Here is a 72,089-nt window from a genome sequence, read left to right as displayed (position 1 = left end):
ACATTCTGAGGGTTGAGGACACAGAGCAACATTATTCAGGTAATAATTTCGAGTTAATCCCTTCTATGTTGATGTGTATATGGATTTAGGGTTTATTGAACCCTTTTGTGGCTAGATTGAGTGTCTCCTTAGTCCCCCAAGCGATTGGAACCTTTCATTGGAACCTTTGGAAGTCCAGAATGTCCCATGCCTGAGCATTTCGGGAATCAATGGAGGTTTTGGATTGGAATCCTTATGCCTTAGGTCAAAATGTAAATTATGAGTCATGGGGTGTATTATGAGCACCGAAATGAGGACCTTACATGATGAACCGGTCTAGGAAGGCCAGACCTATGAATGGTCGGAGCAGTTTTGACCTTAGAAAGCAGTTTGAGCGGTTGCATGGCATGGACTCGCCGAGTCCGATGAACAGACTCGGCGAGTAGCTTGAAGATTAACTGGGACTCGTCGAGTTGTTCTTCAGACTCGGCGAGTTGAGTCGGGGTGGCCCCGCGATTCTTCCAGGAGGAACTCGTCGAGTCAAGGGGGATACTCGACGTGTAAAAAGGGAATCTTAAAGAATCGGTGAGTTGAGGGCGAGTGGACTCAGAGTCGTTGAACTCGGCGAGTCTTGGGGTGACTCGGCGAGTTAGATCGCGGGTTGAGTGAAGTTCTGAGTATGGGGACTCGGCGAGTCATAGGGTTGACTCGGCGAGTAGGGTCAGTCAGGGGTTGACTTTGACCTTGTCTTTGACCAAGGATTTACCAGTGGTTCCAGGGGTATTTTGGTAATTGTTGTTTATTGTTTGAGTTCAGTGCATTGGTGGCTGTCCAGAGGTGGAGATCGTATCAGTGATCGGAGCAGCTTGAGCTATCTGTTCAGTCGGCAGTTTCGAGGTGAGTTATCCTCACTATATCGCTAGGGTTTATGGCACCAAGGCCGACCCTTTTCATTGGATGGAAATCCGGGTAGTTGTCATTGTTATGATATAGGCCGGAAGGCATTACATGTTATGGGCCGGAAGGCATTGCTATGTGGACCGGAAGGTCATGGCCTGGAAAGGCGTATGTATGCATTTAGTATGTTGACTGATTCGTAGGGTAATGTTATGCTAGTGACCGGCTAGACCGGTATCTTGTTTAGAGTAATGCTATGATATGTGATCTGTTGTTGTCTATGAACTGCTATATGATTATTTGTTATGTTATATATGCATTTTATGCTTATGGGCCGGAAGGCAATATGTTATGGGCCGGAAGGCGATTATGTTATGGGCCGGAAGGCGTTGTGTGGTGGACCGGAAGGTCGGCGTGGGTAGGACCGGAAGGTTTACCCAGCAGGGACGGAAGTCCCCTGAGACACATGGACCGGAAGGTCAGGGCCTGGAAAGGCGTATATGTCGTTGGTATTCTGGGGGTATCTCACTAAGCTTTCGGGCTTACAGTTGTGGTTTTATGTTTCAGGTTCTCAAGAGTCTGTGACAAGGCAAAGGCGTGATCGTACCGTTCCTCGCGTTGGTGTTTTATGATATGAACCTGGGAAAATACTCTATTAAATAATGTATTGAAAACCTTTTTGTAACAACGTTAATAAAATGGGTGATTTTGAAAAGTTTTAATTGTTTTGAAATTTTGGACGTTACAAACCCACTCCCAACAGCTCACACTGAATGCAAAGTCAACATTGACCAGCCTGATCAAAATCATGAAAAAGCATGTACTATACCTGATAAAGAGATTAAGGAACATGGTGAGAAAGAAAAAGACACATCAGAAGACACAAAACAAAGAGAACATGATCAAGATGATAAATATTGTGATGTGACACATCATTTTTCCCAAAATAAACCCCCACGTACTCTTGAAGACTCTGTAGCTGAACTCTTTCATCAAGGTATCTACTAGTCCCATCTGGTTGTTGTTATAAAGGTATTACATTCTTTTGAACAATTGATTTCATGTCCTTATTGACCCTTTGTATGTTGGAAGATGTACATGCTCAAATGCTTTGTCTTCGTGAGAAGGTGAAGGAAAGATTGAGCAACTCAGATGATTACCAGTCATTTTTGAAGTGCATTGCAGAGTATTGCACAAAGAGTATTACTCGGCCACAATTGCAATCAAGGGTAAAATTATATACACAATACACATTATTTAAAGATTTATTCTTTTTTGTTTCTAGTATCTGCTTCCTGCTTTATTGCTAGATATTTGCATTCGTTGTTTGTGTATCCATAAAACTTCTAGATGACTTTTTGTGTGGTATCCTTAGATTTAATTTCATAAATTAAAGAAATTTTTATTTTTTTTAGGTAAATAGTTTGCTTAAAGTATATCCGGATATTGTGGAAGAAGTCAATGAGTTTATAGATCACAGTGAAAAGACAAGTAATTGTACACATAAGTTCTTATTTACATTTACATGCCTAATAAGAATCTATAAATCTTCATCTAATAATGTATATATATATATGCAAATAGCTCTTCCCCATGAGTAAGTTTACATATAATTACATATATCCTAAACCCAATGACGATTTTACCTAAATGCCCCTCCATGTTATTTCCTCAGTAAGGTAGGATGTTAAATTGTTTTTTTTCATGACTCAATAACATGACTTTGACTAGCTTTGGTAGGATCCTTATGGTGTCATGGACATTTACCTGAAGTAATACAGGGTAATGACGAGGGTAAAGATGGAAATTCTGATGAAGATGAAATTGAAAAGAATAGTTGGGCCATCAAGGAGAAGTATAAAAAAAAATCAATTCAAGAACTTGACCTTTCTGACTGTGAATGTTTTTTCATATTTGACCATGTGCTCATTTTTAATCTCTCTTTCTCTCACTTTGTTGTAAACAGTTATTTTCTGCTTTTGGGTCTGTTTTAAAGATAGCAATGTTTGGCAAAAATGGTGGAGTTCAAGCTCTAATTCAATACCCTGGTGAGAGTTAATTAATTTTTTTGATAACAAGTGTTGAGAAGCTTATTATATATAATATAATTTTGTAAAATGTTAAAAAAAATTATAAATTTCAGATGTTCAGACAACTATTGTAGCCAAGGAAGCATTTGATGACAAGGGTTTTAAAAAAATCAGCACAAATCTTGTTTACATAGATGCACACATTAGGTTATTAGAACTATTAATTTGTAAATTTCGTTACAACTTCTATTGATTTGTTTTATCTTTCCATGGAACAATTATTTGTATGACATTAAATTTTATGTAATGGATTGTATTTTTTGTATATGATATTTTATTTTCTAATAAGAGACATTAAATGAAAATTTAATTTGAAAATTAGTAAATCTATAAATAATATTATTTTTAAACATTTAAAATTATGATACGCAAAAATGTGTGTCATCTTCATTTATGACATGGCCTTTCTTGACAGGGGCTTCCTTGATACGCATTGCGTGTCATTAACACGTGTGTCGTAAGGTTACGATGCGCGAATGTGTGTCGTCTTCCTTTATGACAAGGCCTTCCTTGATACGCATTGCATGTCGTAAACGCGCGTCGTAAATGCGTGTCATAAATGAGCGTCGTAAAAGCGCGTCGTCTATAGACGACGTGCATAAGCGCGTCATCTTTCTTTATGACAGGGCCTTCCTTGACGTGCATTTGCGCGTCGTCTTAGCCTTTTACGACACGCAATGAGCGTCGTAAAAGGTTGTTTTTCTAGTAGTGATTGGAAACGTACGCGCACTCATTGTGCTCCTTGTATATAGTCTCGACTGTAATGTCCTTCTTTTCCGCATTTGTAGCATATTATAGTACGACAAATCCCTTCGTGTGATTTTCCACGCTTATCACACCTAGGTCCTTTCTGTCCTCTAGAACTTGAATCTGTATGTTGGGATCTTTTGGTTGTTGGCTGGGACAGAGCTGGAGTCTTCTTCTTTTCCTTTTCTTGAGTTTCCAACTCCATCTCCCTCCTCCGGGCATGCTCTTGCATCTCGCCAAGGTGTTTTATCGATTTCTCAATACAAAATCTATGATATCCGTCTTGAGTATGTTGAGGTACCGATACATCTGCACCTATTTTGAGGACGAATATTCTAGGCAAAATAGGGCCCTTTCCATGAATATCTTGCCGATTTATGTTACCAACTCTGTGGTTTGCTTGAGCGACAAGTATTCCTGAGCTAGTCGCTCCCTCTCTCTAATTGGAGCATATTCTTCCCTAAACTTTTCCACAAACTACTCCCATGCCACTGCGCTCTTCTCAACAGGTGAATAGTCCTTCATGAAAACATTCCACCAGTTTTTCACCCCATGTTGGAAGAGATTTTTTGCATACTTGAACTTTATGTTGGCTGGGCAAGCACAAGTGTAGAAGAATCCTTCTACATCTGAGATCTACCTCATTTACATGATTGGATCCCTAGCACCTTCAAACTCTGGGGGTTTAGTGTTGTTGAACTCCCTATAAAGAATCTCCTTCTCCCTAGGGGAGGCTGTGGCAACAACAACAACAATGGATAATGTGGCGGTGGTCTTAGATACGGTGGAATATCGTTGGAAAACATGGCGATTAGTTCGGTCTTCATACATCTGAACATCTGTGGAATCATTTCTCTTACTGCGGCTAATACTGCTGCTTCTATCCAATCGTGCTTATTAGTCTTGATTGGTCCAGATCCTTCTGATCCAGAACCTGAATCGCTTCCTCTAGTGATCATTACCATTTTGGAGATACATATGGGGCCAGATTTATACAAATGTATAAACTATTTCAGGGTAATGATTGATCTACTCCAGCTTCGTAGTGACTTTACGATTCTTCTTGATCCAAGTATGAACCTTGTATTTCTTGTAGTACGGGCCCTTATACTACTTTCCATACCTGTTTATACTCATTCCAAAAATTATCCCAACGTTTCTAATTTGTTACACTCTCTTACAGACATTCCTTTTCACACCCAATGTTCCAAAGGTCTAACCACTCTCTTTCCTAGACTTTACTAGGTTCTTGCGTCTCTATCGACGCCCTACTTATGAACATATGCCCTATCAAATGTATATTAAACTTCCTGGACTATCCTTCTAGGATTCCTAACCACTTCACTCTGCTATTAGTTGAGGAAGAACTTCTACCAATCTTAACTAATTATCAAATAAATACAATTGTATGCCACTAAAACTCAAACATTTTGTCGACTGAAAGATTTGACACTACATCGGTTGGACTTAGACAAGGGTTGCGTAACAGCGCCAAATCAAGCAATCTAAAACTATTTAATTCTAGGAGCATGCAACCTAATCTTGCACGAAAAACAATCATGAAAATGCGAGAAAATTTTCCAAATTTTGTGATTGTTTTTTACTTTTGGGTGGGAGTTGTAAGAATCCAAAAATTAGGTATAAACTGTCAACTTTAGAAATTCTGCAGGGACCTGGTGCGCTAAAACAACTTTAAATGCAAAACTTTACCCCAAATGTGAAACTTGGCATCAAGTGACAATTAGCATTAACTATAGGGACCAGATTCGAAATATTTTCCCATTTCTCAGAATTTGTTAAAACTCGGAAACTTCAGGGATTCAATGAAATGTCTTCATTATTCCCGGTAAAGTGCCACATTGCGAAATAAGGTAATTTCTATCAACTTGGTAAAAGATGAGGGATTCGAAATAAACATTTTGGTTTTCCTCCCCGAGTTTGATTTCAGATCGTGACCATAGAACATCATATGTCAAATTCGCTTTACCAGTCAAACCCTAAGGCTACCCGGTATGGAGGTTTTTTCACGCGTGTTGGGCTGAGGTGGCACCCTCTCCCACGCGTGAACATTGCCCCCAAAGCCAGTGGGCTGAGTGTGACGTGAGGCTGAAGACGGACGAAGACGAGAACTTTGATTTGCTAATTGATTTTCGAACGTTATATTCGACTGTATAAATAAAAAAAACTTTTTTTTTTAGTTTTTTCAAATTCTCTATATATACATCCACTTTAACCACAATTTCCACTAAACCACGCCCACATTTTTTCAAAACAAACACATACATTAAACCAAAACATGGATAATTTTCCACCTCCAATTCATTCATCTTCGATGATAACGATTCTGATGAAGATTTGATTTTGTATACATTGTTATCCGCGGCACGAGACGTGGTATGTGAGAGGGGCGAAAGTTCAAACGTCGACAAGAAGCATAGAAAATGGATCAACCGGGATCGAGAGGCGGCACATGAACTTTTGGTACGTGATTACTTTGCCGTTGATAGTTTATATGATCTATCTAAATTCAAAGAATGTTTTCGTATTAGTAGAACTTTATTTTTACATATAGCTAGAGATTTGGCACGTAATTATGAATTTTTTTCAATTACGATGGGATGCTAGAGGTAAATCCGGTTTTACTACAATACAAAAATGTACGGCCGCTCTTAGACAGTTGGGATATGGTATAATTGCAGACACATCAGATGAGTATTTGAAAATGTCTGAGAGGATGGGTCGAGAGTATGCATATTTATTTTGTGAGTATGTCATAGAGCTTTACCGTGACATATACCTGCGACATCCGACTAAAAGCGATGTGGAACAGTTGTATGCCGCACATCAAGCGAAATATGGTTTTCCAAGGATGCTTGGTAGCATTGATTGTGCATATTGGGAGTGGGAAAATTGTCCCAACGCGTGGCGTGGCCAGTTCATGCGAGGTGATCATGGGGTGCCGACTGTTATTTTGGAGGTGGTGGATTCAAATGACCTATGGTTTTGGCATGCATTCTTTGGTATGGCCGAGTCAAACAATGACTTGAATGTGCTCCAAGCGTCTCCGATATTTAACGATATTTTACAGGGCAAAGCACCAGAAATGTCATATGTTGTCAATGGAAATGAATACAAATATGGGTATTACCTAGGTGATGAGATGTATCCAGAATACGCTACATTTTTCAAGTCAAACGATATACTTAAGCCACCCGCACTAATACAAGTTGGCAGTATGGCATACTTCTCAAGGGTTTTGGAAATACAAAACCGTGAAACACATCACAATCTACGACATGATTTGACCGAATACATATGGGAACGACAATTTCAAGGGCAAAATGACGGTAAAGCCGACGATGATGACGATGGTGACGATGAGGAGGATGATGATGGTGGCGACGAGGTGGATGATACCGGTGACGACAACGATGACGATTAGAATTTTTCAATGTTTTTTATGTTTTTTAATTTTTATTTTATTTAGACATTGTAATGTTATTTTCCTATGTTTTTTTATGTTTTTTAATTTTTAGTTTATTTAGACAATGTAATGTTTAATTTTACTAATTTAAGTTTTAAATTTCTATGTTTTAATTAATGAAATGCGCTCTTATTTTTTTTTTATGTTTTAAAAAATTAATGTATGTTATAAATTATGCTTTTTAATTAATATAATGTTCAAAAAATTAAAAAAAATAATTTGTGGAGTGGTAACCATTTCCAGTCTTTAGTGGGTTGGGTGTAAAGCTGACATGGTGCACATGTGGCAGCACTTTTTCGGTGGGGTGGGTGTGACCACTCCCTATAGCCTAAGCCATGCTTGTTCGACTCCAGGGATTTTTCGTTCGAATCAAAGCAGCTCTCGTTTGACTCGAACTCCAATTAACCAACAACCTACACAAGGAAATTGACTCCATTCGACTCCAACACTCTATCAGTCGAAATCGATATTGACCTCAAGGTGTTCGACATCCAAATCAATTTCCAATCACAAGCGGGTAGTAGCAACAATCGAATTCAATTGACTTCAAACTAAGCTAGTCAAATGCAATTTCGATTCCAATCAAGTCCAAATCAATATTTCTTTCGACTTCAACCATACACATTTTATTATTATCCTTCCCAATCGAGAATCAATGTCGAAACTTAAGTCGTGTTCGTTCAATTTTGCACTCACATTCATGATATGTGAAAAGTAGTGACCATATCTAAAAAGCTGTCATCTTCTTCCCCCTTTCTGTTCAGATGCAAAAACACGAATACTTGTTACGATTACGAATACTATAACTATTCAATATTCAGAATCACTATCCAAAATCAATACTCGATATCGATTACCCTTCAACCTTTCAATATTAGGCCACTCGTAATCCACCATTTGCACATTGTCCACTTACATCGATACTCATTATCAACCCTTCAATTCTTGTTCTACACAAACAAAACCTATAGATCTTTAACAAATTGTTCCGATTTCAATTAGCCAAACGCCCATCATCGACTGAAATAAAAAATCTAGCCATTCGATTCCACTCCTTCTTCTTTGTTGATTTCTAATTCACTAATTTCAAAATCCAAAACTCATTGACTTGTAAGAAAATCGAAATCGAACATCCAAAACTCGTTGAAATTTTCGCTTCTTCAGACCATTCAAATTGAAATTAACAATACAAAGCTTTCTCAATCAAATTTTGACATCAACCTATTCATCAAGCCCATTATCGAAAATCAAATTAATTTCACAATTAAGAACATCTTTGATTTTCGTATTCGATATCATCTATTCTCTATAACAATCATACTTTCAACAATCGAGATGAGCAAAAAAATCCTAATTTCCACTCCAAATAATCAATTTTTGATTTCACAATCAATTTAGTCACAAACTCAAAATCAAAAGTTGATTTTGACTTTTAGTTGACTTTCGATTTCAAGCAATCACCTTCCATTCCAATCACCTGATTTCAAGCAAATATGCTTTGATTACCAAGCAACGTGGCTTTCGATTCGAGTGAGCAACAATTTGACTTCGATTGGAAGAATCGATATACATGAATTGATCGTTCATCTTTGATCTCAACATGAATTTTTCAGAATCCATTTGAGAATTTGAGAAACCTTATTGATGATTCTCTTTCCATTTACAACACATGAATCAATCATTGAATATCTCGGTTCTTTGGTTGGAAAAAGAAAATCACCAAATTTCACATTGTACCATCCACAATGAATGTTGGACAATCTGTTCTTCTCATTTTTCCAAGTTCTAACATCATCTTCATAATAATCTTCAACAATTTTGGGTCAAGAATTCGAATTCATTGCAACACTTGATGATTGTTGCTTTGGAATCCAAATCTGCTTCATAGATTTCAGCTTAAGACAAGATTTAAAGACTTTTGTATAGAAACCCATTTGTTCTTATTTTTGATCTTTCTCTTCTTGTTCATCTTTTTGGATCTTGAAGTTTTGAATTCAAGAACAACTTCAATATTGAAAAATTTAACTTTTCAATTTTGAACCAAATATTTTGGAGTTAGATACATTTGAACTTCTTGGATTGAAGGCTTTCTATATGGCACCATTCCTTCAAACGAATCACAAGAATTTATGCATTCATCGTTTTGAACTCCAATTGAACGAAAAAAATTCACTTCTTCATGATAATGACATTGAATTCCCTCCTCTTGAACATCAAGAACATCTTTAACATGATGAACTTCTTCAAGAACATCTTCTACAAACTCAAGAACATGAAGATTGTTTGGGTCTTCAATAAGAGAAACATATTCCTTTTTGAATAATTCTTTTTCTTTTCCTTCCTTTTTTTTACCAAAACAACACAACATATCTATAGTAATATCAATCAAACTTCCAATCTTTCCAAGAGGTTGAAATATCAATTTTCCATGATCATCTTTCAAGCCTCTATAAGTAATCAAAGTTTCCCATGTAATCAACCCGCCTTTCAACAATAACCTATAAAATTGATTCTCATTGACTTTTTATTTGACATATTTAATCATTACGGTCCAAGAATCATAAGCCAAATACACCATGATCACAAGAACTTAGATGTTTATAGAGAGAGAAAGTGATTATGAATGAAATCTATAGAGAGAGAAAGTGAATATGAACCAAGTTCTAGAGAGATAACATGAAATTAACAAGTATTTTAGAGAGGGAAAATCGAATTTTAAATCAAATGAAGGAATAAATTCGATTTTTGGAATTAAAAACTCTCTCAAAGATGAAGAAATTACACACATTTAAGATTCATCATGGATCAATTCTTGAGAACTTCAAGAACAACAACTCTGATACCAATTATGGTGACCCAGATTATGATGACATGTGCGGAAATGTATAGATCAAGTGAATTAATCAATCATAAAGAACAAAAAGGGTAAATAAACACGTTTAAGCTCCATTAGAATAGTAAGAGTACAAGTGGATATTTTTATTTCTCTCACTAAACTAAACTCTCCAAAATGGGTCTTACATAAAATGGGAGTCACTCACTTCTTATTTATAGGAAAGGCTAAACCCATTACACATCACAAGAGGTAAGCCACATCCAAGGAGAACTTTGCACCATAAAATTTTTTACATATTAAATATTCAACTGCATCAGAGTATAATGTGGAAAACAAGATTTCAAACGTACATGAGTACAATCGAACCTTGCCCTTCTGGCGAACCAATGAAGTGCCTGAAAAACATTTGTAACAATTGGGTAAGCCCTAGGCTTAGTGAGTTCACTAAATATATCATATACCACAATACAAATACATGCATACAAGTAATGTGTGTATCTTAGAATTAAGGCCTACACGTTATTTCGTCTTCATCATGGGTATGCGTTTACTTACGGCCTACATGTCATTTCATTAAGACATATCAATGTGGACTAATGGCCTACATTCCATTTCTTTAACACGTGGGCCTATAGGCTCACAACCTCTTTGTATTTCACTCATCATCCCCTAACTAATTTTCAATAACTTTTAAGCATATCAACAATCATGCACATAGATACTACATATTCAGCTCTACTAGCACATAGAAAGCTACATTATGGGCTCTACACTACTGGTTCCTATACCCTAACATACACGAATATATATATATATATATATATATATATATATATACTGGAATACATAATATAGTGAGATGAACTCACCTGGACAGTTCCTTTGACAACAATCATCAATCTACTGACGACCCAACTGATGGTAACGTAGCCGACAAGTATTAACCTATAATACTACCGCTTCTTAGATACTAGGGAAACTAGAAATGTAGGTTAGACCTATCACTAACTGTGATGAATACTGACAGTTCAATAAAATAAGGATCATCCATACCGGAAAGTTGGGAGGCAGGACTATTCTGGCATATAGCCTTTTTGAAATCTAACAACCAAGCGAAGGTGACCATTCTGGACACCTCTCCCATTAGTAAGATCAATCAACATTATGATTGTAATTACTGATAAATCTTATTTATAGGTCCATAATAACAAGTTATGAGTATAAATATAAGTTATACTGAAAAGACTAGAGTATAACTTAACTTACAATGATTCTTCCTGACCAAACTCTAGAAATCACACTCACAAGGCTACTACTTAGTTGAATATCTTAGGAGTTGTAGGGCTTCGCCGGAACACAGAAACCTAAGGAAATGGCCTAAAAGTGAAAAGAGAACTCCAATATAGAGGTTGTAGGGGTGTGAGTGTTGGAGCATATACAAAGGCCTCTATATATAGCCAAGAAAAGCCACGTGCACCATGCCTATAGGGGTGTGTGCCGCGCCCTATGGTCTTGTTGTCTCCAGAGGTGTCCACCTAAGCCTTATTTATAAGGTGCCATGTGTCACCTTCCTATGGTTCCATGTTTCATAACCTTGTTGAGCCACATCACCATGCCTCGAAAGAAAGGGGTTGCCCCGACATGGCCACGTGACGCTTTCTCATGATGCGACCTCATCATGCGTACCACACACTTCGCATGCACAATTTTCTAGATTTTCAAAATGGTATAACTTCATTATATGAGCTCTGTTTTTGACGTTCATTATATCCCCAAAAATCTCTTGATGAGATCTACAACTTTCCTTTACATCTCAACAACTAATTCTTAGTCTATCAAAAATGTATATTTTTGGAAGGCTTAGGCTGTTAGAAATCGTTGTAGAATGTATAACTCCTACATACGGACTCTGTTCTCGATGTTCTCTATATTGACAAGCTCCTATTGACGAGAACTTAAATTCTTATTTAGATTATTTTGTCTAATAACCTATCGTTCCAGAATTTGATTTCTATGCCAACACTGTTGCGCTGAAACTTAGAAAAGTTATAACTTCCTCTTATGAAGTCAGATTTGGACGTTCTCTATATGTACGTTCTTAGTTTAACAACTGCTACGAATTTCATTTAGATTTCTTAGGCTAATAAGCAACCTATCAAAAATTTATTTTTTTGAGACGCTAAGTCGTGTAGGTTTAAACGCAAAATCTCAAAGAAGCATAACTTCTTCAAAGAAACTCAGATTTAAGCGTTCTATATATCTATGTAAATCGTATTGATGTTTCCTAAATGTTTATGATGATTACTTTGGTTAAAGAGTAATATATCTCTACTTCAAATTTTATAAACAATGATTTATATTGAATCCTATGGAACGGTAAAAATGGGGCGTTACACATAAAGATACTCACCTTGAATGACGATAAATGATCTAATATTCGTTTGTTTGGTATCTAGCTGGTTGGTACTCAACGATGAACTTACCCCTCCATCCATTCAGCAAACCACCTAAACAAACTGCCTTCTACTCCAAGCCTTCCTCCATATATTAGAACTCTGATATACAATAAATCCTTCCACCATCGATTGACTTCTAACGAGTCGATACTCAGCTACCCGGGAAATCAACCCGGTAGTGGTAATTTCTTTAGAATTGTCATTCTCCTTTCTTATTTTTCAGAAAATGAAGAACTATCTACTATCCATTATCTTAAACCTAAACCAAAAATCTATTTTACATTTCCACCCCTTTTTGATAATATGAATCGTATGAGAAGAATGAATGATATCTAATATTATATTAACCCATGTTACAACTTTGATCCTTATACAATGTCATGTCTAATACATCAACCCCTTACCTAATTCAAATATTTATATATGTATATTTATGAAAGAAAAAGATACTTACACACCTAGTTTACGATTTAGGCCCTTTGCAAGCTTATTTGTTAACTTTATAGCCCCTCCACTAAATAACCTTAATGCATACATATTATCTTTAGATATTAATACTATGAGGCTAAAACTTTATTCTTTTTTAAAAAGTAGACACAATGACTAAAAGTTTAAAATACAAGCTGACGCGCACAATGCAATTAAGATTTAAATGTGTATCGATATCTAACATAATATATTTTTAGCTATAGAATTGCAATATTTTTGGTATTATTATTAGTCGCATACTAACCATTTACCTTTGTTTGAAATTCTTTTTTATATCGACTAAATTTACATGAACATGTAAATTTAACAACTACCAAGGTTTGAGAAGGAATTAATTGCAATATGCATAAATGATTTTTATGAACTATAAGAAGAATGCAAGCTTGAATGTTAAAAAAGGTATTCGTTCCCTACTTGTTAACGACAATGTCTTGATAATTCCTTATCTTGTAGATTTCTTTGAAAGGAGTTTTTACATCTTCTTAGAGCAGAAAACATAAAAACCATGGAAGATATACTACAATTATGACTTTGTCTGGCAGCTAGAAAGATTTTGTTTTGCAAGAAGATTTATTTGGAATTTATTCTAAAACGCATATGTCTTAATGTCATACAACATTTTAGACTAGGAGGCATAATGGTGTACCGTCCCTCCGACCTCCCAAAAGGAAGGATAGACATGGAAGGATAGTAGGACATGCAGATAGAAATATAGAATATCTGTCAAGTTCATGCAACAGTAAAATAAGATATGGCAATCACACAAGATCCAATATTATGTTAGCAAACTAGTATAGTAGCTAATATAATATTTCCAAGACCTTACCTTCCTTTCCTATAAACTACAGGTCCTATCAACACTCTAGGTAAGTGTTCCTCACTCACTTCAATCCTTCTCTCATGGAGACATCTTTGTCCATACAGACAGCTCCCTTTCCAAAAGTTAACAACCTCAGACGGGCTGCATGAAGGCGTTAACAATGTTTGGCTGACAAAGTTATGGTCGACCACTACCTAATTAGACAACGTGTGTCGCTGTGTGGGCCATCCTGTTGAGAAGGAAATTTAAATGTGTTTGTTAACTCAATAATATGTGTCATTAAAGGTTGTGTATTATGATGGTCGTTTGGTCCCTGTAATATCCCAATTTCAGGACTTATTAAATCACTTCTCATAAAAAAAATCCCTTCAAAGTATTTGAGTGTGTGTTCTTGGTATGACTACTATATGTAGATGATTTCAAACTTTAAACAATATCAAATCAAGGAAATTTTGAGAATCAAGTGAGGATAACAAGGTAAAACACAACTGTCTTCAAGTTACATGGATTAAAAATGGGAAAAACATTGTAACACCTTGTTCGGGATCATTTTGTAATTTAAGGCTGTGGGCTTGAAGTTGATTGTGTAAAGGCTTTGGGCCTTAAGGAGATGGTGTTTAGAACTTTTGGAGGGAGGTAACGATGGTTATGAGATCTAAACCCTTGAATTGTGTTTTGGAGTCGAAGGGTAAAATGGGAAAAGTCACAGGTCGGTTTCTTGCATGAAATATGGATTTTTGTTTGAGAGGTTTTTAGTCCAAGATATTTAGATAATATTATAGAGCTACTTAATACTTTTCGGTGGATATAAAGAACGTCAAAATCAAATTTAAAACGAACAAGTTATGCCCGTTTGAAGTTTGGTCGGTTTTAGGTTATACCGAGTATGTTGGGTGTATAGAGGGGCGTACAGTGGGCTTATTGAGGCGCCCTGAGTACATTGGGCATACTAGGAGTATGTTGGGTGTACACAACCAGTGCCTAAACCTTATTGTTGTGGTTTGAGCCCTATTTAAGCTCCTTAACTCCCCCAAACCCATTCCATTCTCAGCCTCCACCCCTCCAACACCCATTTCATGAAACCCTAACCCTAGTTGAGCCTTGTATGCTAAAAGAAAGTGTTTTGAGTGTTTTTCAATATGTATGATGCAACTTGGAGAAGAAGGAACTTCTTGGAGAAGTGTTGGTTGCTTTGGAGCTTGTAGCTCTGGACTTTGTTCACATTCATCTATCTTCTAGAGGTATAAAGCTTGAATCTTGATGGTGCATTTGTTAGCTCTACCTATTTTGGGATGAAATGAGCTTTTGGTTATTTTAGTGCGTAAAGTTTAGATATTGAAAGTTTGTGACCTTTTTATGGATAAAGTTGGAAACTTTATCCATCTAAACATCATTTTGATTCAAATCTGAAAGTTTGAGACTTGTACTTAATGGATTAAGTTGAAAAAGATGCACTTTTGGGTCCCTTTGAGACTTAAAGAATAAATCTTGTTTGTTGGGACCATTCTAATGGATCAAGTTGGAAACTTTATCCATTATGGAACCATTATGAACCATAAAAATGTGATCTTGGCCCTTCTATCCCTTGCATACAAGAGTTGTGGTGTCTTATTGGGTTAAGAACTTAGGGTTTTGGACATTAAGCGCTTTATAGTGATGCAAAGACATAAAGTTGGAAAATTTATGACTTAGGACATCATTTTGGGCTTGGATCTAAGTTTTGGACGTAAGGGTTAATAGAATAAGCTCTTAATCGAACTTTGGGACTGTGTTGCGTACACTATGCGTACGAGGTCAGTGCCTGCTTTTGGTCAAGACCAAAGTACGTTGGGCTTACTTTCTTGGTACGCAGGGCGTACTCTGCTCGGAAGAAATATTGACTTTTGGACCTTGACCATTGACTTTGACTTTGACCAAGGTTCACCAAGTTTTACCTAAAGTCATTTTGGGTAACTTGATTTATAGTTTGAAATTTGGGTTCCTTTGTATAGGTGACTGGTAGAGATAGATTTTAAATTAGTGATTGGTGAAACTATTCTTTCAGAATGTGAGGTGAGTTTTCTCACTATATCCATGGGTCGAAGGAATGCTAGTTGGCCCATTACTTATTATGTGGAATGCTAGTTGTCTTTCTGATACTTTCCTGGAGGACCCCAGGGGTAGCCTGTTGCATTTGTATGAAAGACCATGGTGGTAGCCCATGACACTTGGATGTCAGACCATGGGGGCAACCCATGGAATTTCAAGGAAAGACCATGGGGGTAGCCTATGGTACTTGGATGTTAGACCCTAGGGGTAGCCCATGACATTTCAGGGAAAAGACCATGGGGGTAGCCCATGGCAAATGTATGTATGGTATGTGGTATTTTGGGGAACTTACTAAGCTTTGTGCATACGATTTTCAGTTTATGTTTTAGGTATATCCGATACTACGGACAATGGCCCGACATGATGGCACAACATCCCCTAGAGTTTTCCGCATTGACAATTAATGATATTACTCTGATGTTTAAATGATATATTCACTTTCATCAGTTTTGGAATAAATCGTTTGTATAATTTATCATTTAAAAAAATACCTTGGATTTTCGCGACATTACAAACATGGAGTAGATCATAAATTACAAATGTACCCCATGAAACCTAACTTTTAAGGTTTCATTATTTTATGAAATTAAGGTTATATAATACAAATTCAAGTTATATAAACATGTTATCCATGGAATAGAACATTTATTGAGATCAATTACATAATATTTTTTTATGATGAGTTTTATTAGAGAATAAGAGAAGATTGAATGAATAATGTTAATGGTGCTCTATGATATGATCACCATGTTATTGATGCAAACTAGAATTTGATATTCATTACACATTGAAAACGTTCATCGAATGAGAGTTAGGATATTATTCAAGATGAGTGTCAACTAAATTAAATGATTGAATGTGCTACTTGTTATAATAGAGTATTCTATGTTAGAGCTATTGATAGATAACCCGCTATATATAATTGAATTAATGAGAAAGTGATGATCAACTAATAAGGATTGGAAGTATATAAGCTTAAGAAAAGGAAAAGTGATTAGGGGAATTATAATTATGTAGCCTAACTATGTAATGTGAGTGCATGTGGTTTTTATGGGTACATAACCAAACATGATTTTGTATTAGAACTATGATTAAATATTGTTTTAAACTTCCATTATGAAGGTTTAATTTAATTTCCATGAGTTTATTATAAATGTTTTAAGATTCTATTCGAATATGATCAAGTTTGATCAATTGTTTGATGATTGAGTTTTGAAGTCGAGTTTGATTAATTATGATAATTGTGTTTTGATGTTTTATGAAATAAATTCATTCATTGTTTTATCTTTCCGAACTAGTTAACCTACAAATGACGGACAACATGAGACTCTACTAGGATGGTACCTCACGATACAAAATGGATATCTATAATAATTAACCTGGAAATGGAAGAGATATTTTTAGTTACCTTAATTTGATTAGAGACTTTCGAACTATCTTGGCAGTTTTTACTAAGTTAAGTTGGAGATTGTGGATTTTGTGATCGGGAGGCTCGAAGCTTTATCTTTAAGTTATTGATGTCGTTTTATGTAAGTTTCAGTTTATATGTTTCCTTATGATCAAATTTTCTAGATTTTTGATATTTTATTGGGTCTAAACCCATTTATTGCATGAGGCTTTTTGCCTTACATATTTTTTGTTTCAAATTAATGGCTATGTACGAAGGATCTAGAGCAAAGGAGAAGAAGGTTAGAGATAGAAGGGAACTTTTTGAAGACCTAACAATCATAGACTTTTGTATTCGAGAGATAGAAAGGGTACTTGATATTAGCATATGAAAAAATAAATAAATGGCAGTATAAGCTTATCAATCACTTGAAGGTTTGGGATACTTTATATTAGACTTTAGGCGGGATGAAGCTTCATAAGTGATCTTGGGAGGAACTCACCAAACGATTAAAGGAGAACTTTTGTCCTACTAGATATATAAAAAAACTCCAAGAAGTGGTTTTTCCTTGGAAAAGGGTAACATTTTGGTGAATTTGTATACGGAAAATTACACTAATATGATTCCTTTGGTTGTGAATGCTTACACTACTAAGCGTACACAGATTAATCGTTATGAAAATGGGCTTCTCTAGGATATGAATTGGAAGTAAAACGTGCAACTACCATTGATCAAGAAAATATTGATGCACGTAATGTTGAATATGTTGATAAGAGGCATAATATAGAAACAAAATTGTATGGAGAGAAAAATAAAGTTTGGTGGAAATACGAGATGAAATAAGAAAGGCCGCTTTTCTTCTAGCAACTCAAAGCAACAAAGCCAAAAGAAGTGTGACAAGTGTGGGAAAGACCACACGGGGGAGTGTAGATGTAACAACGTGAATTTCAAAAATAAATTTTCATTTTTCAAACACAATAATACTCATACAATATTCTCATAATCTTATGTTTATCAGATATCATCACAATATAACATATCCCAGAATCTCGAAAACGTAATCTTCTGCCAGTGTGTACAAATCATGTCGACGCCTTCCCGTGATCATCGGTAGTACCTGAAACACATATTACATAACACGGTAAGCATAAATGCTTAGTGAGTTCCCCAAAATACCACATACAACACATAAGCCACTCGAGGCTATAACTCGGTAAGATCCTCTAGTCAACGTGTCTCAGTGCGACCTTCCAATCCCCTAGCTCGTTGGACCCTCCGGTCCAGTGTAGCTCGTTGGACACTCCGGTCTGGTCTGGTTGAGGACCCTCTGGCCTCGTAAGTCATTGTACCCTCCAGTCCGGTCTAATATCACATAGCATACGTAAATCACAAAGAACATAATCTCAAGCAAGCACATAACGCGGAAGACCCTCCGGTCTGCACATAGATACCACTCTAGGTAATATATAGTGAGAAGACTCACCTCGGTTAGCAGGTAACCGACAAGCACTCGGAATGTTGGACTAGCCTCCGCCTAACATATAAGACAAGCATCTCAATGATTATTCGTCTTTTTACTCATTATACCTTATGTCGACTTCTCCACCTTTGACCTTCAGGATGGGTAAAAGACCATTTTACCCCTCCTTGGCCCCACCCGCCCTTACTGGCCCACTCATGAAGTCAACAAAAGTAAACCTGGGTCAACATTCCATGCTGACCTGAATCGCCGAGTGCACACCTGTGACTCGCCGAGTCCCCTCGAATTCTCCATGATCATCCTAGGGTTTGCTCAGCTCACTGAGTTGACTCCCAACTCGATGAGTCAACACTTGCCAAGGCTACTGGGTCACACCCACTACAACTCGTCGAGTCATCCCAGGGACTCGGTGAGTTGGCTCCATTGGATTACTCATTTAGCCACCTGAGGCCAGATCTGTAGCCCTAACTCATAGATCTAACCTCCTACTACCCTAAAGTCGCATAAAGGTCCAATATTGATGTCCATGCATGGTGTATTTTGCATTATAAACCATAAAAACTCCATTAATGGTTCCTAGCTTCAAAGCACAATGGTTGCTCCACCATGGCTTCTCACTTTCGGACTCTATGGACCCTCCAAGGTCCAGATCTATGCTACCAGCTCATCAGAGGGGTTTGATGCATTCAAAACCCCACCAAGAAGGTAATACAAGCCCTAATCCACAAAATAAAGATCTATTCAAATAGGTAAGAAAGGGGCTCCGAATTGATAACTCCAACTAATGCTCCTTGGTTGTAAATCGCGGATCTACAACCTTCTCTGGCCCCTTTGTCTTGAAACCTTCCTCTTCTTTGCAAGACACCCACCAAGAAGCTCCACATGGCTCTCACTCTTGCCCAAAGCACTCAGGACTCGTTTAGGGTTTTCTCCTCTGAAGGGTAGCCGCAATAGGAGACCTTAAGCGCCATTAAATAGGTCCCAAACCCTGGAAGTTAGGGTTTCTCTGCCCAGTACCTACTCGGCGAGTCCCTCCCCTAACTCATCGAGTCCGCTCATTAAACCACGGGAGAAACACGACTCGAATCGACAAGTTGGACCCTCAACTCTTTGAGTCTCTCCTTCAATCTCAAGTTTAACATACACAATGATATCCCTGAAAATCCAAATGTTACAATTCCCCCCCCCCCCCTTAAATTAGATTTCGCCCTCGAAATCGCTCCTCAACATACTGATCTTGCGCCATCAATAGGATCTCATACCACACAGCTATCACCCTCTCTGGACACCTGAATCCAAACTGGGGTTCCCAATCCCGGAAGAAAGCAAACACTTCTGATTCTCTCTAGACATAATCCAACAATCGGCTACCGATCACTCATAGCAAATATAGTAACGATTTGAATCACGCCCCAAGAAACGGGAGGGTTCACATCCCACCTGGGCTCATCCACTACACTGCGACCGGAACCTATGTGAACAATGAATTCTCAACACTCTGCTCTTAGAAACAAGAGAATAATCATGCTCGGTCATAAATGTCCACAGACATCTAAAATCATAAGCCTCAGCTCCATTCCTCATACCCCTTTTTGACTCTAAGTACCAGTTCTGACCTCGACCCAACAGTTGGACCTCCAATTTCATCCATTGCATTATCCCAACCATCTCAATGGTTTCCTTCTCACTTTCACTACATCGGCCCATTGTGACACACAAGTCACGAAGTTAGCCTTACCCCAAGTGAATGCTACACTCCCAACTGAAGATCAACTTAACCCCGACCTTTGTCGTCTACTGCTCATAGTTCCATGCATCTCGTGGTACCTCTTGTACCCGAGTACTGACCTACACCGGTCTAAGACATCAGATGATAAACAATTTCCCCCATCATGGAATCCACCTCAGAATCCAGAATCTCATCTAGCTTACCCAACACACCACCAGAGCCAATCTCAAACTCGAAAGTTTGGTCCAACCTAGAGTTGGAACTACTCGTCCCAATGAAGCACTCACCTCATGACCCATGATCCGCGACCCGTGCATATACCACTTCTCCAATTCCCTTGGCTTGTGACAACCACAACTCCAATCCAAGTATAACAATTCCTGACAAACATGGATACCCCATTCTTGCCTCTGGTTCGACCACCAGGCCCCCAAAAACTAAATTATTAGTGCTACCCAAGCCTAAAACTCATCTGCGTCTTACTCTAACCAGAGAGTGCTCATCACAACACCCTCTCGCTAGCTATTGCGTACTACGGCTCCCCGAAGCATCACAACAACCTCTCATTGACTAGTAAGTACTACGGCTCCCCGCAGCATCACAACAACCTCTCACCAACTAATGAATACTATGGCTCCCCGCAGCATCACCACAACCTCCCACTGACTAACTTGTGAACGCTACATCTCCCCGTAGTATCACCACACCCCTTTGCTAACTCATTGATGTTGCAGCTCCCTGCAACCTGACAACACTTTCTCTTACTACCCATGATCTCAATCTCAAGTTGACGCCACAGACTGTATCCGTTAACCAATGCTCCATGGGCCAACATAGCTAGGTGCTCACATACCCATCCAAAAGTAAGCATCACTACTCCTGACGACAACTGACATGACAAACTCCTTTTATCATTGAAATCCTCTTTCTTAAATAATCTCATTTAATCACCAGTTATCCGAAGTGCTCCCACCGAACCATAGATACTTGTTACACCACTTGCCAACTCTCAACTCAGAACTCAGAATAATCTAGAAATAAGGACATCATACCTACCAACACATAATCTCCCCATGTTTTTCCCAATTCACTGATCTCATACTCGAGACCCCATGCTTGGATACCGCATTCCTCATTCAGAATCTCTCAACCGATCTTTCTCTCACACCAATTGAAACCTTCGAGTATTCTATCTCCTAATTTGAAACATCGAGGCATCGTCAATGGCTCAGAACATGTTTTCAACAACCCGAAACTCCCCCTCTATTGGTCACTACTCATACGGAACTACTCATATCGACTGTGAGATTGGTTGAAGAATCAACTGCTGCCCTCCCAAGGGTATATATTACAATCTATACCTTCACTTGCAAATCTCATATATTGCATCCGCAATCCAGCAACACGATCACACTCGAACTCGATATATGTTAACACCAGAAAGCACAGGCCACAAGGAATCTTCCAATTCACTCATCCTTTCTCAGACACATACCACATGCGTTATCTCTTTCTGCACCTAGCCTCGATCACCAATAACCCTGGACTCATGAATCCGCACCGTAGGTCTCTATGTCCATATCTTTAACCGTTCTTGAACAAATCTCTGATCTCCTCAATAAAATACCCGGTTCTCCCCCACTTAAGGTTCGAACCATCACCAATTGGTACACCAACAGTCTATCCCACAGACTGTTTCCACTAGTAACATTGCACCTACTATTGGAAGGTGCTACGCAACGCTCGATGATCTCCCTGACAAAGATCAAGCAACTCCTAATACCCCGAATCTCAGATGAAATCCTCAAAACTTCCTATCATGACTGCCTCTAGTCATTCAGAATCTCACACCATTCCATCACCGGACCTCCCAACTATCCAGTATCAACCCTGACTCTTAGTCTGGAAATAATGAACTATCATTCTCCTCATCCTCGACTCCTCAACCAACGCTCCATCATGACACTTATGATAAGAACAAAACCCACATTACCACTCTCGATACTCATCAAAGATAATAAGAACCACCGCCCTTATATTCTCCTCTTGATCGACTGACGTTGCAGCTAACACATGCCCTACTATACTCAAGTAGGGTGTATCTTGGTCCTCGACCATCTTAGTCCCCACTGACGACCTATTCAAGCTATATCTTTACCTCGCGGCAGACCTACTGCCATATACTCTGATTGAAGATCACTATTAATGCAATCCCACAGGGCTCACTCCCAAACTTAGAAACCAAAATCTCAACACCTCTTACGTCTCCCACAAGAAACAGAATTTGCACCACTCAGGTCACAGAAACTAACATCTCCCATATCGGCGGGTTGCCTAGCCCAGACCGTATTCTTCTATAACGCACCATCCCTACTCATCCCTGAGTCTTGCGACTCCAACTGGCATCTCACCAACAATCCCTCGGAGCTAACTCGATTTCCCTCTCAAGGGATACTTCACTAAAACTCGTTCATCATGGCCTTTTGGCCCCATATCTTTCACATCTGTTCTCGGTATAGATAATTACCACAGAATAACTGGTAAAACCAGAAGCACTAATCGCCACGTGTCACGCTACTCAAACTATGTGGCCACCTCTCGGTCTGCTATGAATCATGGTACCCATACCATGTTATCTCCTCTTAATCTCATGGTACTCGAACCATGTTCTCTCTTCTCAATCTGCCTCAAATCATGGTACTCGAACCATGATATCACCTCTCGACCTGCTACAAATCATGGTACTCGAACCATCACGCCACCTCTTGATCCGCTACTTATCATTATACTTGAACCATGACACCACCTCTCAATCTGCTACTTATCATGGTACTCGAACCATGACACTAACTCTCGATCTGTTACTTATCACGGTACTCGAACCATGACACCATCTCTCGATCTGCTACTTATCATGGTACTTGAACCATGACACCACATCTCGATCTGCTACTTAGATCCTCTGGAATACTCCCTGCATCAGGTATGGGTCCACTGCCTTCAGTAGTATGGGCCCATACTACCTGCCACATCTACATATACTCTCTACACGAACCATCCTGGATTCCCAAAGTAGTTGCTCAACCTTCTCAATCGCCAATCCCAACAAGCGTGCTCGCTTCCCAGCAAAATGCTCTACTCTGTCATCATACTCGTCTGACTAAGGCCACTTCCTAGGCTCTTCCTAGGTTCTCACACTTCTCTGCCATCGGCTGTTGAGAAACCCCTTATGATGTCAGTCATCTACCTCCTGAATGTCGTCCTATTCACTTGGTAGCTGACTCCTATCATCGGGAATTCCACAAAGCACGAAGCAAGCAGCATTTGTACATTAAATAGATACGTAAAACCCACTCTAGGTGATAACTCCATTTTCTCTACTTATACTCAAAAGATATCACCAAACTCTGCAACTCTACCCCTCGCGGGTATTTAACTACTCTCTCAATAGACTCCATAAAAGATCATATAGGTATCTCTCCTAGATTACTCCTCTACTCAAATACCTCTCTGACGGATTCCTGCTGGATACTCTCACTCGGCACATACTCGAAAGTGCATGACAGAAAGCAGCAACTCATAGGCTAAGGCATCACAAATCAGGCCACTCTAGTCCTAAATATAAATACCTATCCTACTCTAGCATGCATAATATCTCATAATATCTCATAATATCTCCTACACATAACGTAAGGGTATTTTAGGAAACCACCGTTTGGGCGCTGGCTGATTGTACACACTGCTCTTTTCCGCTTTCTCTTTAAATCTTTTACTCGTTTTGGAAAAATCGTTTCTTTTGAAAACTTTTCTCAAATCCTCAGTTTGAGTCCGGATATGTCCGAAGGTGTATTCGAATCCCTCAAACCAAGGCTCTTTACCAACTTGTAACAACGCGGATTTCAAAAACAAATTTTCATTTTTTAAGCACAATAATACTCATACAATATTCTCATAATCTCATGTTTATCAGATGTTATCACAATAAAACATATCCCAGAATCTGAAAAACGTAATCTTCTACCAGTGTATACAAATCATGCTGATGCCTTCCCGTGATCCTCGGTAGTACCTGAAACACATATCACATAACACGGTAAGCATAAATGCTTAGTGAGTTCCCCAAAATACCACATACACCACATAAGCCACTCAAGGCTATAACTCGGTAAGACCCTCTGGTAAATGTGTCTCAACGGGACCCTCCAGTCCCGTAACTCGTTGGACCCTCCGGTCCGGTGTAGCTCGTTGGACCCTCTGGTCCGGTCTGATTGAGGACCCTCTGGCCTCGTAAGTCATTGTACCCTCCGGTCTGGTCTAATATCACAAAGCATACGTAAATCACAAAAAGCACATAATCTCAAGCAAGCACATAACACGTAAGACCCTCCAGTCTGCACATAGATACCACTCTAGGTAATATATAGTGAGAAGATTCACCTCGGTTAGCAGGTAACTGACAAGCACTCGAAATGTTGGACTAGCCTCCGCCTAACACATTAGACAAGCATCTCAATCATTATCCATCTTATTACTTTTTATACCTTAATTCCACTTTTCCTCTTTTGACCTTCAGGATGGGTAAAAGACCATTTTACCCCTCCTTGGCCCCTCCCGCCCCCTTACTGGCCCACTCATGAAGTCAACAGAAGTCAACCTAGGTTAAAATTCAATGTTAACCTGACTCGCCAAGTGCACACCTATGACTCGTCGAGTCCCCTCGAATTCTCCTTGATCATCCTAGGGTTCGCTCAGCTCACCGAGTTGACTCCCAACTCCATGAGTCAACACTGGCCAAGGATACTGGGTCACACCCGTTACAACTCCCAGGGACTCAGCAAGTTGGATCCATTGGATTACTCATTCAGCCACCTGAGCTCAGATTTGCAGCCCTAACTCATAGATATAACATCCTACTACCCCAAAGTCGCGTAAAGGTCCAATATTGATGTCCATGCATGGTGTATTTTTTTATTATAAACCATAAAAACTCCATTAATGGTTCCTAGCTTCAAAGCCCAATGGTTGCTCCACCATGGCTTCTCACTTTTGGACTCTCTGGATCCTCCAATGTCCAGATCTATGCTACCAGCTCATAAGAGGGGTTTGATGCATTGAAAACCCTACCAAGAAGGTAATACAAGCTCTAATCCACAAAAGAAAGATCTACTCAAATATGGAAGAAAAGGGGTCCTAATTGATACCTCCAACCGATGCTCCTTTGTTGTAAATCGCGGATCTACAACCTTCTCTGGCCCCTTTGGCTTGAAACCTTCCTCTTCCTTGGAAGACACCCACCAAGAAGCTCCACATGGCTCTCACTCTTGCCCAAAGCACTCAGGACTCGTTTAGGGTTCTCTCCTCTAAAGGGTAGCCGCAATAGGAGACCTTAAGCGCCATTAAATAGGTCCCAAACCTCGGATGTTAGGGTTTCTCTACCCAGCACCTACTCGGCGAGTCCCTCCCCTGACTCGTCGAGCCCACTCATTAAACCACGGGAGAAACACGACTCGACTCGGCGAGTTGGACCCTCAACTCGTCGAGTCTCTCCTTCAATCTCAATTTTAACATACACAATCATATCCCTGAAAATCCGGATGTTACAGTAGATAAAATTTAATTTCTTTTTTCAAATGTAGAAGATTTGTCCATGAGCCCAAAGAATGTAAAGTGAAGATCTTCAAGATGTTGAGTTTCTCTCATGTCATGAAAAGTGGTACTATAACAAAGCATCCAAAGAAAGGGAATAAAACACTTGGGTCAACCAAAAAAAAGAAACTGGAGCCATAAAATGTGAATGGAGGTGACTTTTAATTCACCATGGAAGAAGCAAAGGAAACTCCTGATGGCGTTTCATGTACATTATTCATCACCTATATTCTCACAAACATGTTGTTTTGATTAAGATACCAGTTTACTCCTTTGTGTCTCAAGAATAAAAGCAAACTCTTTTTTTGGGTTACACTCAAAAGCTAGAAATATCTCGAAATGATTTAAAGAGAGAGATAAAATGATTTGTTAATATATTATATGATTAATATATCAACTAGAAATTGTGAATTAATGATTTGTTAATTTATTACATGAATAATAAATTAATTAGAAATAGATGGAATTAGTTAATTATTATTCAGATTTAATCTGAAATTAATTCGAGATTAATTGGAGTTAAATAAAGGTGCAATGAGTGAATTATAATTGTTTAATAGTTGAACAAAAGATGCAATTCTAGAAGAGTCCATGGCATGGATGGCTTTGGAGCATATTTATTGTTTTCAAAAGTCTCCTGGTTGTTGATAATGAAATGATTTGAATTAGGATTAAATCTATTATTTAATTATTAAAATCCGGATTTAACTTCAACTTACTAAAAATATAAATAGCACCCTTGAGCATCTAATTTTCTTGGATTCTCATACCTAGAAAGTGGATAATGAAATGCTTTTTCTTTCTCCTCTCTCGTCTTGTCTTTCTAGTGTTCTAGGGTTTCGGGTGGGAAGCATTAGAGGCGTGCTTACTTTTGGTGCTTGCTTTCCACAATTGAAGATCTTAAGAGATTAAAATATTTTATTATGTTAAAGGTATGTATTGTTATCTATGATTTTCGATTACCATTAGGGTTTAGTTTTTTTTTTTTTTTTCATAAAGTATGTTGTTATTAATACTGAAAAAACTATAAAGCCTTTTAGATTGCGTTTACCCATAAGTGTTTGTATGAAATTCCACAAGTACATTGTTATTTTAACCTAAAAATCACATTAGTGGTATCAAAGCCTAGGTTGTTCAATTAATAGTAAATAAAGGATGAAATCAGAAAACTAATAAAAATTTAAAATTTGTTCTGGCTACGTCGTGGGCAACCCTCTGCCACGACATGGTAGCGGCCTAAAATCCGATTTCAGGATTTTCTTGCCATATTCAAAAGATAGGATAATATATAGTTAGCTAATATTATTTTAAATATCTAAAATCTAAATTTAGTAACTATATAAATGGAAATCCTAATTTGAATATAAGGTGGATTTTAAAAAGGTAATTATCCCATTATAAGATAAATGGATAATATGATAAGATTTATATTAATTAATTATAGGTTTAGTTAAATAAATCATATTTGGATTAAATATTAATTAATTAAAGGTTAATTGAATTAATATGATTTGAACCTTGTAATATAAAAGGTTTTAAAATACACCCTATACATATGTATAATAGTGTATTACTATATGTATAACTAAAATTTTGTCAAATCAATAGTAGACCTTATTCACGAAGCAACACTGTAAGAGAGGTATAAGGAAAACGAAATATAAAATGATCGTTGAATGTCTGTCTTTTTTACCCACCGCTTCTTTTTGTGGTTGAGGGTCGTTAGTTGAATGATATTGATATAATACTATTCACATTAAAATTATAATGTATAAAGTACTAGAACCTTAGATAAAATCCCACTATAGTTCCTTTAGGGAAAATGTGAAATTGTATGCGAATTCATGAAAATGCACATCATTTCATTACAAGTCGTTATTAGAGCTTGTATGGGTAACTAGGACACGAATATGAGACTACAAAGATGAAATGATGGCACATACTCAAATTTATGGTTGTTGATGGAGCATGTGTGGTTAACCGTAACATCAATGTGGGATCATAAACGACCTCGAGGATGTTATGCAAGTTTTCATGGTTATTCTCATATTGTTTGTGATCCTTGGCATCCTAATCACAAATTGAAGAGCATAATCTGAGACATACATGCCATTAATTGTTCAATAAATCTCAAAAGATCTAGGAGTTTCATTGTGATTGGAATTGGTAGAATGCTTTAACTACCTAAAATAGATTCATGGAGTTGATTTCATCCCTACACACATGCATACATCTGTTTTAAGATAAATACATACATACACACATCTGTTTTCAAGCATTCATTAGTTTTCTTATGGAGCTGATTTCAACCATTCATTTGTCTTCATGTGGAGCTGATTTCTAATATACACAAGTATACACACATAAGCAAATATGTTTTCAACAGAAAGGGAAAATTGCAATTAAGTCCCTACATATTGGCCTCATAATCGATTTAGTCCTTATATATATATATATATATATATATATATATATATATATATATATATATATATTTTAATTAAGTCCTAAATACCGGTAATCGTATTCAATTTAACTCTTTGACCCGGTCAACAGGTCATCCAACTTTCAAAAATTACATTTTTAGCCCAGATTTCAAAATTCTTTACCAATTTGGTCCAAAATACTTTTGGCTCAGATTTTAAATTTTTTTACAAATTTGGTCCAAAATTTATCCTTTTTGCCCAAATTTTAGAATTTTATTATGAATTCATCCTAAGTTTAGTTTTTTTTTTTACAACTTTTTTTCTCAAAAATTTGTTTCTAATATGTTTTTTCTTTATAAACTCATATTTATACAAGAAAAACATATTTTCACATAAAAATCTTATTTTTTTCTATATAAAAACTTTTTTTAAAACGTTTTTTGGATATAAAATATCTAGTAATAAAAATAGGTTTGGATTATTTGTGTGATATCTCTTAAAAATCAATTAAGAAATTAAAAGTAACTCTAAATTATAATAGCACGTTTGGATTATTTGTTCTTTAATCACATTTATATGAAAGTTTAAACTAGTTACATTATATACGAAAGTTTAATATATATATATATATATATATATATATATATATATATATATATATATATATATATATATATATATATATAGGGTTAAGTTCAAATGATCACACTATTTAATGTGAGAACGTGAGAACAATACTTTATATTACTTTTCTACTATGAATTTTGTATATACAACGATATGACATTATTCATCAACAAATATACAAACAATCACACATTAATATTCACATTATAATTTTGTATGTACAACTTTATGACATTATTCATCACCGAATATATGAACAATCATATATTTAACATTCACATTAGAATTTACTAAATTACTACATATATATATATATATATATATATATATATATATATATATGTATATATATATATATATATATATATATATATATATATATAAATTTTATAGTAGAATAGCAATATAAAATTGAATATATTCATATTATAATTACTACAATACTATACCTATTAAATTCATAGTAGAATAGTAACATAAAGTAGTGTTTTCACGTTCTCACATTAAATAGTGTTCTCATTTGAACTTAATTATATATATATATATATATATATATATATATATATATATATATATATATAAAATTTATTTTATTCGTAAGAATTTTTTTAAGAAAAAAGTTAAAATCATAACTTCGATATATTTTTTTTATAAGTTTTTAATAAATATATTATCGAAATAAAACATATTCATTCACGGCACGTGTTCGATCTAGGTTGTGATTTTTTATTGCCAATAAACCTCTTCTTACTTGAATTATTTATAATCTTGTATTTTCTTTATTTTTTAATGTCTGTTATATGGAATACCGGTTGCAATTTATTATCGATAAACATGTTTTTAAGGGGGTGAAAAATGACCAAAATACAATAGCAACACAAACATATAAAATGTTATAACTATCAATAACACAATAGAATACTTTAACTAAAGTTCTGAAGAAATTACACATGAGTTTGGTTAAAAAAATTCCTTGTGAAGCTCAACTCAAGCATTTTTCAGATGTTTGAGTAATTTTTTTAACCAAACTCATGTGTAAATTCTTTAAAACTTTAGTTAAAGTATTCTATTGTGTTATTTACAGTTATAATTTTACATATTTATGTTGCTACTGTATTTTTGGTCATTTCTCACTCTCCTAAAAACATGTTTATTGATAATAAATTGCAACCGGTATTCCATATAATAGACATTAAAAAATAAAGGAAATACAAGATTATAAATAATCCAGGTAAGAAAAGATTGATTGGCAATAAAAAAATCACAACCTAGATCGGACACGTGCCATGAATGAATTTGTTTTATTTAGATAATATATTTATTAAAAAGTTATAAAAAATATATCAAAGTTATGAATTTAACTTTTTTCTTAAAAAAATTCTTACGAATAAAATATAATATTATTATATTATATATATTTTAAACTTTCATATATAATGTAACTTGTTTAAACTTTCATATAAATGTGATTAAAAAACAAATAATCCAAACCTGTTTTTTATAATTTAGGGTTACTTTTAGTTTCTTAATTGATTTTTTAAGAGATATCACACAAATAATCCAAACCTATTTTTAAAACTAGATATTTTATATACAAAAAAACTTTTAAAAAAGTTTTTATAAAGAAAAAATAAGATTTTATGTGAAAATATGTTTTTTTTGTATAAATATGAGTTTATAAAGAAAAAACTATTAGAAACAAATTTTTGAGAAAAAAAGTTGTAAAAAAAAACTAAAGTTAGAATGAATTCATAATAGAATTCTAAACTTTCGGCAAAAAATTAAAATTTTGACCAAATTTGTAAAATGAAATTAAAATTTGGGCCAAAAGTGTAAATTTTGGACCAAATTTGTAATAAATTTTGAAATATGGGCCAAAAATATAATTTTTGAAAGTTGGATGACCTGCTGACTGGGTCAAAAGGTTAAATTGAATACGATTGCCGGTATTTGGGACTTAATTGAATAAAAAATATATATAAGGACTAAATCGATTATGAGGTCATTATGTAGGGACTTTATTACAGTTTTCCCTAGCAGAAATACTCACGTTTTTCGCACAAAATCATGTTTAATCGCACAAAACTATGTTTAGAAAAAAAAAACGAGAAAGAAAGATTGAAGTATTTCACATAAAATCACGTTCAACTACAAAAAAAATGTTTAGAAAAAATGACAAATAAGGTGTCGCACATGATTCGAAGGAAGACGAGTCCAAGATTGCATAAGTTGGAGGAAGACGACGAAGGAAGAGCTGTGGAGGCAAAGGTTAGTCTTGCGAATCACTTTCTTGTTCCATTTCTGTGGGCGTTTTTGTATAGACGATGTTTAGGGAAAAACGGGCATAATCGATTTTTTCCCAGTCCTTTACGCTTGCATATGGAACTGAATAAGCTAATTTACATGGTCCGAGTCCATGGGTTTAGAAGGTTTATCAAACATGCTAATTTAATGTTTTTAGATTCTATCAACCTTTAGACCTAATTAGAAAGCAAATCAAACACACCCTTAAAATTATATGGACTTAACCCGAGTGCACAACATGGAATTGTATGATCGACAATTTTCACACCTTGGGAAAGCCATGACACTACTAGACCAATGCAATTTACCTACAGAAATCACCTACGAGAAAAATGTGTAGGTCATTACCTACAAAATAGCTATAAATTAACCACAACAACGTTTTTTCTATATTACAAAATAGCTACGAATTAACAAAGAAAATATTTTCTATAGGTAATCTGTTAGTAATTATCTACATATACGAAATATAAAATTTTTATTCCAATTTAATAGTCCATAGGTATTCCGTAGGAAATTACATAAGAAGTAAGCGACGAAAATTTAAAGAAAAGCGATTTTTTTTATTCCGGTTTAATAACCCTTAGGTGTCTCGTAAGAAATTATCTATAGATTACCTACAAAAATGAAAGAACGTGAGATTATTTTAACTTCCATAGATAATTTGTAGAGAACTGTTTTCATTTCCCTCTCTTTTATTATTATTACATATATTTTTATTTTTATTATTATTATTTCTTTAAATTTATTATTATTATTGTTACTGATTATTTTCAAGTATTATTATTATTATTATTATTATTATTATTATTATTAGTAGTAGTAGTGGTGATGGTGTGAGTATTTCGTAAGAACTGTTTTCATTTCTTTCTATTTTATTATTATTACTTATATTTTTATTATTATTATTTATTATTTATTTTATTATTAGTAGTAGTAGTTTTATTATTACATAAATTATTTATTGGCATGTATATTTATATGTATACATAAACATACATACCACATATACATAAATGTATATAAACTGTACATGTACGTATGTGATTATATATATATATATATATATATATATATATATATATATATATATATATTCTTAGCTTATTGTTTTTATTAAGTATTGTGTGCCAGACTGTACAGATCTGGACCAACGGATATAACTAATCAATGGACCTGATTTAAGAGTGTATGATATTACAATGGGGTAACATGTACCATATAATCACACAAATTTTAGCAAAAATGTATTTTGGACAATTAACTACATTTATAAAAGGAAATTTTCGGATTTTTATGGATGAATAATTCTCCTAATTTAAAAAATCTAAATTTTTTTAATTAATACAATTTTAATTCTAACGTAATTTGTAAACATAAGTGATTTTATTTTGGCAAAATATTTTTTGTTAGAATGATGCTCTTTCAGAATTTTATTCTAATAGAATATTATTGAAGAAAAACAAAATTCTTGAATCAGATGTTGAAAAATAACAAACATTCTAATATATTCTTATACATCCGAACTTAAATACAAATTCATAAATATTCTTACAAACTAAAATCCTTATATATTTTAATATAATTATGCATATTCTAAAAAAATATCAACAAAAATAAATAAATTCTTAAAAAATAACAACATTATTAAATTGTGAGTATGATCAAACTTTATTGATTTATTAAGTTATTCCAATTAGGTCTTCAACACCTTCTTCCAACCATTCCTATCACAAAGATAACAAAAACTAATGATGGTTAAAAACATGTTACTTGCAATTAACTATCAATATATTCTTGTAGAATACATAAAATATGACAATACATATAATACATTCTGGCAGAATACATAGATTTTATTCTAGTAGAATACATTCTGATAGAATACATAGAATACATTCAAAAGTATTGTATTTACTGCTAATATAATTTTAGATTTCAAATATACAATAACGAGGGACAATAGAAATTGTAATTCAAAATCACAAATTGAACCAAAATAATACACAAACAAATTAATTATCTTTTTAAACAAATACATAAAACATGTGTTGCTAGTAATTCTGACAGAATGCATACCACAAGGTTAAATTCTTTAGATTCTCTTTCAGGCATTTCAACAAACACTTGTTAGGCATTATTATCAAACAAGCCAAAAACCATATTTGATTTACTTGCAATAGTCTACCTATAAACATAATTTCCAGCAACATATTTGATTTAGAATGCATACCACAAGATTCAAAAGTATTGTATTACTTATTCAATATATGAAAGGAATAGAAACGTGGTTTTCATATAAGATTTAAAAACATTATTTTGCAAGAAAGAGAGCATCCACATAACAGAAATTGAAACTCATCAACTTGAAAACATGAATAAAGAATGTTACTTACATTATAAGGCCCTGATACAAGAGCTGGAACCATACGAACTTACATCTTTTTCTATGCTTCCTTTTAACTGAAAGTTGCTGAGCAATTTCATTTTGTACTATTATTAGCCACATGAATCAGTTAATATAAACACAAGATGAAATGTATATAACACCCACAACAAGATTAAGAAAACTAAACATTCTCAGTTGATACATAACCGAATCCCTAATCTAATAAAAAAAAGGTCAAACCCAATAAAATTGTAAGTTTAATGAAACATATGAACTTTCACATAAATTTAGAAGTCTTAATTGATAAAGAGATCAATCGACTTGTTTAAATACTTGCAATTCGTTGAGATTCTATGCAAATAAAACACAAAACCCTAAACAGATTAAAATAAAATCAAAGCTTTACCTTAAAATTAGCAGAGGGCATATAGAGATGATGTTGGGGTTGGAGGGTTATACGGCGGTGGTGCTGTAATGGGACGGGGCTGCCGGAGAATCCTTTAGTTGATGATGGTAGCGGCGCCACGGCCAGAGAGAATGGAAAATGGGTGAAGGGATCGACGGTAATTGTAATTTTCAAGCATAGGGTTTTTGGGTTTGACTTTGATATCTTATATTTAAAGGGATGATAAATATATTAAGTATCTACCGTATTTAAATATGCCAAGATTACTATAATACTCTTAATGATTTATTTAATAATTTATTATTTCCTGAATTCTCATTGGTGCATACAGGCACACAATAGTTGTCAAAAACATTTGAACCTATCTCTCTCTCTATCTCTCTCTCTCTCTCTCTCTCTCTCTCTATATATATATATATATATATATATATATATATATATATATATATATATGGATATACATGTATGTGTATGTATGTGTACATATGTATGTCGATAGTATAAAGTAGCGGAAAAGATGAAGGATATAGGTCTTATAACTTCTTAAAGTTCCTCTACCCTAAACAATGAATTAAACCATATTATGGTGGTACTTGTCTAGTGTGGGAGAGGTGAAGATGGTGGCACGATTTGGATTGGTCAACATTAACCATATTATGGTGGTGGTTGTGTGGTGTGGGAGAGGTAAAGATGGTGACAAGATTTGGAGTGGTCAACATTACAGGTGGGCTGGCGAATTTCTAGGGTTAGGGAAGGAAAGACGGGGGAAAAGTAAAAATGGTTGGTGGTTTTTAATGGGTGGATGATAAACTAAAGACCATGAACTTAACTCTTTAATCAAAGCAGGAAACCAAGGGTCAGGGCAAGGATAAGACAAGAAACCAACATACCGTGATTGTTAGTATGATTTAAGGTTGTACATAGTCTTAAAATTAATCCAATGTCCGTAGATAATCCGTAGATATTTATCTACAAGTTACCTATGAAAGTTTTTGTAATTTTCATTTTCGTGGGTCAAATGTCGTTTTTTTTTTTCGTTTTTTTTTTCACAACATTATTATACATTGATTATTTTGTTTTCACAAAGTTATATTAATCCATATGTGCCATTATATATATACACATACACCAAAATGATTGAACTTGAAATAAGTAATGGGTTTGGGTGGATAAATCTGTTGTGCATTGGTTTACATCAACATATCTCATAATTGGGTGTTATAAAGTGTATATTACATGCATGATTTGGTGAGTGAAATTGATGATTAAATAGTCGACGTTTATTTGTTTATTTTGCCTTAACAGAAAAAACAATATCTTTGGGTCCCTCGATAATTTGTTGCCGACATCTGAAATGTTTGGCCGAACACATATTAAATTAATTTTCAATTAGCAGTCTAAATTCAGTCGTCATAAATCGAAAAATCGATAAACATAATTTTAAACAATAAGATTCGACTAAATCTACAAAACATAAGGTGATAAGATGGTGTCTTTCCATGCCTTTCTCTTTCATTCAAGCATCATTTCTCTCTTCTCTGTTATTATATCAGCCTTTTGCAACAATGTTTACCCAAGGAGAAAAACTTAAAAGCGACATAAATTTAATAATAAAAAAATAGAGTAAAAAAAATTAAAAAAACAAAAAGCATAAAAAAATGTAAAAATCTCTTTTTACTTGTATTAAATGGCCAAAAACAGTTGGCCATAAAGACTTTGGACCAACGTTTTTAGATCATAAAAGTCATTCGTGTCCAAAAGTTTCCATTACATATTTTGAAAATAACAAGGACCATTTCAATAATTTTGTCTAACTATTTCTATTAGTTTGCCAAAAATGTGTTTACAAAATAATTTATTTTTTAAAGGGCATAAAGAACCTAAGCTTATTCAAAAAGTATATTTATCTTTTAAATAATTGCAGGGTCCTGAAATCTAAAGATTTATTACCGATTGCGATTTGAGCAAGATACAGTAATTTATGTATTAATTTATATGATAATATATGGTAATGCAATTATCAATTATAAAGAACAATATATGTGGTCATATCACTCACTTACCTAGGCATAACCAGCGAAACCTACGAGCCACCATCAATGGAATTCATGCTTATTGCTCTTGGTTTGTTCTTAACCTACGCTCTTACTCGAGCCACACTCTCAATCTTTCGAGTCGGCAAACCCAAGAATCTACCACCAGGCCCAACCCCGTTGCCGATCATCGGAAACCTCCACTTGCTCGGCGACCAACCACACCAGTCTCTGGCCAAGCTAGCAGCTATACATGGCCCAATCATGTTCTTAAAACTTGGTCGTATCTCGGTACTAGTCATATCCTCAGCCGACGCCGCCAAAGAAGTCCTCCAAAAGCAAGACCTTGCTTTCTCCTCCCGCCATATCCCCGACGCCCTCACCGCCCACAACCATTCCACTTACTCCGTGGTCTGGCTCCCTGTCGCCACCCAGTGGCGGAGTCTGCGCAAGTTTCTGAACACCAACATCTTCTCGAGCAGCTCCCTTGATGCTAACCAGCACTTACGGAGCCTGAAAGTGCAAGAACTGGTTGCATACTGCCGGAAAGCCAGCCACTCCGGAGATTCAGTCAACATCAGTCGAGCTGCTTTCAGAACCTCACTGAATCTCCTATCCAACACATTTTTCTCCAAGGATTTAACAGACCCGTATGAGGATTCTGGTAAAGAGTTTAAGGAGCTGGTTGGAAACATGATGGAGGAGGCCGGGAAGCCAAATCTTGTGGACTTCTTTCCGGTGTTGAAGAAGATCGATCCACAAGGGATCAGGAGGAGATTGACTCGTTATATGGGAAAGGCTTTTGAGATTTTCGAGGAATTGATTGAAGAGAGGTTGGGGAACAGATCGAAGCAGGATGATGTATTAAATGAGTGTTTGAAATTCAGTGAAGAGAATCCAGATGAGATGAATCCAACACACATCAAGAGCCTGCTTTTGGTAAGTATTTATTTATTTTTATTGTATTTCAGATTTGGTTTCTCCTTTCTACTATATGCACAAGTACAATAGGTTACATAAGTTTAATTGGTTGTTAACACATGTCTAAAACTAGTATAGGTTTTCCCCAAAAACATGACACACACTAATTATTTTTTTTTCCACTACAACGTTTTTTTTTTTTCTTTTTATATTTATAATCATTTTATTATTTTTTTTCTATTTGTTTCACTGGGTAACTAAGGGTTTATTATTATTATTATTATTATTATTATTATTATTATTATTATTATTATTATTAAATACGGTAAAAGTTTTTTAAGGTATCTCCAATTGGCCTTAAAAATAATACTTTGATATCAAAATTTGCTGTAACCGAACTGCAAAATTTGCTAGAGTCGGACGCCAAACTTTGAACCATTTTAGTGATTTTGTGAAGTAACACGCCAAAATGGTATGCTAATAGTGTAACTCAACTTTACCTTGAATTTGTGATCAATCACCATTACTAAACATTTGTACCCTAATTTTAAACTCTTTTGTCAACAATATTGCAATAAATTTCATGTTAGTATTTAATTGTTTACAAATAATTTTTATTAGAAAAAATAGTTTTAGTATTTTTCTTTCTCTTTTCCAAAATCAACATGTCATTATGTATTTATGTTATAGGATTTGTTTGCCGCTGGCACTGATACAACTTCAAGCTCATTAGAATGGGCAATGACAGAAATACTACGCAATCCATACACCATGACTAAAGCCAAAAAGGAGCTCGAAGAATTTATTGGTAAAGGGAAAATGGTAGAAGAATCTGACATATTAAGGTTGCCTTACTTAGGATGTATCTTGAAAGAAACCCTGCGTATTCATCCACCAGTCCCCTTCTTGATCCCACGCAAAACTCAGACCGAGGTCAAACTTAACAACTACATTGTGCCAAAAGGTACCCAAGTTCTAGTTAACGCATGGGCCATAGGACGGGACTCTACCTTATGGGAGGACTCATTGAAGTTCAAGCCAGAAAGGTTCTTGACCTCAAGTCTTGATGTTCAGGGTCATGATTTTGAACTAGTTCCCTTTGGTGCTGGACGTAGAATTTGTCCTGGTATGCCACTTGCAAGCCGTGTGCTTCCAGTGATGTTAGGATCATTACTCAATAATTTCAATTGGAAGCTTGATAGTGGATCGGAACATATCGAATTAGACATGAATGAGAAATTTGGAATCACCTTGCAAAAGGCAAACCCTCTTTGTGTTTTTCCGATTCCTATGAATTAACATCTATCTGGTTATATGATTTACTTGTGTTTGTTGTTTTTATGAACCATTGTATCATAATAATTCTCATATCAAATAAATAAGGCTTGTAATGCAATTACATTTTAATTTCTTCTTGATTATATAAGAAACTATATACTAAATTTACAATGACCAAAGATACACATTTTACGTGTTATGAATATATAGCTGTTTAGTATGCATTTAATTAAAAAGTGGCACATGTCGTTGTTTCTTTATATAGTAAAGGCATAAACTAAAAAAAAAAAAAAAAAAAAAAAAAAAAAAGAGAAAAGAAAACAAGAAAACTAACATTTAGTTGAATAAAATCCAATAACTAAAGGAATGACGTATGTAGTCATGTCTTTGAAAATTGCAAGCCAGTAAAATACCACATCAAATACATTTTCTGCCGTGTATTGAGCTCCATAATGTCCTCCGGTTGGACCACCATAACAATGATGTAGTATCTCTCTTGCTTCTTTTCTAAATAAACATCTCCTTATAATGTTATCGACACAACTCAAGAATAAATATGGTTTATCCCAAAAATAATATTTGATGTCGGAAAAGAATCTCTTCTTTTGTTGATAGGATAGCCCTTTTCAACAGTAGTTGCTTGCAAGAAAGTTCACAATGTCTGTGAACCAAAGCTCTTCTCCAGCTATTACCATCAAATACTTGTAGGGAAAATTATTGTTGATTTCTTCCTCCTTCAATTCTTCAAGCTCCAGTTTCTCTAATCTTAAAAGGTGACCAACCACCACGTTTTCCAATCCTTTTTTGTCATGGACCTCGATATCAGATTCTTTTAGTAAAAGCACCCATCGAATCAATCTTGGCTTCATATCCTATTTATTAAATAAATATTTTCAAGCAGAATGGTTGCTGAACACAATAGTTTTGGACAAAATTAAATAAGGACGAAATTTATCAAAAACGTAAACCATGACTAATAACTATTTCTTAGTTATCGTGTAATTATATTGAGTTGGGTTAAGTGTTTTGCTAGCGTAAAAGATTGGTCGAAAATGGTTTTCAACCCTTTGTCCTTAAACGGCTCCCAAAGCATAATCACCAGCATCACACATTAACTCAAATGGTAGGTTCTAATTTGGGGAAATCATGATCAGAGCGATGGTCAACTTCTCTTTTAAAGTTTCGAAAGGGTTCAAGCAATCATTAAAAAAAATCAAAGTTAGCATCTTTTAAAAGCAATTGAGTTAAAGGCTTTAGCAATTTTTGAAATGTAACATCTGGAATTACATGTATTATATTTTAATTATTTATTTTGTGTCAAGAAGAAAGACTCGACGAGTTAGCGCCCAGACTCGTCGAGTAGGATCGCGACTTGGTGACGTGTTTAATGAAGGGACTCGACAAGTCGGAGAGTCGACTCGACGAGTCCGTGTTGTGGACAGAAACCCTAAATCTTCGGGTCTGTTCCCTATTTAAAGGACCTTATGGCCCTCATTTGCGGCCACCTTCACCCTTGAGAGCACCAGAGCATTGTGTGTGTGTGTGAGAGAGGGAGAGAGAGAGAGAGAGAGAGAGAGAGAGAAACCTGTTTTCATCATTTTAAGTGTGATTTTTCAAGAAGGGAGGAAGGAGGGTAAGCTAGGAAGATTGAGGAGCTCAGATCTACCACCATTTGATCAGAAGAGGCTACTAGAGGTATAGATCTATGCTCAATCTCGTGTTTATGGTGATATACTTGAATCTAGAGTTTTCTTATGCCTTCTTTAGCTTGGATTCGAAGTATATGAGGTCCCAAGGTGGGGTTCGTCTTACATCTGGACCTTAATAGGTCCAGAGAGTCCCAACCATCCTGCTTTATGTTGTTCCATTGTAGATATAAACCTAGGTTGCCATTTTAGAATCAATTTCACCAAAAGAAGCATTATAGACGTTGCATGAGCGAAAAGATTGGACCTTTATATGATTATGGAGTATGGTAAAGTCAGATCTATAGGTTAGAGAAACAGATCTGGCCTCAGAAGGTCATTTGAGTGTTACCATGGAAGGAACTCGTCGAGTCCATAAGGGAACTCGGCGAGTCGAGTTGGGGTTGCCCTGTGATTCATGACCAGTGGTTACCCGTCGAGCGGAAGGTTCATGACAAGTCGAGTGAGACCTTAGAAGGATTCAGAGGACACGCTTGGACTCGCCGAGTCACCCATCTACACTCGATGAGTCTGGTCAAAGTTTGACCGTTGACTAGAGTTGACTTCAGTTGACCTTGGGGTTTTGGTCAAGTTGATTCAAGAGAGGTCAGAGAGGGGTAGAATGGTCTTTTACCCATTATTAGATATGAGAACATGAGAGGATTTTGATTAGAGATGTTATCATGTTGATAGGAGGAGACTAGGTCGGGGTATTCGAGCACTAGAGTTTATCCGACTTCATATGAGGTGAGTCTTCTCACTATACTTTACCTAAAGTGGTAATTAGAGCTATGTGATAGAGTAATTTGTATGCTATTTATATGATGTGATTATTATGTGATTTGTGCCATGTATGATTCAGAGTTTACAGAGTTAGGACCGGAAGGTCCACAAAGTTAGGACCAAAGGGTCCACAGAGCTATAGGACTGGAGGGTCCCACTAAGACACATTGACCAGAGGGTCAAACAGAGTTATAGCCTCGAGTGGCTAATATGTGTTGTATATGGTGTTTTGGGGAACTCACTAAGCATTTATGCTTACAGTGTTATGTGTTATGTGTTTCAAGTACTAGCGAGGATCGCGGGAAGGCACCGGCATGATTCGTACACACTGACAGAGGATTGTATTTTGTGATCTTGGGATATGTTTTATTGTGATGATCTTTGACGAACATGAGATTTGAAAATATTGTATGAGTTCTATGTTGTTTGAAAAATGAAAAATTGTTTTAAATTTTTACGTTGTTACAAGTTGGTATCAGAGTCTTGGTTTGAGGGATTCGGATGCACCTTCGGGCGTATCTGAACTCAAACTGAGGATTTGAGAAAGTTTTTCATAAAAAGACACAATTTTTCTAAAAGAGTAAAAGACTTTGAGAAAAGTAGAAATGAGCAGTGTATACGATCAGCCAGTGCCCGAACGGTGATTTCCCAAAATACCCTTACGTTATGTGTTATTAGATATTATGTGATATGCTATGCATGTTAGAGTAGTCTAGGTATTCATATCTAGGACTAGAGTGGCCTGATTTGTGATGCCTTAGCCTAGGAGATTACTGCTACTATGATATGCTACTATGAGATACTTCGAGAGCGGGTAGGTAGTAGTAAGGAGCTTATGAGTGGCCTACAGGAGAGTAGCCTGTGCGTAGCGAAATATAGAGTACTTGTGATCTAGGATCCTAGGAGGAGGATTTGGAGTGAATGTTGATCCGTTGTGAAAGGTAGTATAGGGCCCGTACTACTGGAAACATCAGATCAGTGAGCAGTCCAAGTAGGAATCCTTAGGTTACTAAGGAGCAAGTAGGGTTGAGTGATCGAGTGCGAGGATACTTGAGCGGGTCTCTAATTTTTTTGTGTTGTGTTTCAGAGACATCACGGTGAGTACACACCACACTCTAGAGAGCAGCGGTGTTAGCGATGAGGAGATCCGCAGGATGATTGATGAGGAGGTGGCTCCGGCCATCCGAGCTGAGATATTGGAGATGTTTGGGTCTATCAAGACCCCGTTGATCGAGACTTTTGATGAGCGGTACACTACTCTTACTGATGCTAATGTTGTTGCAGCCGTCGTTGCTGCCAGGCCATAGGGGGTGACTCGTTGTTGTACCGAGAGTTCAGCAACACGAAGCCACTAGAGTTTGATAGGACTCAGGATCCGATAGTTGCGATGAGATGGATCTCTGACATTGAGGGATGCTTCTACATGTGTTCATGTTCGGAGCATCTGAGGGTACGGTTCGTGCTGAACCAGATTCGCTTGGGAGCGAAGGACTGGTGGAAGTTTGTGACAGTGGATTTCACTTCTGCAGAGCTTACCGCAGTGACCTGGGAGAGGTTCACCGCTATGTTTCGTGATGAGTATGTTCCCCTGGTGGAAAGGGAATGGTTGGCCCATGAGTTCTTGACCCTCAAGCAGTGTACTGAGTCTATTACTACGATTACCAGGATGTTTCACGAGAGGGCGATGTTCTGCCCTGAGCATGTGTATTCTGAGTAGGCACGCATGAGTGGATATCTAAGCATACAGAGGAGGGACATTCTCGAGTTCATGGAGAACTCAACGTACCGGACATTCTCCGAGCTCCAGGAGAATGCTCGGAAGAGGGAGATCGAGCTCAAGACTCAGGCCAGGGAGGAGGTGGAGTCACAGGGGAGGGATCGGCGACCGACTCAGTCCCAGCCGCCAGCCAAGTGGGCAAAGCCCACTGATTCGAGACCAGGGAACCAGAGGGGCCACACTTCTGGTAAGTGTGGCAGGAGTCACGAGGGGATTTGTCGAGAAAGGTCTTGCTACAAATGTGGCAAGGAGGGGCACATATGTTAAGGATTGCCCCAAGGGATTTGTAGTTTGCTTTCACTGCAACTAGACCGACCATCGGAAGGTTGGGTGTCCACAGCTGCGGGGGTCGGCACAGGGAGCAACACAGGGATCTGCCCCTGCTGCCGTACGAGCTATCGAGATTCGGCCAGCGAAGGCCGAGGCACCGAACGTGTCACACCCCAAAACCGAGAACGGCAGAATACGTTTTGGGGTGGAGGACGTCATGTCAAGTATCACAACATATGCAGTATAGTAATCAAAGTACAACAACCATTGCATTAATAGTAATAGTTTTACATCGGTTACATGTTATAGTAATATCTAAGTAATTACAGAACATAACATAGATGCAGCTCGGTACTAGGCTGTCTTCACAAAAGTTCCTGGGATGTACCTGTCTATCGCTGACCTGAGAATATAAGTTATTTTGAAAGTGAGTATCAGTATTTTATAATGCTGGTGAGTCCATAAGTATTTAGTGTCTTTTGTATAAACATGCATTTTTATTCAAAATAACTTTATGAAAAGTAGTAGTTTAGAATCTACGGTGTATTAGCGACCTTTCCAGAAAATCCTATATTTTATAATAAAACAATCTTCTAACAAGACCCGACTGATTTACGTTTTAGGGAGTAGTTTTCCCCAAATTACTATCATTACCAAATACATAATTGACTTTAAAAGAGTAATGATAAAATCAAAAGTGAAGATACTAAGGGAAGAATAACATATGCCTCAGTAGTAATACTGCTGATTAAGGCAAAGAAATCATAGACTCTAGGAGAGTGTCAAATGAATGATACACCTGGCTCAGTCTAACAACAGGAAGCACAGACTCTAGACAGTATCAAATGAAAGATACAACTAGCAAAGTCTAAAACAAAGGGTGAATGTGAACCCGTATGTAACCATGTTGATCGACGATAGAGTATCTGATGACCCTCCAGGTCACACGTAGAGGTAGTGGCATTAGAGGTAGTGGAATTATGTCACCCATGGGCCTTATCGACGCGAACTGTAGCTAGTAGTCTGGGTGTGGGAGTGTCAGTCCCGTATAGATCTATACACATGATGTTCGCTCTCCTTCCCGGAGACTCTGGTTACACGGCGTTGGCGCAATGAAGCGTCGTAGAAGGAAATAGCGTGTCACATTTTGAAGTAAAAGAGAGAGAGAGATAGAGAGAAACAGAGATAGAGATAGAGATAGAGATAGAGATAGAGACAGAGATAGAGATAGAGATAGAGATAGAGTCTCCTAACTATTCCTATAATAGTTACTAGGGTTCCAGAAACATGAATAATAGAGGGAGGCCTTTACTACCCAAGGCGATGAACTGGCTGAGAGAGAGAGAGAGCTTTTATGTCCATATATGTTTACATGATATATAATTAATGCTTAAACGACCTTCGGATAGATATTTGATACCCACCAGACCACATCCCAACGAGGAAAAGGAAATAGGGCGAACTAGCCTTCCTAAGTCCTTTAAACATTATTTATATAATTATACAAATATAGGCATGCATTTAACGAAATAAGAACATAGAAGAAAACTTTGGTAAAACCTTTGGAAAACCTTTACACTTAAAACCATTGCGACTTGATACCATTTTGTAAAACAAGCTTGAAAACCTTTGGAAATCCTTTGAAAATTTTCATAAACAATTTTTGAATAGAATTTGATAAAACAATATAAGTGAAGAAAACCTTCGTTTAAAACACTGATGTAACTAGTTTTGAAGTAAAACATACAGCGCGAGAGACAATTTGAGAAAAGATTTAAGCAATTAAAGACGTTTTGGAAAAATCATCTATAGTATTATACTTGGTAAAACAACTGAGAGTGTGATAAATCCTTTTGCATGCGGGTTATTTATCACATATGATTGATATGATAACTAGCATGTTTTAACTTGTATTCCCCCTATAAAAGCATTTTAAAATGTTTAAAAGGTTAATTCAAGGGTATGAACTCACCTGTTGCGGGTGGATCGGACGGGGGTGTCGGTTGGGTGCTCGGTGCCAAGTAGAGACTTGAACACACTTAGTGACCTATTAACATATGATTGTTGGGTTTTGAGCATTCTAACACTCCTAAGTGTACATGCAACCCTAAATACCTTGGATCTATGTTTTCTCTATTATACATGCAAATACGAACTTCCAAGGTATTATCCTAATCTAGCATATAAAATAATGAATATAACAAGATAGAATACATACCTCTTTCATGTAGAAAGTCTTCATGAAGCTTGAGTGCCAAGTGCCCCAAGTGTGACACCTTAAATGGTTCACACAACACCAAATACACTTGGAATAACTTGAGAGAATTCTACACTTCATGAAATCGGCTAGCCCTTCTCTAGAATGATACTAGTGGCCAATTTTGTCAAGAATAAGATCTTTATATAGTGTTACAATTAGGGTAAACCCTAATTGTCATGACTTTCCATTTCCTTGGATCCATGGGTTCAAATACACCATGGAGCATCCATGGACCATCCTATGGGGTTTAGCCCAACTTGATTATCCATGGAGCATTAGCCCACTATACAAGTATGGATGATTTACACAATCAACCCATATATTTAATTAGTCTTCTTTTGATCACTTAATTAATCCTAGATTAATTCTTGATCAATACTAATTAAATAATCTTATTATTCTTATTATTAATATACTAGAACTTATAATATATTAATAACCATAAGTGTCTTATTTCTCTCATTATAGTCTATCCAAGTGCATGATGCCATGCAACCCAAATGGACCATGTCGGGTCGGGTCAAGTCTTACCAATTATAGTTATGGACTTAGACATTAATCCAACAGTCTCCCACTTGGATAAGTCTAAAACTAATATTGCGTATGACTTCAGGAACCGACTGGAAATCGTAGCTCTCAAAAGCTTCTGTCGAACTCTGACCTTGTAGATGAACTCTGACCTTTGTCAGTGACTTGTCCATTAGATAAGGGATCATATATTCCTCCATTCTAGATATCATATGGACTGAGACATGGATTATAATCATTCTCTCTGTCCATTTGTTGTTTCCCGATTTCCGATTTATGACGACTGACTAATTGAACAAATCAAATCAATCCTGGCCCGGCCGAGCACTTCCACTTGTCATCATCAAATCATCGAGGGGCCCACAGATATCGCTTTTATCCCGAAGGTAAAAGGAATGGATAAACTTCGACTCATATGGCTTGTTCTACTACTTGTTGAATCATACACAAAGACACGTTTTTTAGCACCGAGTTACCAAATGCGTTTTCGTGCAATCAATGTACTATCAACTCATAGTAACAACTCATATCTCTAGGTTTGAAGAATATAAGATATTATCATCTCATGATCACTCGTGATAAAATCCATGAAGTGATTCCAATGAGCGCAGGTTGAATCCAATACTCAGAACTTATGAGCACTCATGAGTGTTGTAGCCCTTTGTCCAACACCTTAGACCTCTACAAGCCAACCCATGACAGTCTTAATTCATATCTACTTCCAACATATGACCAACTGTGGATGGTTTGAATAAATTAGTCATTATGGAAAAATAACCTAGTTTATTCGGGAAGTCAAAACATGCAAAATGAAACACAAGAATAATTGAATCCAATATGGTATCAAAACCTATGAACATAAATAAAACACCTTTTATTTATCACCATTTGATTACACATTATTCATTGTATACTGTTTCAGCTATCAACTTTATTCTTGAATTTAAAACAATAGTTGTCCCATGCTCCAAGCATGTACACTATGTTTTCTAAACACTAGTCATGCCATACACCAAGTATGCATACTATGTTTGTCTATGATCTTTACTTTGTGAACTAGATCAATTGAACATAACTTCAATGATTCTCTTTTCACACTCCCAAATCCTTACTGCAAATGCAAGAATTCCAAATTCATGTCATTTACTGAAATCTGTTAGATTCTAAACTTATATGCATTGATCCTCTTTTAATGATTATGCACAAAGTCAGAAAGACTTGACAACAATCATTACAGAGTATTCCAAAGGAGATCAGCTCCTTGGAAACATCCTTCTTGCATTAAGTTTCCTAATCTTAAACAAATTGAAAATTCTAACTTTGAAACATTTCCAGATTCTATTTTGACTATCACTTCTGAACAAGAGTTGCCTCCTTACAGACTATGTCAATATGGTCCTTCCAGAATTATCATTATACTTCCAACTGTCCTTGAGCACCCAATCTTTGGAAAACCTTAGATTGTCCTCGACAACTGTTTAATCCTTTTTAGTCACATCCAATTCTAGAGCTTTTCCCTTCTTAATGCCCCAGGCATTTGGTAAAACTTAGAACGGATGAATATAGCACATGTAATCGATCGTATATCCGAAGCATATGGGACACGATTCATGATGTCTTGCATAAAGACTAAACCAGTCTTTTGCTATAATATTTCCATTTCAATTTGCCAAGTTCTCATAATTTAGATTATGAAAATGAATGTCGTAATCATAATCGAATTTTAGAACGCAAATAATGGACTCATATATAGAATTTCCTTATGTTGAGCCATTCCAACATGAAATTCATATATATCCTTGACTAAATGATTAAAACCTCACGATCTAAGCTTATAGATTTGAGATGAAGTATAATTTTTCTCTCCCTTAATTATAGCAAAACAACTCTTTCCGAATTGAAACTTTTGTTTTCTATAATTAACATTGCTAACTTGCAATACTTATCATAATTATCATGCTCCCACTAACATGATGATTATTAGCATAACACTTATGCTCCCACTAGCTTTGACATGTACTCAGAAATTAGCTGACTTTCTTACCAAAGTTCAGAATTCTGATACTGGATTGCTTTGATAAAACTTTATCAAAATCATACACCTTCCCTTAGATATCTCATAGGTGTGTCTAAACAATTATGAAGAGGGATGCCGTAATCATAATGGTTAGACCTTTTTGCCACTTCTCACAAGTCCAAGTTGGTGTTCTGGTTAACCACACACTCTCCACTAACGACTTTGAGAATGCAAATATCGCAATTGCTATCTAGCTAAAATCTACTTAGTGAAAGTGTTTCCTCACCATCATTTTCATGAATCGGAGAGAAACCTTATGACACTTAGATTTACTGGTGTATGTGTTCTTATCCATGTGAATTGTCAAAACCATAGTCACAAGACAAGGATAATGACAAATCCAAACTCATATGGACTGAACTCAATCTTAATTTCTTGCCACCTGGCAGCTCAAGGGCCTGTCATTGCTTCCAAGTTGTTGTGCAACAAATTGAGAACTCTAAGAACTCATATGCAAAGACAACTTTAACTGGAATAGGCACAGAATATGTCAACACGATAGGTTAGAAACCTCAAGTCATGTGCTAGTGAAGAACTTCAGGTTTTATTCTTGATTAGTTCTTGAGATTGTTAAGACTCCCACTGTCCTCTTGACCTATAAGACTCCCTTGTCAAATATCCAAGAGATAGTGTGGATTCTAATCAAGACAAACACTTCACACAATTGGCCTAAGTTGGTCTTTGTTTTATCCAAAACATCACAACTTACTAATTTCAAATGTACAAGAGTAGGAAACTTTTACTCTTACATTTGACAAGTGTTTTAAACCTTCTTTAAGACATATCACTCAAGTTACAATCTTGGAGTATGACTCTAAGACTTGTATTGGAACGAAGTATGACTCGTCTTCTTGATTTAACCATTTCAACAATTCAAGTTCCTCTTCTTAGTCATAAGAATACACTAAGATTTCCTTAGAGAACTAACTTTGATATGGTTTCTTAATCATTAAGATGATCACAAAAACTAATACTAAAGTACTCTCCTATCTTTTCAGATTTGAGAAACTTTTATCCTTCTGCCTAATTTGATTCTTCTTATTCGCTCTGTCATACATTGGAACCTTTTTCCAATGTCTCAGAGTTACACTTAAGCTTGTAAGTATAATCATATTTACTGAGCTTTTGTAAATTATGACGAATAATCTTATCGATCTTTTGTGGTGGACTTGACCACTACACAAGAATGTGTACTCGATCCATTAGTCCTTTACTTGACTCACACATCCATGTGAACAAGTAATTAGTCTTAATTTTTCAATACTTGAAAGTTCTCATTCATCATGCTATACAACTTGCATTATTCCAAGTTCCGGTCCAATTGGAACTTGGGTGATGAGAGTCTTTCCTTATTTGGTAAATTTAGACATTACCACAAATGAAAGAATCAATTTCATATTTCCACTCTTGCTATTAATGGAATCATATAAGCAACAATTTTTCCTCAAATGCCATTGTAAGGATATTTTAAAATAAATAAAATCAAAAATTTTCTTTTATTTTAAAACTTTACGGAAAAACTTATCCTTACAATCCATATGAAAACTTGTTGTTATCTATTCCTAAGCAATATCTCATAACTCCTAAGAAGTAGCTCAAGAATCCGATCTTCAAACTACGCGATAGAAATCCATCTACGCGATCAGATTCAACATATTCTTTCTTTAAGTCTCTTCACTTTTCTTTGATTCTTAAAACATCACCATGTGACCCAGTCACATCATGTATCAAGAATCTCAGAATAGAAACTTAGCAGAGTTAGATAGTGGACTTTACCTGAAGTAGAGTCAAACTTATTGACTTTAACATCCTTAGGTAAATTTGGCAGCTTCGCAACCAATGCCCCTTCCTTTGGCAATATAAACTTATGGACCCTTTGATAATGGTACACGGGACTATCACAGACTTAGCTTTTCTCTTTACCATTTGGTCAACCCAGTTGACTATGGCCGATCGCTTTCCACTAGGAAGAGAGATCTTTACTAGATATCCAATGTCATCATTGTCAATGTCCATAAAGTTTTAGGAAGTTGATCTTATCAAATAGATAAGATCATTAAGGGTCTTGTCATAGTCTGTTTCATAGGTGTCCCAAAGGAACTCACTGTGTGACTTAGAAAGTGACTACATCTCCAAGACATGACCACACCTAGACCTTGTCGTGCCAATTGGGCTTGAGTGACCTTAAACTTTTCTGGGTTGGGGAGAATAATTGGAGGAGGTAAATGAAGCATGATTTCCAAGGGACATCATCTTCATTTAGGAAAGCTTGTTTCAAGAGATTTGGGAAGATCATAAATGTCTAAACCGGACATCTTTTGGGAGATATTCAAGATAGTTGATCTAAAGTCCTTAATATGACACCCAATATGAAATATTAAGGCTAGGACCCAACAAACTATTTTATAACTTAGAAGAGGTATGTCGTAATCCAAGCTATAAAATATTTGAAGGTAGGTGAATGACGATTCACCAATTTCCACCAAGATAAACGAAATGTATTATTATTAGGTTTTAATTGGTTTTGAAACTCCTAGATCTTTTGAGATTCATTGAACTGTTCAATGGCATGTTTCAATCTCGAGTGTACCCTTCAGGTTTTGTGACTGGGATGCCGAGGATCACAAAACAAGGTGTGAAGTAACCATGCAAATTACTTGGTACCCTTAAGTGTTTACCCCTCAATCGATGTGCCGGATAACCACACACACTCCATCGATACTATGATAAACATTAAGTTACCCTTTGCCTACCTTGTTAAATACGAGTTAGTGTGCCGGTTAACCACACACGCTCCACTAACCGACTTAAACAAAGTGCAAAGTGTAATTTCATGGATTAGCACCTTATTCACATTTTCCTAAGTAACTAAGATTGGGTGTTATTAAGAGTTTAGTTACTTAGTATTTATCATTAATACTTTTAATGAAGGGAGAATTCTAGTCCTGTCAAACCCATTCGGCTAACGACCCTCCACCAGTCAAGCAAGCGGTGGGTGAGAGTGGACACCCATTAAGTTGCCATTTTATAGGCCACAACCTTATACCCACCTTATAGACCGGCTTCGTGAATCAGGTGTACTAGCGGTAAGACTGACTTTACTCTTATACATATATATATATATATATATATATATATATTATTAGCTTATAATATTATAAAGTATAAGGGTTGAATTTTAACTTTTAAAATTCTAAGGGCTAACTTGGAATTAAAGTATTCATAAGTGAAAACTTTTCAAATTCCAAAACTTGAGGGCAAGTTTTGAAACTATTCAAAACTAATTAATTCCATAACTTATGTGTTTAAAGTAGTTTTAATCCAAAAACTCTTCAAGTTCCATAACTTGAGGACAAGTTATGGAAGACTTTAAACTAATAAAAGAATTAACTTTTCTTTATTTTATAACTTATCGAATTAATTAAGGTTACACTTTATTTATTTATTTATTCATGAAGTGACTCTTGAACCTCCATAACTTAAGGACAAGACTCTTCATCTTTTGTAACCATTGCCGACTTTTATGAGTTTTATGAAACTTAAATGTGACTTTTCATATAACTTGAGGACAAGTTACAAAAACACATTTTAGAATCAACTCTTAGATTAATTTGGATTGAAAACAACTATTTCACTCAACTTTTCTATTAATCTAAGCAACTCATAAGAACAAGATAATTCAAATCAAACTTTTTCATGTAATTAGTCTAAACCTTAAACTAATACAAAACATGAATCTATTGACAATTATCTTTGAAATTGGATTAGCATGAACCTTACCACATCAAAAACAAGTTTATAAGTACAAAAACATCTTAGGGTAATAATGTTCCTAGTCCAATTCCAGCCAAAAAAGTCGAATTTATGATGTCTGGGGTCCAACTCGTCGAGTGCATGAACCAACTCGGCGAGTTGGATCGATTTGATCACTTTTTAGGCATGGACTCGCCGAGTCTCCTGATGGACTCGCCGAGTCTGATGATCAGACAGCAACAACTTCGATTTTTAAGCAGTTTTGCAAGTATAACAAGAAAACAAGCCTAGGCTCTGATACCACTGTTGGGTTTTGAGCATTCTAACACTCCTAAGTGTACATGCAACCCTAAATACCTTGGATCTATGTTTTCTCTATTATACATGCAAATAAGAACTTCCAAGGTATTATCCTAATCTAGCATATAAAATAATGAATATAAGAAGATAGAATACATACCTCTTTCATGTAGAAAGTCTTCATGAAGCTTGAGTGCCAAGTGCCCCAAGTGTGACACCTTAAATGGTTCACACAACACCAAATACACTTGGAATAACTTGAGAGAATTCTACACTTCATGAAATCGGCTATCCCTTCTCTAGAATGATACTAGTGGCCAATTTTGTCAAGAATAAGATCTTTATATAGTGTTACAATTAGGGTAAACCCTAATTGTCATGACTTTCCATTTCCTTGGATCCATGGGTTCAAATACACCATGGAGCATCCATGGACCATCCTATGGGGTTTAGCCCAACTTGATTATCCATGGAGCATTAGCCCACTATACAAGTATGGATGATTTACACAATCAACCCATATATTTAATTAGTCTTCTTTTGATCACTTAATTAATCCTAGATTAATTCTTGATCAATACTAATTAAATAATCTTATTATTCTTATTATTAATATACTAGAACTTATAATATATTAATAACCATAAGTGTCTTATTTCTCTCATTATAGTCTATCCAAGTGCATGATGCCATGCAACCCAAATGGACCATGCCGGGTCGGGTCAAGTCTTACCAATTATAGTTATGGACTTAGACATTAATCCAACAATGATGACATATGTTTACATACAATTAGTGATTATAATACTAATTAAACACGAATAAGCATCCTAGTGTGCGGAAAACACTTTGGTCAAGTGCTAGGAGGCTATCGGGTTGCAACAAAGGAGTGTAAAGTCTTATACGGAGGTGTATGGTCAAATGACCATATTTGTTGGAGTTTACGGCCCAGGGGAGTTTACTCCTGGCCGTAAACTCTCAATTGGGTCACCAAATGGTTCTTCAAACTATTATAACTTAAGTGGTTAAGTGTTCTATGGCCTAAACAAGAGATTGGGTGAGTTTACGGTCCAAAAATGGTATTGTGTGGAGTTTACGGCTTGGGGACCACTTCCCCATGAGTTTACGGCCGTAAACTCATGGCATGAAGTGCCAAATCATTGATTTAAGTCCCTAATTCATTGAGGTGTAATTCTAGGTTAATGCCCAAGGCTAGGTGAGGTGATTAGGGCACATCTTGCACCATTTGAGGGAGTTTATGGCCTAAGAAGTTCTTGGGCCGTAAAATCTCATTCAACCCACTAAAACTTGATGTTTAAGGTTTATAACACTTCAAGGGTATGATCTAAGCTAGTCTCTAAGCACAAGGAAGGAGTTAGGGGCATTTTGGCACCCTTTTTAAGGGTTTACGGCCTAAGAAGTTCTTGGGCCGTAAACACCTTGTTTATGCTATTTTTGGGTGATTTCATTGCTATATGGACATGAAATAAGATTAAAAACATTCTAGGGTAAGAGAACTTACAATTTGGGGTCGAAAACTTGACGATTCTTGGATGAAATCGGGTTTTTAGAGAGAGAGGGTAGAGTGAGAGAGTGGAAAGAGTGCAAATGAAGTCTAATAAATCCTTATATAGGGTGAGGTTGCTGCCCAAGATTTTACTGCCCGAGTTTACTGTCAGGTTTACTACCGAGTTTACTGTCGGGTTTACTACTGAGTTTACTGCCGGGTTTACTACCGAGTTTAATGCCGGGTTTACTGCCCGAGTTTACTACCAGAGTTTACTACCGAGTTTACTGTCGTGTTTACTGCCGTGGTTACTGCCGGGTTTACTGTCGAGTTTACTATCGGAGTTTACTACCGAGTTTACTGTCGAGTTTACTGTCGGGTTTGTCACATCATCCCCCTGTTAGAGGGAATTTCGTCCCGAAATTAGAGTTTAAGCAAGGAAGTAGGCATGAACAATCGATTAAAGAGATGAGGGTACTTCCTATTCGGTTGGCCCTCGCGTTCCCAAGTGAACTCCAGTTTTCGCTTGGCGTTCCAGCGAACCTTCACTTAACGGTATGTGGCTTCGTTTCGTTTGCTTGATCGCTTGGTTCATGATTCCTACAGGTTCTTTCACGCAAAGTTGGGTTCCCATTGATTTCTATCAAGATGAGTGGGATACAGAGAGTGACGTCGGGCAAACACTTTTTAAATCTAAGAAGTGGATGGATTTGGTGCGAAACTTTGGTGCGAAACTTACGGAATTTCCGAAAGTAGTCTTGGTATGACGAGGGTTGGACCAATTTTTGTAAAGAATCTCGGATGGTCCTAAGCTCTCGGAAAGGTAGAGCTTTTCCGTTCTCAGAACATATTGTACTTCTATAGTGAGATCATCACTGGCGTGATCGCCATTCTGAAGTTCTAAACATTCTCTCATACTGGAAGTGTAGTCCTTCTGTTTGGTTCTTAGAAAGCTCGAGTTATCCTTGGATTCATGTTTCCTGCCGATTGGCTTTCAGAGGTTTTTTGGATCATTGGATGAATTGGATGTCTACGGGTATCTGTTTGCTGCAGGGCGTCTATCTCAACCTAGTGCAAAATGAACCTGCACTTCTGGTTCTGGAGATGTTTCTAACAGAACTATCAGGGTTGGGGAGATAGGGTTTTACTAGACGACTATTTAGAAAGTTTTTAAACTTCTCATCATCGTTTAGTTGACGCTTTCACGACATGATTCCCAACAGGAGGGAATCATGCTCTTACTTGCTTTGTTGTTTCATGAATAACAATCTCTACTCAGTGCTAACACAGTCCTTAGAGATTTTCTGAAGTGTTGGACTATCTCGGGAGGTGGTTCTACTATTCCTGTGCGAGATAGTATTCTTGGAACACCTAATAGTCCAATGAATCTCTAAGACATGCCCTATTCTCTAAGGCATCGGTTTATTTCAGTTCCAGAAAGCACGTGCTCTTGTATAACCCATCGACTAACACCTAGACTGGTGTCAAGTCTATAATCTCTTCGGGATCGAGGTTATAAGGCTTGACGCAACATACCATTTTACTTTATTCAAGTATTTCTTGGTTGCGAGGGTTATAATGTGGTTCTTGGCATTTTAGTGTTCACTTCGGAGAATGCAATCTTTCGTCTACAGGGCGACGATGACTATTCTCACATGAGGAGGCGGTGTGTCTTAGGCACTACTTGTCAGTAACGGGATGGACGAAGTGCCTGAGTAGTGCGAGTATCTTTGGCAACTACTCTTCCGGTGTTTCTGAGTTTTCTTGATTTAGATTATGTCTAGAGGTATAGGGTTCCGTCACTCAGAGCTTCTAATTTCCTCATCCACTCTTCCCAGGGTTTAACTTATCGCGGCTTCCAGGTTTCCAAGATATCCGCTGAGATGCTTAATTCGTGGGATTAAGCATGAATGGATGGTCGTAGTCAATGTCCTTGACTCTTACGACTCAGATTTCTTTACCAACTGAGGGTGTTAGGTACTATATTGGCTTAACCGGGATGACCACAAATTTCAGATTTGTGGTCATTATAGTAGCTCAACCCGCAGTGGTTCTCTTGACTCTAGTTTCTATTCTATGGGAGAGGATGAAGGGTTTTACTATGAGGTTCGTGGTAGAGCTCATACTTGGCTTAACCACTAATACTTGGTGTATGCAAGCCGTATATATTTGAGATCGACGGGATGGTCAGTTCTGCGACTCCACCCCAGACCCACAACCCAACAAGGAACAGGGAGTAGGGAGGAAGCACACATCTTAAATCTTTTTGATCTTAATTATATACCACCCTTACGCATATACTCAGTTATAGTAGTTAGTCCCATGAGTTCTATCCTCTTGATTCACGAACCTGGTTGTGAGGTGTGAAGGATCTTTCTGGGGGATCTACAGAGTAGGTTTCGGGTGGTTATCATCTTCTGGAACACCTGTAGTGTCTTTCACTTCGGGTTCTATCTTTACCTGAGGAGAGGTTGGTTAGTAGTGCGTAATACCCTTCTCCTGGGTATTTCGGAAGGTTTTAGATAGGAGGGACGGCCGACGAATTGCATTAGGTTTTATTATTATTATTTGGTTAGCAAGAACTTTTAATTGCCGAAATGGCTATGGAGAAAGTTCTTTTTACACAGCACTAGGGATTTACACATGGTTGCACTAGGTCAAACCATGATTGTTAGAGGCATCGAAGTTGGCATACATCGACATGACATAGAATGAGGTTCGATAGGGTCGTGTGCTAAATGGGCACACAAGTTCTTGGCGTCTCGGGTTTCGTCTCGTGTATCACTGTCGCGGATACTTGGACCGATAGAGTCGATGCGGAACTATAGAGGATCTTGAGTGTTTCGGAATAGTGTACCTTTCATGAACAGATTCTCACGAGACCTTTCTATAATCGCCTAGCATACACTAGTCATGTATAATTAAGGTGGGGAGGACTGCTGACTGAGCGACTCCGCCTTAAATCCACAACCAAACAAGGAATAGGAAATGAGGCAGCATCACTCACTTGAGGTCTATCCATCTTAATTATCCACGGCTTTAACGTATATACTGGGCCATTATAGCTTTACCTTATGAAATTTTTAGTTTTACATCAGTGCTGCGACTTTAACAGAGTTACAGTATTAGATTTACTACAAGATTAACGCTGTGAACTAGGTGTATTACAACAGCAAGTATACGCAGTACGAGGGTCCCTTAACTGTCAGGATCTCGCAAAAGATCGGACTCTGGTTGCACTAGTTCTAAACAGTTTACGAGTCTGATACAACGAATGCTTAGAATACTTTAATGAGGGTCTGGAGTAGTTTCTCCTGCAGCAGTGATCCTTAGTATCTTCCCGTCTGCGTCGGAGTTTTTTTTATTATTGGACAGTCCTTTTTGAGGTGTCCCATCTCGCCGCACTGGTGACATGTCTGGTTCGTACTAATATTGGTGTTGGGAGTGAGGTGCTTAGTCAGAGTTACGTGGACACGGGTGCCCTCCTCGTTACTCCACTTTGAAAATTTTCTTTTAAAGAGTCCGACCTTATCACCACTTTTGTGGGTAGGGTCGGTCCCGATTCCAGGGACTTGTGAAATGGGTCGTGCCGGTGCTGAAGGGGCCGGGGTTGCCGCTTGCTGCTGTTGCGCGGCAAGTCTTTGGAGTCGTTGGCGCTCCTTTCTAGCTCGGCGATTTCGTTTCCTCTTCTCGGTTTTACAACTTTGCATGTCCGTGACTATTTCCATTCGTTGGCTTCCTGTATTGGTACAACGATCAGAATCTTCCATTCCTTTGCAAGTCGTGATTGCATTGCTAGCGTTGAGGTTTGCAAGGACAGTTGTCACAGCAGCTGTTACGGTGGCTTGGAAAGTGGCAACGTCGATATGAAGGATAAGGGCTTCATTGTTTGGTTGACTTCCTCTGGATGACGACATGATTTTGTAACACGAAAGATGAGGGGTTCGTGAGTGACCAAGGTTGACTCTAGATTATTTGATTCTGACTAATAGATGAGTTATTATACATGAGAACTCAGCTTATACACGTTATGATATAATCAAGACTAGGCGGATAGTAAAATGTGTGATTCTATTTTAGTTTCACATCCCGACGAGGAAAAGAAACTAAGTCAGCAACCTCACATTTTACTGTCTACCAAGCCTTCGTTATATATAACTTGGAAATGTATGAGCGAGGAAATCATACAAATAACTTTCTTACTAACCCTTCATAATTGAACTAGAATTCCTAGTAAGGGCTGTCTTTGGACCTAGATGTATTTCAATCATTCACCAATGGGGTAGGAGTATGTTCTCGAAGGTTTGACCTACATCCCTATGATGCAGTCCGTGTATCAAGGTAGGGGTATGAATATCGAAAAACCATAAGATGGGGGTCGTTCCTACTAAGTTATCCTTATACTGGAGAGATTCACTCTCCGACTCTGGAGAGATCTGAGGACAGCTCGGAACGAAGGCCGTGGGGAGAAAGGCTCATGAAGACTTATGGCTAAACACTCTCAATCGGGGTCTTGAAATCTGATCTAATCGTATTACTTGCGATAGGAAAGGCGATTTACCTAACACATAATGTGAGTAGTGTAATCACTAACTCACTAAATTGTATTATTTTATGGGTGTATTAGCGCGACTATAATGAGGAAAAGACACCTCTCAGGTTCCATGTACCGGCTCCCTCTGTCTAACTCTTATCCTTGACTGGGATCGGCGTTGGTTTTCTTCGGGTAGTTACCTAAGGTTCTCTTCTCTTGTAGACATACTGAATCTCTACTCCGTCTTACTCCATATATGTTTACATGATATATAATTAATGTTTAAACGAGCTCCGGACGGATATTCGATACCCACCAGACCACATCCCAACGAGGAAAGGGAAATAGGGCAAACTAGCCTTCCTAAGTCCTTTAAACATTATTTATATAATTATACAAATATGGGGATGCATTTAACGAAATAAGAACATAGAAGAAAACTTTGTTAAAACCTTTGAAAACCTTTACACTTAAAACAATTGCGACTTGATACCATTTTGTAAAACAAGCTTGAAAACCTTTGGAAATCCTTTGAAAACTTTTCATAAACAATTTTTGAATATAATTTGATAAAACAATATAAGTGAAGAAAACCTTCGTTTAAAACACTGCTGTAAGTAGTTTTGAAGTAAAACATACAGCGCGAAAGACAATTTGAGAAAAGATTTAAGCAATTAATGACGTTTTGGAAAAATCATATATAGTATTATATACTTGGTAAAACAACTGAGAGTGTGATAAATCCTTTTGCATGCGGGTTATTAATCACATATGATTGATATGATAACTAGCATGTTTTAACTTGTATTCCCCCCCCCCCCCCCCATAAAAGCATTTAAAAACGTTTAAAAGGTTAATTCATGGGTATGAACTCACCTGCTGCGGGTGGATCGGACAGGGGTGTCGGTTGGGTGCTCGGTGCCAAGTAGAGACTTGAACACACTTAGTGACCTATTAACATATGATGACATATGTTTACATACAATTAGTGATTATAATACTAATTAAATACGAATAAGCATCCTAGTGTGCGGAAAACACTTTGGTCAAGTGCTAGGAGGCTATCGGGTTGCAACAAAGGAGTATAAAGTCTTATACGGAGGTGTATGGTCAAATGACCATATTTGTTGGAGTTTACGACCCAGGGGAGTTTACTCCTGGCCGTAAACTCTCAATTGGGTCACCAAATGGGTCTTAAAACTACTATAACTTAAGTGGTTAAGTGTTCTAAGGCCTAAACAAGAGATTAGGTGAGTTTACGGTCCAAAAATGGTCTTGTGTGGAGTTTACGGCCTGGGGACCACTTCCCCATGAGTTTATTCCAAATCATTAATTTAAGTCCCCAATTCATTGAGGTGTAATTCTAGGTTAATGCCCAAGGCTAGGTGAGGTGATTAGGGCACATCTTGCACCATTTGAGGGAGTTTACGGCCTAAGAAGTTCTTGGGCCGTAAAATCTCATTCAACCCACTAAAACTTGATGTTTAAGGTTTATAACACTTCAAGGGTATGATCTAAGCTAGTCTCTAAGCACAAGGAAGGAGTTAGGGGCATTTTGGCACCCTTTTTAAGGGTTTACGGCCTAAGAAGTTCTTGGGCCGTAAACACCTTGTTTATGCTATTTTTGGGTGTTTTCATTGCTATATGGACATGAAATAAGATTAAACACATTCTAGGGTAAGAGAACTTACAATTTGGGGTCGAAAACTTGACGATTCTTGGATGAAATCGGGTTTTTAGAGAGAGAGAGAGAGTGGAAAGAGTGCAAATGAAGTCTAATAAATCCTTATATAAAGTGAGTTTGTTGCCCAAGAGTTTGCTGCCCGAGTTTACTGCCCGAGTTTACTGCCAGGTTTACTACCAAGTTTACTGTCGGGTTTACTACCGAGTTTACTGCCGAGTTTACTGCCGGGTTTACTGCCAGGTTTACTGCCCGAGTTTACTACCGAGGTTACTGCCGGGTTTACTGTCGGGTTTACTATCGAGTTTACTGCCGAGTTTACTACCGGAGTTTACTGTCGGGTTTGTCATAGAACGCTCGTGGGAGAGCCTTCCAGTTGACAGCGGAGGAGGTCCGCGCAGCGCCCGATGTTGTGGTTGGTATGTATCCTTTTATTTCTTATTGCCGAGTTTGAGATTTTGTGCTTATATTGTGGTATGCTTAGGTACCTTTCTTGTGAATTATGTACCCGCTTTGGTGTTATTTGACTTGGGTGCGAGTCGATCTTTCGTATCATTAGCATTTAGTCAGCACATCAGTATCCGACGAGAGGTGTTGAGTCGACCTCTGCGAGTTTCTATTGTAACGCCCGGGTTTCAGGGCTAAGCATTTTTTACAATGTAATAGTCTAGGTCAACTATTTTAACTCTTTTTGAAGTAATAAAGATGAAATATTTGAGTGTTATGTGAATTATGTGTTTATGTGCTTATTATTTAATTATAAATGTATAATTAATAAAGAATAAAAATAAACGTCAAAATTAAAGTGTGAGATAAGCCCGATATCTTTATATAAAGTTGTAGTGGTCGAAACAAGGATTTCGGGGATATAAAGAACGCCGGAATCCGAGTTATAACGAAGAAGTTATGACTCGTTGAAGTTTCGCGACGGAACCGGCACGATACCGGGAAGCGTGAATAGTGAATTTACAATAGAGCGAGATTTAGCCTTAGTGATCTAAATGAAAGTCGTAGAATATGTTAAACCGAGAAAAATCCATAAAAAGAACGCCCAAATCTGACTTCGTATGAAGAACTTATGATTTTTCGAAGTTTCAGATTAGCAGTGTACAGCCCGAAATTCAAATATTAGATCGAGCGGTTTTTAGCAGACACAACCTGAATGAGAATCGAAGATCTCATTAAGAGTAACGTAACGAGAAAAAGATGGGCGAAAACGGATGTCGGGTGAAGAAGTTTTGAGAATTTAACGGACCAATCCTGTCCCGGCCTGTTAATAATATAAATTTTAAAATAAATTCAAAATTAGCCGACGGAGTCTAAACAAAAGTTATGGAGTACGTTCGCGCCTTCGCGTGGATATAAAGAACGTCAAAAACGGAGATCGTATGTGGAAGATACGAATTTTTGAAGTTGGGACTCGAAAATGCGAAACATGGTGCAAGATTGATGACGTGGCACGATCCCAGCCGTACCTTGCTCCCCACGGTCCTCGTTTCGGATCTCGACACCTTTCCTCGCATTACGCACAGTGTCTGAAGTCAGTACACCCCGCGTACCCTCACCCTTATCTTCTTCCGGAGTGCAAGACAGCTGGTCCGAGGTGGCAGCCTTATCCGATGACTACGCCCCACGTAGTCGAGGACTACGCCCATCGTACGTCCGAGGCCTCGCAACTATAAAAGGGGGTCGAGGGCAGCCTCATTCTTCACTCCAAAATTCACACTCTCTCTAGTTTCTTTCTCTCTCTAGGGCTCCTAACCTCCCCTAAACCCTAGATAAACCCCCTTAGCTCCCGAGGGAAGCCCCGAGGCTCCCGGAGTCCCGAGAAAAAGTGTCTTTCGGTTTCGAACCGCTGCTCCAAATAAAGTTCCGGTTTTCTTTAAAATCCACTGTAAGTGAGCTACACTTACGCAATTTTTAATATAGCATTCAAATAATGATAGGAATGTTATTAGGTCCTTAAAATAATTATTTGGGCTATTATTATGAGTTATATTGAGTGTTATTTAACGCTTATATAATAATAATAACAGTTGGATTATTAATTTGTTGCGGTTATCGTTAGACTAAAACCTAGTGGTATTGATACTAGGTTTTATCGAAGGAAAATTGTTTTAAGAGTATCAAAGCGTTGTCCGAGTGCTGGGTCACCACCTTTCAAGTGCGTGCATAGTTACTTTTAGCTTACACATAGATATGAAGTATTTTATATAAATTACGTGCTATGTGTGCATATTATCTGAATACTTGTTATCTATGTTGGATGAATGTTTTATACATGTTTTCAATGATTTATACTGTATATGTATTTTATATCTACGAAAATGTTGGGGTAAAACATGGGTAGATGTAATAGGTGATGTGTGATAAAATGATGAGAGGCCTCGATGTTGATGTTGTTGATTCTGTCATCTAGCGGAGTATGGATGACGACTACGGACTCTTCTAGACAGTCCAGTGGAACGCTAGCAGGCTCGCAACCTGTAGGTGTTTGTGAACGATGTGTTCACCGGTGTACTCCATCCCCCACATGGTTGCCTTTAGGACATTTATTGTTGGGGAATCCCCTTAGCAGTAGTGTCCATCCCGATGATGATCCTTAGGCTAGGTCCCTTATGATAGGTGTTTAGGGACGTAAAGTGAGGATAACAGGAACGGGTAATCAGGTTATTGTTGATTAATGAAATTAATAAACTTATTTATTGTGGGTTGAAAACCATATGTGCTCACCATGCTCCCCAGCCTAACCCACTCAGTTTCTTGTATTACAGGTAGTGGCGCATGAGCATAGATGTGATGTTTTGGATGAGGGATTACGGATATAGGCATGTAGATACGAAATAATGTAGTAAGGCTTATATTGTACTGTTTATGCTTTTGATCTGTATCGAACATGACATCCCAAGTCTTTTAATGAAATACATTTCCTTGGAAATGCTTTTGATAAATCTTTATTATATTTTGTTTTGGGACAAATTCTGCAACACTTTTATTTAAAATGTTACTCTGATTTTCAAACAAAGCATAAACAAAATCGGTCTTTTCTGGCCGTGAAAATGGGGATGTCACAGTTGGTATCAGAGCATTAGTTTAAGCGAACTAGGAATTTGTAGGGTTTCTAGACTTAAACTTAGAATTCTAAGCGGTGATTGTGAGGTGTGAGCACTAGCTTATTTTAGGAATTGTGCCTAAAATGCTTTTATATGCTAAATGCTTTGTGCATTATATGCTGTTATTTGTTCGAATCTATGGTCTGTTGCCGACCGGATCTGGAAACCTTACGTGTTTAGGATTCTAAATGTACGACTACGATATTAGAACTAGCACGTAAACGTTTCGGAGTGATAAGGATGATTTAAACATCAGTCCTAAATAAAGATCTAAATTCACCTTATTCGGTGTATAGATCAAGATTGCAAGGACCCGTAACAGAAACATGAATGCAAATGGGGACAGAAACCAACCCCCAGTGATTGAGCTAATACTGGTTGTGGAAGCCGTTGTTGAACCAATAATGATGGCCGGAGTGCAAGTGATGATCCAGGCGATGTTGGATCGTCAAATGGAGGAAACCAGACGTTTGGTCCAGGAAAATCGAGAGGAAGCGACTATTCAGATCGAACAGTCCGAATTGAACGAAGGGCAGACTGAGGAAGGAAACTACAGTGGGACAGTTGGTCAAGCCAACCCACCGATAGTTAGGCAAAACCACCAGGAAGGAGGAAATGACGGACGTGGATGCAAATACAAGGATTTCATGGCATCCAAGCCGCCGAGTCTATCTGGAAGCCCGAAGCCGGTGGAAGTCATGAACTGGATCTCTGAGATGGAGACGGTGTTTGAGAGTTGAGAGTGTAGCAACTTGCAGAAGACCGCTCTCACGGTTCCTCTGTTGAAATCTGGAGTACTGAGTTGGTGGAAGTTATTAGCCGATTCAATGCCCAAAGGTGAAGCAAGCAAAATGTCGTGGGAGGATTTTCTGGTACAGTTGAAAATGCAATACTGCTCTGAGCAGGATCTTCAGGAAATCAACAACGAATTCCAGAATCTGAAGAAGGGAAGAATGAGCGTTACTGAGTACGCTGCAAGCTTTACTGAGAAAATGAAGCTTGTTCCTCACCTCGTCCCAACTGAACTCTCCAAGGTTAACAAATTTGCCCTCGGATTACCAACAGACTTTGGTCCAATGGTCAAGCAAAATACCACTCTGAAAGCTGCCATCTGGGGATGTCACATCTATAGCCGACGAGTGAGCGATATATGCAACTGATGTGATTCGAGGATGTGTACTCGAGATCTTCGGTGTTGAGTTCCCGATAGATCTAGTCTGGATTGCGATGAGGGATGTTTGTGTCATTGTGGGTATGGATTGGTTGAGCCGATTTGGTGTTGTTATAGACTGTGAGCGCCAGCTGGTAACAATACGAGACCCTAGTAGGGGAGTACTAACGGTATACGACAAGGGTACCCGATCCGGGTCAACATTTTATTCGGCTGCCAGTGCGAGATAGAGTTTACAACAGGGCTGTAAAGGGTTGATAGCGTTTGTGATGGAAACGCAAGTTGCCACTGAGAGGCCGAGTTCTGTCAAGGAGGTCCCGATAGTATGCGAGTTCCCAAATGTATTCCCCGAGGAGTTGTCGGGTGTGCCTTCGGAGAGGCAGGTGGAGTTTCACACTGATTTGTTTCCGGGAGCAGCGCCTATCGCCAAGGCGCCTTATCGCCTTGCGCTGCCAGAGATGCAAGAGTTATCCTCCCAGCTTCAGGAGCTGCTGGGGAAGGGGTTCATTTGACCAAGTAGCTCACCGTGGGGAGCGCCGATCCTTTTTATTAAGAAAAAGGATGGTTCACACCTGATGTGAATTGATTACCGGGAGTTGAACAAATTGACGGTCAAGAACCGTTATCCACTACCGTGGATCGATGATCAGTTCGATCAGTTGCAGGATGCATCTTGGTTCTCCAAGATTGACTTGAGGTCGGGATATCATCAGATGAGGGTGTCGGATGAGGATATCCCAAAGACGACGTTCAGGAGTCGTTACGGGCATTATGAGTTCGTGGTGACGCCTTTTGTGTCACCAATGCACCTGCTTCATTCATGGATCTCATGAACAGGGTGTGCAGGCCGATGATGGATCGTTCGGTGATCATGTTCATCGACGATATTCTGGTGTATTCGAGATCTAGAGAGCAGCATGAGGAGCATTTGAGAGAGATTCTCGGAGTATTGAGATCGGAGAGGCTATACACCAAATTTTTTAAGTATGATTTCTGGTTACGAGAGGTCTAGTTCTTGGGGCACCTCGTCAACCAGAATAGGATATTGGTCGATCCGGCCAACATTGAGGCGGTTATGAGCAGGGAGGTGCCGAGATCCCCCACTGAGATCAGGATTTTCCTGGGGTTGGCCGACTATTACCGGAGGTTTATCAGGGATTTCTCCGAGATTGTCGCTCCTCTCACCAGGTTGACCTGGAAGGGCGTTGCTTTTATTTGGGGTCCTGAGCAGCAAACCTCATTCGAGACTCTTCGCCAAAGACTGTGCAAAGCCCTGGTGTTAGCCCTTCCAGAGGGAATGGAGGATTTTGTAGTGTACTATGATGCGTCTATGTCGGGATTGGGTGTGGTGCTTATGCAGAGAGGGCACGTGATAACATATGCATCGAGGCAGCTGAAGCCCCATGAGACGAGGTATCCCACCCACGATTTAGAGTTGGGGGTAGTTGTGTTCGCCCTCAAGATATGGCGTCATTATTTGTATGGGGTTCGGTGTACCATATACACGGACCACAAGAGTCTGAAGTACTTGATGGATCAACCCAACCTGAACATGCGCCAGAGGAGATGGTTGGATGTGGTAAAGGATTATGACTACGAGATCCTGTACCAACTGGGCAAGGCTAACGTTGTACCCGATGCCCTGAGCCTCAGGGCGGAGAGTGCCCCGATACGAGACATTTGTATGAGGATGACGGTGATGACTTCAGTGTTGGATACCATCCGAGAGGCCCAGGCAGAGGCTGTGAGATTAGAGAACCGCAAGAGAGAGCGGGTAATTGGGCAGGTATCTGAGTTTGTTACCGATACCTGAGGGCTTATGACCTTTTAGGGTTGGATTTGGGTGTCGTTTGCGGGCAGGGCACGTGCCATACTGATGGTGGAGGCGCACAGATCAAAGTTCTCGATCCATCCCAGGGACACTAAGATGTGTTTAGACCTAAAGAGAGAGTATTGGTGGTCATGTATGAAGAGGGATGTGGCGTGGTTTGTTGAGAGGTGCTTGACCTATCGCAGGGTTAAGGCCGAGCACCAACGTCCGCATGGCAAGCTACAACCACTTGAGGTTCCCCAGTGGAAGTGGGAACAAATTTCCACGGATTTCATCACCAAATTGTCGAGGACTGCGAAGGGTGTCGATGCAATTTGGGTGATCGTTGACCGCCGACGAAGAGGGCTCACTTCCTTGCTATCAGTGAGAGCTCTTCCACGGAGAGGCTGGCGGAGATATACGTAGGGGAGGTGGTGTCGCGACATGGAGTGCCAATCTCGATTGTGTCAGACCGAGATGTTTGTTTCACTTCCAGGTTCTAGAAGAAATTCCATGAGGAGTTGAGGACGAGGTTGCATTTCAGCACCGCTTACCACCCACAGACGGACGGACAAAGTGAGCAGACGATTCAGACATGAGGAAATGCTTCGAGCATGTGTGTTTGACTTCGGAAGAAGTTGGGACACGTACCTACCATTGGCTGGGTTTTTTCCTATAACAACAGCTACCATTCAAGTATTGGTATGCCTCCCTTCGAGTTGTTGTATGGGAGGAGGTGTTGAACTCCCATCTGCTGGGGAGAGGTGCTTCAAACGATTGAGCAGATACAAGAGGTCAGACAAAGGTTGCTGATAGCTTAGAGTCGCCAGAAAAGTTATACGGATAGGCGACGATCCGAGCTCGAGTTTCAGGTTGGTGACTTCGTACTCCTGAAGGTATCTCCTTGGAAAGGAGTGATCCGATTCAGGAAGAGGGGCAAGCTGGGGCCCCGGTACATTGGTCCTTTCAGGGTGACTGCGAGGGTGGGCAGGGTAGTGTATTGTTTAAAGCTACCTACGGAGTTGAGCCATATACATGATACCTTCAACGTGTCTTAGTTGAGGAAGTGTATAGCCGACGAGTCGGTGGTAGTGCCACTAGAAGATATTTAGGTGGATGTGAGCCTGAATTATGTTGAGAGGCCGATCGCGATTCTGGATCGGAGGATCAAGGTTCTGAGGAACAAGGAGGTTCCCCTGGTTCAGGTCCAGTGGCAACATCGGAGAGGGTCCAAGCTGACTTAAGAGCTGGAGTGGGAGATGCGGGAGCAACATCCAGAGTTGTTTTCAAAGAGAGACTTCGAGGGTGAAGTCTGATTCTAGTGGGGGAGAATTGTAACATCCGGAATTCCAGGTATCATATTTAAATTATTTATTTTGTGTCAAGAAGAGAGACTCGACGAGTTAGCACCCAAACTCGTCGAGCAGGATCGCAACTTGGTGACGCGTTTAATGAAGGGACACGATGATTCGGAGAGTCAACTCGACGAATCCGCACTGTGGACAGAAACCCTAAATCTTCAGGCTCGTGCCCTAGTTACAGGACCTTATGGCCCTCATTTGCGGCCACCTTCACCCTTGAGAGCACCAGAGCTCCTTAGAGCGTTGTAAGAGAGGGAGAGAGAGAGAGAGAGAGAGAGAGAAGAACCCGTTTTCATCATTTTAAGTGTGATTTTGCAAGAAGGAAGGAAAGAGGACAAGCTAGGAAGATTGAGGAGCTCAGATCTACCACCATTTGATCAGAAGAGGCTACTAGAGTTATAGATCTATGCTTAATCTCGTGTTTATGGTGATCTACTTGAATCTAGGGTTTTCTTATGCCTTTTTTTAGCTTGGATTCGAAGTATATGAGGTCCCAAGGTGGAGTTCTTCTTAGATCTGGACCTTAAGAGGTCCAGAGAGTCCCAACCATCATACTTTATGTTGTTCCATTGTAGATATAAACCTAGGTTGCCATTTTAGAAGCTATTTCACCAAAAGAAGCATTAAGGACGTTGCATGAGCATAAAGATTGGACCTTTACATGATTATTGAGTATGGTAAGGACAAATCTATAGGTTAGAGAAATAGATCTAACCTCAGAAGGTCTTTCGAGTGTTGTTATGGAAGGAACTCGCCGAGTGCATAAGGGAACTCGACGAGTCGAGTCGGGGTTGCCCCGCGATTCATGACCAGTGGTAACCCGTCGAGTGGAAGGTTCACTCGACGATTCGAGTGAGACCTTAAGGATTCAGAGGACACGCTTGGACTCGCCGAGTCACCCATGTTTACTCGACGAGTCTGGTCAAAGTTTGACGGTTGAATAGAGTTGACTTCAGTTGACCTTGGGGTTTTGGTCAAGCTAATTCAAGGGAGGTCAGAGAGGGGTAAAATGGTCTTCTACTCATTATTAAAGATGAGAACATGAGAGGATTTTGATTAGAGATGTTATCCTATTGATAAGAGACAACTAGTTCGGGGTATTCGAGCACGAGAGTTTATCCGACTTCATACGAGGTGAGTCTTATCACTATACTTTACCTAGAGTGGTAATTAGAGTTATGTGACAGAGTAATTTGTATGCTATTTATATGATGTGATTTTTGTGTGATTTGTGCCATGTATGATTCAGAGTTTACAGAGTTAGGACCTGAAGGTCCACAGAGTTAGGACCAGAGGGTCTACAGAGCTATGGGATTGGAGGGTCCCACTAAGACACACTGACCAGAGGGTCAAACAGAGTTATAGCCTCGAGTGGCTAATATGTGTTGTATGTGGTATTTTGGGGAACTCACTAAGCATTTATGCTTACAGTGTTATGTGTTATGTGTTTCAGGTACTAGCGAGGATCGCGGGAAGGCGCCGGCATGATCCGTACACACTGACAGAGGATTGTATTTTGTGATCTTGGGATATGTTTTATTGTGATGATATTTGATGAACATGAGATTTGAAAATATTGTATGAGTTTTATGTGGTTTGAAAAATGAAAAATTGTTTTAAATTTTTACGTTGTTACATGAAAAATCTTTAATAAATTGACGGCAAAATCCCGCATAACCCAAAAAAAATCATTACCCCTTTTACGTTTATTGGAGGTGGAAATTTAGAAATTAGATCGATTTTTTCCCAATCCACCTCTATCCATGCTTTGGAAACCTTGTGTCCTAACCTTATTCCCTTTTTAACCATAAAGTGTTACTTTTCCTAATTCAAGACCAACTTGGTCTCCTCAAACCTAGCAAGCATCAAATAAAGGTTTTTAAACAATTATGGAATGATGAACCAAAAACTGAAAAATCATCCATGAACTTCTCAACCATATCATGAAAAATGACAATCATGCATCTTTAGAAAATAGAGGGGGCTTTGCACAACCCAAAAGGAATCTGACGGTAGGCGAATGTCCCATAAGGACATGTGAATGTCGTCTTATCTTGGTCTCTTGGATCTATAGGAATTTGAAAGTAACATGAAAAACCATTTAATAAACAATAGAAAAGGTGACTGGATAATCGTTCAATCATTTGATCAATAAAAGGAAAAGGAAAATTGTCTTTACGAGCGAAATTGCTTAACTTCCGATAATCGATGCACACTCGTCAACCGGTTACTATTGTTGTTGGAATGAGCTCATCCTTGTCATTTGTTACCTCCGTCATTCCACCCTTCAAAGGCATGGGAACTGCCCCTCCACAACGTGGGAATGTCTTCAACCTCAACTAATCGTGATTGTTCCGTCTGCCACGTTGTGTCATGTATTTGGCCATGCCATGAGAGTTCTTTAGATATAGTTTTCAGCTCCTTGTATTCACTTTCTTTCAAAAGCATTTCTAGTTCTTTGAGGTTGTGTTCTGCATCAAACTCATCTTCTTTAAATGTCATGTATGCCTCTGAATTTTCCTCCTGCCATTCCTTCATTTTGTTCTCCATAAATATATCAAAAATATCAACCGAGAAGACTATATCATCACTAATCTTTGAAATGCTTCATTGTTAGATCAAGACCTAACTTAATAGCATCCTCTCTAACCCGAAATGTCAGTTTTGACTCTCTAATATCCACCAAGGCTCATGTGGTGCTAAGGAAAGGTCTCCAGAGAATGATCGGAATTTGATTGCTTCTTCCATATAAAGCACCAGAAAATATGTTGGAAACACAAATTTGTCAATTGTAATAAGAAGATCTTCATAAATACCTCTCGGAGATGTGACCGGTTTATCAGTTAGATAAATTGTCATTTGGATCGGCTTTGGCTTTGGTTGATTCAATTTTTTGTATAATAAATATGGCATGAGATTCACGCTTGCTCTAGAATCTACAAGAGCATGGCTTGTGACTAGATTTCTGAATTGACAAGGAAGTGTCAAGCTCCCTGGATCCCCCATCTTCTTCGGTAACTTGTTAAGAATAGAAGCTAAGACATTCTTGTTTAAGATCACACTTGAGGCTTCCTCTAATTTCTTCAGGTTTGTGAGAAGATCCTTCAAAAGTTTTGTGTGTTTTGTCATTTGAGCAACGACTTCTACGAACATAATATTGATTTGAATGATTTGATATACTCAAGGAATTTTTCGTAATCTTCAGCTTGTTTTTCTTGTTTTGCACGACTTGGGTACATAAGAGGTGGTTTGTAAGCTTTGACCAGAGGTTGTTCAGGATTTTTCTCGTATGCCCACGCCGTAGGAGTTAGCTCCCAATGCCACGGAGAATGGGCAGACTCCTTTTCTTTCTTCTTTTCTTCTTGTTTCTAGACACTATATGAAATATCATTAGCTAATGGAATCAAATAAGTAATTCTTACTTGTTTCTCTATGTTGAGGATATAGGCTTGCTAATTTCTTAAGGTAACATCAATCGCATGGACTAAAAGTCAGTTTTCTTTTCAGGCTCCACTTGCTCTTGATAAAATCCCAAACCGTTATGCCTATACTTATCTTTCTTATCGTGGATGTAGTCTTTGTAGGCTTTCCATTTCTTCTTACGCTTCCTCGAATCTTCATCATACCTATACCCACTCGAACAACAAGCTTGATCCTTCTGGTTTCCATTCTCGTCTAAGTCGTAATCCTTGGTCAAATGTAGACCGCTACAGTTATCACATCCCACTTGAATCGCGTGTATGAATTGACCCATGTTTGTTATCCTCCGGTCCATTGTGTCGAGTTTAGCGATAATGGATTCCAAATTTTCCAATTTATCATCTCCATTCACCTTTCTTTTTGTGATATATCTCTTCGATTATGAAATTCCGTGACTATTTTTCAAATTCTTCTATAAGTTCCTTATTGGTTGCCAGATCCTTCTTCATCAAAGGCCCACAGGAATCAAGTATTTAGCGAGTACACACATTCTGTATTAGAAGGTGGAAGTCTCTTGTTGCACGTTCAAGTCATGTTGAGGGCAGTTCCAAAGCAAGCCCTTGTTTTGTTCCCACGCCTCGTATAGTAACTCCCCATCAAGTTCTTGGAGGTTTTGGATATTCTTCTTTAGGTTGTCTATTTTCAATTGAGGGATAAATGATTGACTAAATTCGGCTCGTAAGGTTTCCGAGTCGTGGTTGCTCCTGGTAGAAATGGCTTTAGGTAATCCTTAGCTGGTACTTTAAAGGATATTGGAAGCATCGTTAGCAATAACACATTACGTGTAACGTTTGGCATGTTGAAGTAGTTTGCGATTTCCACCACCTCATCTATATTCTTGTAGGCGTCCTTGTGGCCTTTCCCATAGAATGGGATATCTTTAAACAAAGTGAGGATGAGCCCCTTGATCTCAAAGTTCGCTGCGGCTAGGATTTTGGGTGGCACGAGGCCCGGTCATTTACATTTCGCATATGTCTGTTGTCTTCCTCCATTACCATTCTGGCTATTTCCCCCTATGTTGTCGGATTCACTTTCTTGTTCACTTTCTTCCAATGAGTCGGTTTCAGATTCGTATCTCGTTGCCATCCGGTTTCCTTTTAAATAAGAAAGATTACGTCTTTCTATGTTTTGTCTTCTTCTACTTTCTTTTTATCCTTTTTTTTGTGAAACACGGATTCCGGATTATCAAAAACATCAACTAATTTTGATGAAGATCATCTGGGTCATGTACTACTGAAACAAACAAAGAAAACGCACGTAAAACGAATAAAAATGAGAAAACTAAAAACCGTTAGAATAGTTCTCACGACATGGACAGTCGTGACCACGGTGTGGCAACTGTAAAAACAGAAACAAAAAATCAACCTAAACAAACAGAAACAAAAAATTAACTTAAACAGAAACACGGAATCAACTTCGTATGGAATGAACTCCACAAATGGATCAATAACAAATAGAGGAAAAAAAATTAACAAAAATAAAACTGT

At 37.7% G+C, this 72,089-nt stretch overlaps 3 protein-coding genes and 1 long non-coding RNA gene across 4 annotated transcripts; 2 read left to right on the top strand and 2 right to left on the bottom strand.

Annotated features, from left to right (window-relative positions):
- Positions 1-6,306: 6,306 nt before the first annotated feature.
- On the top strand, positions 6,307-7,155 carry LOC145095780 (uncharacterized). Its single transcript, XM_079033608.1, has one exon. It carries the CDS (start codon positions 6,307-6,309, stop codon positions 7,153-7,155), a length of 849 nt encoding a protein of 282 aa, XP_078889734.1.
- Positions 7,156-33,076: 25,921 nt separating this feature from the next.
- LOC145093249 (uncharacterized) lies at positions 33,077-36,476 on the bottom strand. Its single transcript, XR_013702799.1, has 3 exons — positions 36,344-36,476; positions 33,882-33,958; positions 33,077-33,212 (listed from the first exon to the last, which is right to left on the bottom strand). It is a non-coding gene; the product is annotated as an uncharacterized LOC145093249 (long non-coding RNA).
- Positions 36,217-38,641, top strand: LOC145093247 (7-ethoxycoumarin O-deethylase-like). The gene is made up of 2 exons (XM_079031330.1): positions 36,217-37,252; positions 37,925-38,641. The coding sequence occupies exons 1-2, from the start codon at positions 36,380-36,382 to the stop codon at positions 38,531-38,533; spliced, it is 1,482 nt and encodes a 493-aa protein (XP_078887456.1). The 5' UTR covers positions 36,217-36,379; the 3' UTR covers positions 38,534-38,641.
- Positions 38,642-69,780: 31,139 nt separating this feature from the next.
- On the bottom strand, positions 69,781-70,251 carry LOC145095779 (uncharacterized). The gene has a single exon (XM_079033607.1). The coding sequence runs from the start codon at positions 70,249-70,251 to the stop codon at positions 69,781-69,783; it is 471 nt and encodes a 156-aa protein (XP_078889733.1).
- Positions 70,252-72,089: the final 1,838 nt, after the last annotated feature.

The sequence above is a fragment of the Lactuca serriola genome, chromosome 3 (genome assembly GCF_051521515.1).
Source record: "Lactuca serriola cultivar US96UC23 chromosome 3, Lser_US96UC23_V15, whole genome shotgun sequence".
Taxonomy (NCBI): Eukaryota; Viridiplantae; Streptophyta; class Magnoliopsida; order Asterales; family Asteraceae; genus Lactuca; species Lactuca serriola.
The sequence above is the reverse complement of the archived record's forward strand: the minus strand, read 5'-3'. Positions and strand labels throughout refer to the sequence as shown.

Excerpts from the sequence above, each read along its gene's own strand:
- LOC145095780 (XM_079033608.1), top strand. The coding sequence starts at position 6,307 with ATGAATTTTTTTCAATTACGATGGGATGCTAGAGGTAAATCCGGTTTT.
- LOC145093247 (XM_079031330.1), top strand. The coding sequence starts at position 36,380 with ATGGAATTCATGCTTATTGCTCTTGGTTTGTTCTTAACCTACGCTCTT. Across the intron at positions 37,253-37,924 it reads ACATCAAGAGCCTGCTTTTG|GATTTGTTTGCCGCTGGCAC; the intron begins GTAAGTATTTAT and ends TTTATGTTATAG.
- LOC145095779 (XM_079033607.1), bottom strand. The coding sequence starts at position 70,251 with ATGACAAAACACACAAAACTTTTGAAGGATCTTCTCACAAACCTGAAG.